At 42.4% G+C, this 72089-nt stretch overlaps 1 protein-coding gene across 3 annotated transcripts; it reads left to right on the top strand.

Annotated features, from left to right (window-relative positions):
- The first annotated feature begins 21427 nt into the window (after nucleotides 1-21427).
- LOC138745670 (lumican-like) lies at nucleotides 21428-36956 on the top strand. 3 transcript variants are annotated; one of them, XM_069902925.1, is made up of 4 exons: nucleotides 21428-21650; nucleotides 23600-23677; nucleotides 29806-30696; nucleotides 35845-36956. In XM_069902925.1, the coding sequence occupies exons 3-4, from the start codon at nucleotides 29826-29828 to the stop codon at nucleotides 35997-35999; spliced, it is 1026 nt and encodes a 341-aa protein (XP_069759026.1). In that variant the 5' UTR covers nucleotides 21428-21650; nucleotides 23600-23677; nucleotides 29806-29825; the 3' UTR covers nucleotides 36000-36956. The 3 variants fall into 3 exon arrangements, with proteins under 3 accessions (XP_069759026.1, XP_069759025.1, XP_069759024.1); XM_069902924.1 differs by lacking the exon at nucleotides 23600-23677 and adding an exon at nucleotides 23216-23277; XM_069902923.1 differs by lacking the exon at nucleotides 23600-23677.
- Nucleotides 36957-72089: the final 35133 nt, after the last annotated feature.

Below are 72089 nucleotides of genomic sequence, written 5' to 3'. Positions count from 1 at the left end.
GAATTAAAGTACTGGAATAACTTCACAGATATGTTTGTCATTTATTTACACTTGTGAAGCGTTGTTTTTATAACTGCAATTTAACGATCTGAACATGACCAGAAAATCATCTGAGATATTCAAGATAAATATTTGCTCTGATAAATCTCCAGGCATTTTCAGCTGCCAATCTGATTAGGCAATTTCTCTCATAATTATGTGAACTTTGAAGTCTGTGATCAAGACTTTGAGCAGAAAGCTGGGCAGATTAATCATTCGGTGTTTGAAATAAGTGTTTGCTCGTGATTGATGAGTCAACTGGCCAGCAGCTTGTTGAGTGGCCTCATGTTTGCACCTGGACAAACACTTCACAATCATGAGGATCCGTTTTCAGAGTGTTACAATGTACATCCCACTAGCACAGAGCTGTTGAGGTGAAGAGCATGCACATCCATGGAAGAAGAGGCTAAATGAGGAAGACCGAGAATGGTCTTGTTGGTAATGTTGATGGACTGAGCCAAGAATAATTCATGAGGAGGATTAACACTAGCAGCTGATTTACCCATTCCTATGTTATAAATATTTTGCAATATCTTGTAACTCCTGGTTTTAATAGATTTAGACATACAGCATGATAACAGACCATTCTGGCCCATGAACCCATGCCCCCCAAATACACCAATTAACCTACAACACTCTACGACCCTATATGTTTCTGAAGGGTGGGGGGAAACCAAAGCACCTGGAGGAAGCCCACGTAGACACGGGGAGAGCATATAAACTCCTTACAGTCAGCACTGGATTCGAACTCAGTAATAGTGTCACGCTAACCACCCTGAAGAATGTAATTTCAGAAATTGGGCTGGTCTATTGTGTGACATATGGGAGCTAAAATATTTCAACTTACAGTTTCCATTTTTGCTCTTTCTAGTTATTTGAGTCATTTGAAAGATTTCTCAAATCTGGGCCATGATGAGGCTTCAAAACCCTTTGGAAACAAGGGATGAATAATCCAGTGCAAAAGAATAGAAAAACGATTTTATTTAATTTTAGGTAACTCCCACTTATATCTGGATCCACTGTTTCAAAACTGTACCTACTCCTGTCTTTTTCTCTCCAGCATAACACCCTCCTTCTGGTGGTCTCTCCCTCTCCCACTCCCACCTTCTGTCTTTGTGTATTAACTTTTTTTTCTTTGGCTTGGCTTCGCGGACGAAGATTTATGGAGGGGGTAAATGTCCACGTCAGCTGCAGGCTCGTTTGTGGCTGACAAGTCCGATGCGGGACAGGCAGACACGGTTGCAGCGGAAAATTTGTTGGTTGGGGTTGGGTGTTGGGTTTTTCCTCCTTTGTCTTTTGTCAGTGAGGTGGGCTCTGCGGTCTTCTTCAAAGGAGGTTGCTGCCCGCCGAACTGTGAGGCGCCAAGATGCACGGTTTGAGGCAAGATCAGCCCACTGGCGGTGGTCAATGTGGCAGGCACCAAGAGATTTCTTTAGGCAGTCCTTGTACCTCTTCTTTGGTGCACCTCTGACACGATGGCCAGTGGAGAGCTCGCCATATAACACGATCTTGGGAAGGCGATGGTCCTCCATTCTGGAGACGTGACCTACCCACCGCAGTTGGATCTTCAACAGTGTGGATTCGATGCTGTCGGCCTCTGCCATCTCGAGTACTTCGATGTTAGGGATGAAGTCGCTCCAATGAATGTTGAGGATGGAGGGGAGACAACGCTGGTGGAAGCGTTCTAGGAGCCGTAGGTGATGCCAGTAGAGGACCCATGATTCGGAGCCGAACAGGAATGTGGGTATGACAACGGCTCTGTATAAGCTTATCTTTGTGAGTTTTTTCAGTTGGTTGTTTTTCCAGACTCTTTTGTGTAGTCTTCCAAAGGCGCTATTTGCCTTGGCGAGTCTGTTGTCTATCTCGTTGTCGATCCTTGCATCTGATGAAATGGTGCAGCCGAGATAGGTAAACTGGTTGACCGTTTTGAGTTTTGTGTGCCCGATGGAGATGTGGGGGTGCTGGTAGTCATGGTGGGGAGCTGGCTGATGGAGGACCTCAGTTTTCTTCAGGCTGACTTCCAGGCCAAACATTTTGGCAGTTTCCGCAAAACAGGACGTCAAGCGCTGAAGAGCTGGCTCTGAATGGGCAACTAAAGCGGCATCGTCTGCAAAGAGTAGTTCACGGACAAGTTTCTCTTGTGTCTTGGTGTGAGCTTGCAGGCGCCTCAGATTGAAGAGACTACAATCACAATATACAGTATGCGTACTTGATTGTTTCACCTCTTGGAGTTGGCTGACACATTTTCTCTGATTCAGCAGCACTTCATGGTTGCAAATCTTTTGGGAGATTCTGAAATCACGCACATCTACAGAAATCGATGTCCTTTCTAATGTCATCTCTTCAAAGTACAAAAGGGGACCAATACTCCAAACCATTAGCTCTACTGAGAGTGAGCCAATAAAATAAATTCCATTCACTGCTCTTATCATGTAAAACTGGATGGCACTACTATCGACTTCTCCACTTTCTGCTAGCCTACTCCGTTCTCTCTCTCTTCCCCATCCCTCTTTCCTTCTCCAGCTCTCTGCCCACTTTCCTCCCCATTCACAGAGCTATCACCCCCCCCCCTCCCCAGTCTGCTAATGTGCCCTCCTTCCCTCATCCACCTATTCCCTCCTGCCTGCGGACTGCGCTCCTCCCCCTGCCCTTCCCTTCCCCCATTTTTTTTGGGGGGGGGGGCCTGTCTACATTTTGCTTGTGCCTTGATGAAGGGCTCAAGCCCAAAACGTGGGTTCTGGATCTTTCTCTTTGCCATATGAAGTCCACTGTTTGACCTGCTGAGTTTCTCCAGCGTCGTGTTTTTACTTCAACCACGATGTCTGCAGACATTTGGGTTTTACTCCTGCTTTAACTTTGCAGATTATTCTTTCTACCAACTTGATTTATTTTTGAAAGACCTGATTAATTTTTCTGAGTTGTGAATCATATATAGTTTGCACAAAATAATTCTCAGTGTACCAGGTATCAGGTGATAAATAAATGAGCTGTTAACTCTTATATTCCCTTTGTACCTTGAGCACAAAATACTGAATATGAATTTTTTGGGAGAAGCTTCAATCTAAACCAATCCATCCTTCTTGAATATCAATTCGCGTCAAACATTTTGAAAATCCTGAAATCACAACAAGTGCAGTTCATTGTGCTACGAAACCACGTTACGGTGTGTGTTACTGGAACGGGAACAGCCACGTGCAGTGAGTTGATGAAATCCACTTCACAATGACGGCACATCTGGATCAACCCTCATCTGCATAGGATGATTTTGTAAAGGATTTTTGTTCGTTCCAAAAATAAACTGGGCAATTTATTTCATTTTTACAACAATATACACTCGCTGCAGGGTGCTGGGAATGCCTGAATCAGACCTCGTGGAACACGGCATCACACGAGGCTGATCTGGGATGTTGCCTGGCAATGTGATCAGTGACGTTGTTTCTGTTTTATTAAATCCACCTGTAAATTCCACTGGGAGTCACAACAGCTTTGGGCCAATATTTACCCTTCAATCACTGTCAGTCTTATAATATGGCTGTATGTGGGACGTGCCACCTTCAGGTTGCATGGCTCTCTTCCAAAGGTTACAGCTGTACTTCAAAGCTACTTCACTGAGTGTAAAGTGCTTTGAGACATCTTGAGGTCAGACAAGGTGCTAACTAAATGGACGTTTGCCGCAAGGGAATGCTCTAATCCTGCCCATGAAGGGGAATTGAGTGGGGTTAAGTTAGCAGATTGTGCCACATTTTAAAACCAAAATCATTGCCACTGGCTGTTAATGAAACCAACTAAAATCAGATGAGGAATTGAAGTTGGGGGCCCATGAGTTCCCCAGTTTGGTTTGCAGTTCACTTTACTCACTGATCTACTAATTTTCACTGCCTTCCATTATTCATTTTAAGAACCATATTCTGCAATAAATAAGCTTGTAACCTGTGATACTATTTGTATAAGTTTTGGCTTCTACTGGGAGCTTAGTAGAGTAGATGAGGGGATAATGTTTCCCATTGCTTGACAGACAGAAGGTAGTTTTGTGCAATATTACACTGTTTTTGTTTCATGACAATAAAGGAATCTTGAATTTATTGTCATACACAGAAGTACAATGTATCATACACATGTACAGATGCAATGAAAGTCTTACTTATTGCAGCTTCCCAGTTGCATAAAATATACCCACACAAATGGAATACACTAATTCAGATGCCACAAAGAGAGACAAAAATATAAGGGAAAAGAAAATAATATATCTTCACAGTTGGTAGGTTAGTGGTGCAAAAGCTCGGCTCTGTCAGGAGCAGATCTTCGGTGGTTCTGTAGTTGTGTAATGGCTCAGGTGATAGGGGAGGTTTGAGATCCTGATTGCTGTTGGAGAAAACCTATTCTTGAACCTAGAGGTAATGGACTGGAGGCTTCCATACCTTCTGTCTTAAGGTAGCAGTGAGAAGAGATGATGGCCAGAGTGATGGGGTTTTTTTTATGTTGTTGGCTGCCTTCTTGAGAAAGCACTGCACATAAAAGCCTTTGATGGATGGGAGGTCATTGCTTGTGATGGACATGGTTAGGTTCCTGCAGCCTTCTGCGTTCCTGAGCATTCGAGTTTCCACACTAGAATGTAATGCAACCAATCAGTACTCCTGTAGAAGTTGGATCGAGAAATTAACGGTATGCTGAATTTTCTCAAACCTCTCAGAAAGGAGAAGCAGAAGTAGATAGAATAGTTATGATCTTGTTTAAGATTTGGATGGCAGAGTTAGTTTAGTGTTTAGGTTACAGCACCAGTGAGCAGGGTACAAATCAGGTGCTATTTGTGAGGAGTTTGTATATTCTCCATGTCTGCATGGGCTTTCCCTGGGTGTTCCTGTTTCCTCCCACCCTCCAAAACATACAAGGTTGTAGATCAATTTCACTGTAATTGGGCATCATGGGTTTGGATACTCTCTTTTCTCTCTCTCTCTCTCTCCCTCTCTCTCTCCCACACACAGTCACACCCACACACAGTCTCTCTCACAGTCTCTCTCACAGTCTCTCTCACAGTCTCTCTCACAGTCTCTCTCACAGTCTCTCTCACAGACTCTCTCACAGACTCTCTCTCACAGACTCTCTCTCACAGACTCTCTCTCACAGACTCTCTCTCACAGACTCTCTCTCACAGACTCTCTCTCACAGACTCTCTCTCACAGACTCTCTCTCACAGACTCTCTCTCACAGACTCTCTCTCACAGACTCTCTCTCACAGACTCTCTCTCACAGACTCTCTCTCACAGACTCTCTCTCACAGACTCTCTCTCACAGACTCTCTCTCACAGACTCTCTCTCACAGACTCTCTCTCACAGACTCTCTCTCACAGACTCTCTCTCACAGACTCTCTCTCACAGACTCTCTCTCACAGACTCTCTCTCACAGACTCTCTCTCACAGACTCTCTCTCACAGACTCTCTCTCACAGACTCTCTCTCACAGACTCTCTCTCACAGACTCTCTCTCACAGACTCTCTCTCACAGACTCTCTCTCACAGACTCTCTCTCACAGACTCTCTCTCACAGACTCTCTCTCACAGACTCTCTCTCACAGACTCTCTCTCACAGACTCTCTCTCACAGACTCTCTCTCACAGACTCTCTCTCACAGACTCTCTCTCACAGACTCTCTCTCACAGACTCTCTCTCACAGACTCTCTCTCACAGACTCTCTCTCACAGACTCTCTCTCACAGACTCTCTCTCACAGACTCTCTCTCACAGACTCTCTCTCACAGACTCTCTCTCACAGACTCTCTCTCACAGACTCTCTCTCACAGACTCTCTCTCACAGACTCTCTCTCACAGACTCTCTCTCACAGACTCTCTCTCACAGACTCTCTCTCACAGACTCTCTCTCACAGACTCTCTCTCACAGACTCTCTCTCACAGACTCTCTCTCACAGACTCTCTCTCACAGACTCTCTCTCACAGACTCTCTCTCACAGACTCTCTCTCACAGACTCTCTCTCACAGACTCTCTCTCACAGACTCTCTCTCACAGACTCTCTCTCACAGACTCTCTCTCACAGACTCTCTCTCACAGACTCTCTCTCACAGACTCTCTCTCACAGACTCTCTCTCACAGACTCTCTCTCACAGACTCTCTCTCACAGACTCTCTCTCACAGACTCTCTCTCACAGACTCTCTCTCACAGACTCTCTCTCACAGACTCTCTCTCACAGACTCTCTCTCACAGACTCTCTCTCACAGACTCTCTCTCACAGACTCTCTCTCACAGACTCTCTCTCACAGACTCTCTCTCACAGACTCTCTCTCACAGACTCTCTCTCACAGACTCTCTCTCACAGACTCTCTCTCACAGACTCTCTCTCACAGACTCTCCCTCACAGACTCTCCCTCACAGACTCTCCCTCACAGACTCTCCCTCACAGACTCTCCCTCACAGACTCTCCCTCACAGACTCTCCCTCACAGACTCTCCCTCACAGACTCTCCCTCACAGACTCTCCCTCACAGACTCTCCCTCACAGACTCTCCCTCACAGACTCTCCCTCACAGACTCTCCCTCACAGACTCTCCCTCACAGACTCTCCCTCACAGACTCTCCCTCACAGACTCTCCCTCACAGACTCTCCCTCACAGACTCTCCCTCACAGACTCTCCCTCACAGACTCTCCCTCACAGACTCTCCCTCACAGACTCTCCCTCACAGACTCTCCCTCACAGACTCTCCCTCACAGACTCTCCCTCACAGACTCTCCCTCACAGACTCTCCCTCACAGACTCTCCCTCACAGACTCTCCCTCACAGACTCTCCCTCACAGACTCTCCCTCACAGACTCTCCCTCACAGACTCTCCCTCACAGACTCTCCCTCACAGACTCTCCCTCACAGACTCTCCCTCACAGACTCTCCCTCACAGACTCTCCCTCACAGACTCTCCCTCACAGACTCTCCCTCACAGACTCTCCCTCACAGACTCTCCCTCACAGACTCTCCCTCACAGACTCTCCCTCACAGACTCTCCCTCACAGACTCTCCCTCACAGACTCTCCCTCACAGACTCTCCCTCACAGACTCTCCCTCACAGACTCTCCCTCACAGACTCTCCCTCACAGACTCTCCCTCACAGACTCTCCCTCACAGACTCTCCCTCACAGACTCTCCCTCACAGACTCTCTCTCACAGACTCTCTCTCACAGACTCTCTCTCACAGACTCTCTCTCACAGACTCTCTCTCACAGACTCTCTCTCACAGACTCTCTCTCACAGACTCTCTCTCACAGACTCTCTCTCACAGACTCTCTCTCACAGACTCTCTCTCACAGACTCTCTCTCACAGACTCTCTCTCACAGACTCTCTCTCACAGACTCTCTCTCACAGACTCTCTCTCACAGACTCTCTCTCACAGACTCTCTCTCACAGACTCTCTCTCACAGACTCTCTCTCACAGACTCTCTCTCACAGACTCTCTCTCACAGACTCTCTCTCACAGACTCTCTCTCACAGACTCTCTCTCACAGACTCTCTCTCACAGACTCTCTCTCACAGACTCTCTCTCACAGACTCTCTCTCACAGACTCTCTCTCACAGACTCTCTCTCACAGACTCTCTCTCACAGACTCTCTCTCACAGACTCTCTCTCACAGACTCTCTCTCACAGACTCTCTCTCACAGACTCTCTCTCACAGACTCTCTCTCACAGACTCTCTCTCACAGACTCTCTCTCACAGACTCTCTCTCACAGACTCTCTCTCACAGACTCTCTCTCACAGACTCTCTCTCACAGACTCTCTCTCACAGACTCTCTCTCACAGACTCTCTCTCACAGACTCTCTCTCACAGACTCTCTCTCACAGACTCTCTCTCACAGACTCTCTCTCACAGACTCTCTCTCACAGACTCTCTCTCACAGACTCTCTCTCACAGACTCTCTCTCACAGACTCTCTCTCACAGACTCTCTCTCACAGACTCTCTCTCACAGACTCTCTCTCACAGACTCTCTCTCACAGACTCTCTCTCACAGACTCTCTCTCACAGACTCTCTCTCACAGACTCTCTCTCACAGACTCTCTCTCACAGACTCTCTCTCACAGACTCTCTCTCACAGACTCTCTCTCACAGACTCTCTCTCACAGACTCTCTCTCACAGACTCTCTCTCACAGACTCTCTCTCACAGACTCTCTCTCACAGACTCTCTCTCACAGACTCTCTCTCACAGACTCTCTCTCACAGACTCTCTCTCACAGACTCTCTCTCACAGACTCTCTCTCACAGACTCTCTCTCACAGACTCTCTCTCACAGACTCTCTCTCACAGACTCTCTCTCACAGACTCTCTCTCACAGACTCTCTCTCACAGACTCTCTCTCACAGACTCTCTCTCACAGACTCTCTCTCACAGACTCTCTCTCACAGACTCTCTCTCACAGACTCTCTCTCACAGACTCTCTCTCACAGACTCTCTCTCACAGACTCTCTCTCACAGACTCTCTCTCACAGACTCTCTCTCACAGACTCTCTCTCACAGACTCTCTCTCACAGACTCTCTCTCACAGACTCTCTCTCACAGACTCTCTCTCACAGACTCTCTCTCACAGACTCTCTCTCACAGACTCTCTCTCACAGACTCTCTCTCACAGACTCTCTCTCACAGACTCTCTCTCACAGACTCTCTCTCACAGACTCTCTCTCACAGACTCTCTCTCACAGACTCTCTCTCACAGACTCTCTCTCACAGACTCTCTCTCACAGACTCTCTCTCACAGACTCTCTCTCACAGACTCTCTCTCACAGACTCTCTCTCACAGACTCTCTCTCACAGACTCTCTCTCACAGACTCTCTCTCACAGACTCTCTCTCACAGACTCTCTCTCACAGACTCTCTCTCACAGACTCTCTCTCACAGACTCTCTCTCACAGACTCTCTCTCACAGACTCTCTCTCACAGACTCTCTCTCACAGACTCTCTCTCACAGACTCTCTCTCACAGACTCTCTCTCACAGACTCTCTCTCACAGACTCTCTCTCACAGACTCTCTCTCACAGACTCTCTCTCACAGACTCTCATACAAAATAGAGATAAGTAAGAAATGTTATGTTATTAATAGTTTAATTAAAACTATTATTTTGAATTAACCTTGGGAGAATTTTCCATTGCTATTCCTTTTTTAGTACTTATAAAATTTTATTAGTTCATAGTAGTGTCACTTCCATTACAGAATGTCACTGGTGTGAGGTTTATATGGGGCCAATGAATTGGCAGGGAGTAGGTGGTAGGAGTAGGTACAGTGGGTCCCTCCCCCCTGCAGTAGGCAGGTAGAAAGGCAAACAGACGCAGACAGTCCGGTGGATGTATCACCACCCCCTTGACTTCCTATAGATGTTGCGTGACCTGCTGAGTTTCTCCAGCACTTTTGTTTGTTGCGCTCGACCCCAGCGTCTGCAGACGCTCTTGTTCAACGCTTAGACAGTACTGGATTGTTGCAGCTGTTTCTCCTTTTGTATTTACTGCATGTTTGCATTAGATCGACTAAGTTGCAATTATGAACGGAAGTATTATTCAGTGTCCCAAACAACACTCATCCTTCAAACCTTATATTCAAGGGCATTTTCAGGTTATTTAATATCACTGTGACCAGTGGCAGGGCAGTAGTTAAGTTTCTTAACTGCCAAACAGATGTTAAGAACCTTAAGCTGGAGATAAGAGTTCATAATCCCATTGTGGCCTCTGGGAAATTTAAAAAAAACTGGTCTCAGCAAGAAAACAACAGATTCTCATTAAAAACCCCAATTAATTTACTATTGTAATTCTCAAAAAAATGTATTCTGCTTCCCTGCCTGGTTTGGTCTATGTGTGACTCCACACCTCCCTCCTTCCTCCAATTGCCAATAATAATCATACTGTGTAGCAAACTAAAACCTGATGGCTGTTGAGTTTGCCTATATATGAGTGACCATTCTTTATAGTTAAATCAATTGGGTGTGGATGAACTTCAAACATGCACAGCAAAACTCCTATTAATCAAGCAAATGGCAAAAAACTGAAAATTTTCTTTTAAAAAAAAATTAAAATAAATAATAGATAAAATACTTAAGTTTAAAATTATAGAAGTAAATGTTCTCTGAAGTAACACAAAAACCTTTGGTGAAGGTGACAGCAAATATTTATCCAGCAGGGAGCCTTGGTCGGGCTTTGCTCGTAGCAGCTGTTTGAATAAAGTTGTGTGAAACAGAAATGGTGTCGCCCAGGATGAAGAGCTGGTTGATGGTGCTCGTTATTGGGGTGACTCTCTTAAAGTGACTCCTTATCCATGCTTAGTAAGAAATGCCCGGACAGAGGCTTTATCTGTGTCTTTCGGGTGGCTTTGTGGAGGGGGAGGAACCTACAGATGCAGCGCCAGTTAAATGTTTTCAAAGAATGTGACTGAAAATAAAGTAAAATGCTTTAAGGTTTATATATTCAAGCGAGTGAAGTTTGTTCAGTTTAAGTACAGTGTAGTATTTTTGTCTTTTAAATTGTATATTCTTAATGCAGATGTATTAGTTATGCCTTGTAAGAGTAAGTCTCTGGCAACCAGAAAATACACTTATCTGACATCTACCAATCCCCATAGGTGCTAGATACAGGGGATTTAATGTACTTGGTACAGAATTGTAAGCTTCTTTAATTTCTCAGTAAGATTCAAAGTGAATACAAGGATAACTGAAATGGTAGGTCAGATATGTGCTCTCATGGGGGATGGGTTGGAATTGAGTGATACTTTTAATGAGAATAAATCTTTAGTCTCTCCTTGTGAAACCACTGAAAAAAATAGTTTCAATCCAGAATGTTTAGTGACTGGTTTTAACCATCTGGTCCATATATTAGACTCATGACATAATAATTACAAATTTAGTGCATTCCTAGTATGTGTGTCTCATAATTATCCATAAGCTATCAAAACACCACATACTGTAACTGGCTTTATTTTAGATTTAATTCCAGTTTATTTAAACTGTCCAATTGCTAAGGTGAAGTTTGAACTTACATTTCTAAATGACTACCCTGCAATTTAACCTTTACAGTTCTATCCCCATGAAATAACTATTTGAACTAGGACAAAGGTTCCTCCCCTGCTGACACAAACTAGGGCAGTCTGGCAAACTGTATGGTGGAGGTGTTTTAATTTGGAGGTTTCAAGTGCTGCCACCTGAAAAATTCTCACCATCCTTTTGGTAAGGTATGAATGAAAATAAAGTGGCAGGTAAAAGGATTAAAATTTTAAATTCAAATTTAGACAGACACCATGGTAACAAGTGCTTTCAGTCCAATTACACCCATTAACCCACAACCCCTGGTAAATTTTGAATGGTGGGAGGAAACCAGAACCCTCAGGGAAAATCCATGCAGACATGGGGAGAATGTACAAACCCCTTAGAGACAGCGTGGGATTTGAACCCAAGTCCTGATCACTGGTGCTGTAGTAGCATTGCACTAACTGGTACATTTCTGGTTGTAGGAAGAAAGTGAAAGCTTTGGAAAGGGTACAGAATGTTGCCAAGATTGAGGTATAAGGAAAGGTTGGATCAACTAGTGTTGTTTTCTCTAGAGCATTGAAGTCTGAGAGATTGCCAGAAAGAAGCTTGTAAAATGATGAGAGGCCTAGATATACAAAATTGAGGGGGATAGATCGGGTAATGCAAACAGACTTTTTCAGCTGAGGTTGGGTGCGGCAAGAATGAGAGGATATGGGTTAAGTGTGAAAGGTGAAAGGTTTAAGAGAAATATTAGGCAGAACTACTCAGAGAATAGTGAGGGAGTGGAACGAGCTGCCATCCAAAGAGGTGGATTCTGGTTCAATTTTGACATTTAAGCACGGTTGGCACAATGCCTTTACAGCGCCAGCAATCGGGACCAGACTGAGTTTGAATCTTGCGCTGTCTGTAAGGAGTTTGTATGGTCTCCCCGTGTCTGCTTGGTTTTTCCCAGGGGCTCCAGTTCCTTCCCACCATTCAAAATGCACTGGGGGTGTAGGTTAATGGGGTGTAAATTGGGTGGCACGGACCCATGGGCCAGAATGGCCTGTTACCAGTATGTGACTGTCTAAAAGATTAGATTGGTCCATGGATGTGTGTGGTAATGTAGGGCTATGGTCTGGGTGCAAGTCAATAACACTAGGTAGAATAAATAGTTTCCTTTGTTCTCAGCAATGCTAGAAAGCCTTGGAAACCCTTATGATTCAAACATCTATTGAACCACTTTGTAATGACCCAGTTATCTCAGTGCTGCCCTGTCAGAATGTCCTCGAAGACTCCGGTTCAAATAAATGTTACTCTGAAAGGCTGCTCCTTGTTGGGGCTTGGATTATATCCTGCCATGTTCCTGCACGAGATAAAAATGGGGAAAAGTCATATTGCCACACCATCTCTAGTCCCTGGCAACTCTGGAAAGTCTCCCCTCTGTCATCCCTACCTCAGCGTGACTGTATTAGAGGGAGAGGCTAGATTCGTTTTAGCTTTTTTTTTGTTTTTTGTTTTTATTTTTTTTAAGATTTCCTGTTAAACATGGATTTAAATCTGGTTGTTGTAGATCATATCATTAATTAAGACAGAATTTACCCTTTGTTTAGATAAAGGGATTTTTAATTTAATCTTATTTTTTTTCTATCCAGGACTATATTGAATTATATTATGAGAAAGAGATAAACGGTTAATTACCATATTGAGAGAATTTGATGTTTTAAAGAAATATTGTTAAAATAAACCATTATGGGTAGGTTTTTGATTTATATTTATTTTTAATTTGTGATATGCATGATATGACCTGTTTGTTATATTAAGATGACTTTGTATGTATGATTTATGTTAAACTCAATAAAAAGATTTTTTTTTAAATAAATAGCTTGGCATGGAAAAGATGGACTGAAGGGGTTTATTTCTGAGCTGCAATGTTCTTGGGTTCTACGGTTCATTGATGGGATAGACAGTCAGAATCTTGTACCCCAGGGTAAAAATGTCACAATACCAGAAAACATGTATTGGACAGTGAGGGAGTTTAAAGGAGATGCACGCAGCAAGATTTTTTTAACATGGAATGGGCTGCCAGGAGTAGTGGTAGAAGCAGGTACAATACTAGCATTTAAGATGCCTCGAGTCAGACACATGAATACGTGTGGGATACATATCATATGCAGGATGAAGAGTTTTAGGTTAATTTGGCATCCTATTTGGTACAGACATTGTGAGCTGAAGAGAGTGTTCCTGTGTTGTACTGTTCTATGTTTCAGTGGGCTGTTTCTTGAGCCTACGATAGGTGGCGTGGTTAGTGTAGTAGTTAGTGCAACACTGCTTCAGCACCAGTGAACCTGGTTCGAATCTGGCACTGTCTGTAAGGAGTTTGTACATTCTTCTTGTGTCTGTGTGGGTTTTCTCTGGGTATTCCCATTTCCTCCCACCCTTCAAAATGTACTGGGGTTTTGGGTTAATTGACTGTAATTGGGTGGCATGGGCTCATGGGTCATGCTGTATGTCTAAAGAAAACATTGAGCCCTGTTGGAATAGTGTCAAATACCAAGGAGAGATAAGTCTGTTAATGGGAGGAAAATTAAAATGATAGCTGTTCAAATGCTTGGGGTTATTTTTTTTAATGCTTGTGGACAAAGAGGTGTTCTGCAAATGGGTCTTCTGATCTACCCCCTCTCTCCTCATCCCCACCATTACTGGTGCAGAAGAGACTGTATTTCTGAGCAGCAAATACAGTTCACTAAATAAATTAAAGTAAGATCAAATTGTTGGTTCATCCAGAAAAAGTGTTTGGGGCCCTGGATGATGGGAAAGGAGAAGGTAAAGGACAGATGTTACTTCATCAGTTGTGTGGGAGGGTGCCACAGATGTGGGGAGAGAGATCAACACCTCCTGGAGCATTAGCACGTTTCTCTAGAGAGATTAGGATGATGACTTTACTGCCAGACATTGTCAAGAGTAGAAGCAGTTAAAAGGAAGCAGATAAAATGCACAAGGGAGCCAAGATGGGGTTGATAGTGCTTGATTGAGTTGGCTGGGTTAGAGGCCAGTTTGAAGCACAAATAGTAGTGCGCGAAAGGGGCGGGCGCGAAAGGGGCGGGCGCGAAAGGGGCGGGCGCGAAAGGGGCGGGCGCGAAAGGGGCGGGCGCGAAAGGGGCGGGCGCGAAAGGGGCGGGCGCGAAAGGGGCGGGCGCGAAAGGGGCGGGCGCGAAAGGGGCGGGCGCGAAAGGGGCGGGCGCGAAAGGGGCGGGCGCGAAAGGGGCGGGCGCGAAAGGGGCGGGCGCGAAAGGGGCGGGCGCGAAAGGGGCGGGCGCGAAAGGGGCGGGCGCGAAAGGGGCGGGCGCGAAAGGGGCGGGCGCGAAAGGGGCGGGCGCGAAAGGGGCGGGCGCGAAAGGGGCGGGCGCGAAAGGGGCGGGCGCGAAAGGGGCGGGCGCGAAAGGGGCGGGCGCGAAAGGGGCGGGCGCGAAAGGGGCGGGCGCGAAAGGGGCGGGCGCGAAAGGGGCGGGCGCGAAAGGGGCGGGCGCGAAAGGGGCGGGCGCGAAAGGGGCGGGCGCGAAAGGGGCGGGCGCGAAAGGGGCGGGCGCGAAAGGGGCGGGCGCGAAAGGGGCGGGCGCGAAAGGGGCGGGCGCGAAAGGGGCGGGCGCGAAAGGGGCGGGCGCGAAAGGGGCGGGCGCGAAAGGGGCGGGCGCGAACACTGCAACGTTGATGCAAGTCTGTCTGAAACAAATAAGTCCAACAAAAGCAAAACTACTGGGAATGCTGTAAATCTGATATCAAAATAGAATGTGCTGGATACACAGTCCATTAGAGAACAGCAGCAGCAAGAGTTGCTATTGTAGATCAACACATTTTACTCAGTGTTGAAAAAAGGTGAGAGTTTAAATCAGGTGCAAAATCAGAGCAAAGAAAATGGAAGCAAAGTGAAAGAGTGGAGCACAGACATCATTAAATGATAAACCCATTGTGTCGATGATTTCCTCCTGTCTTGATTCACTATCAATAATAGCAAAAGAGTGGAGTTGCAGGACAAGAGGCTTTTAATACCATAAGACTTAAACCATGCTCCTGTTCTGGGCCGATCTCAGGACTCGTTCTGAGGGAGGGATTTGGGTTAACTGCCTCTATTAGGGGATTCCAGGGGGTGGAGTCACTGAGGGAAGGCAGATCAGCCATACATATGAACCAAACGCATACACAGTGCCAATAACCAAATGTACAGTGGTGTATCACCAAATGTCTCTACTACCGTCTGCTATCTCCCCTTCATTGTTGCTCTGCAGTGAGGAAGCGTACAGAAGGGAGATAGATCAGTTTGTTGAATGGTATAACAACAACAACCTTGCGCTCAACATCAGCAAAACCAAGGAGATGATTGTGAACCTCAGGAGGAAGTCAGGGGAACACGACCCAGTCCTCATCAAGGGCTCAGTAGTGGAGAGGGTCAAGAACTTCAAATTCCTGGGTGTCAACATCTCAGTCTTGGAGCCTCCACATTGATGCAATCGCAAAGAAGGTGTCTGAGGAGATTTGGTATGTCACCGAAGACTCCTGTAAACTTCTACACGTGTACCATGGAGAGTGTTCTGGTTGGTTGCAACACTGCCTGGTATGGAGGTGCCAACTCGGCCTGTGACATCACAGGCACCAGACTTCACTCCATCGAGGACATTTACATGAGGCGATGTCTTAAAAAAGCAACCTCAAAGACTCCACCACCCAGGCAAGCCCAGTTTGCTCTGCTACCATCAGGGAAAAGGTACAGGAGCCTAAGACGAGCACTCAGTGGCACAAGGACAGCTTCTTCCCCGCTTCCATCAGATTCCTGAATGATCAAAGAAACAAAGACATTGCCTTACTTTTTATGCACAACTATTTTATTTTTTAATAGTATTTCTGTAAGATGGTAATAATATGAATGTTTACACTGTGACGCTACCACAAAACGCTGAATTTCATGACTTGTTCATGACAATAAATTCTGATTTTGATCCTGCAGTGTTGTATGTATATCGGTGAATGAATTGTGTGTATGTGATGCAATCACCTCATCATTACAGCGTCAGTGTACGGTGGATTTTATTAGTCTTCGTGATACATCTAAGAAAGTTCTGAAGCTCCTGGTGTCCCCCAGAGTTTATTTAATGTTGAATTCACCGGTTCTATTCACAGACCAACTTCCAAGAGACAACCAGAATAAGAGTTTATTGTCATTTATTGCGGCTTTACATCGGGGTATTTTGGCCACCTGAAAGAGCCTGTACTTAACACTTTCCGCTGCTGATTCCTTGATGAGGACTGGTTTATGTTCTAAGTAAAAGGACAACACAAGAGAACTACACTAACTATAGTCGAAAGAAATAACTTTGGACACTTTGCAAGATCTGCTGAGGCTTGATGATTGACAGCACAGGACCTGAGAGCTCTGATGTTGTGACTGGGACCCCTTCATTGTGGCGTCAGTTAGTAACCCACATCTGATGTTCAGGCAGTAGCAATTAAAAAGGCACCAGTCATCGGTGGCAATGCAAGAGACAAAGAGGTCTGAAGGAGGATGCTAACCAGAGTTTTGACAGAAAATTAATTACTTCACAGAGAGGAAATTTGTCTGTCTGGAAAACTAGATAGGTCAGTGGGCTGAAACATTAAGCACTGTTTTTCTCTCCACAAAATCTTCCTGACCTGCTCAGCATCTCAAAATTTTCCATGATTAAATACAGGGAAGGAGACTGCACAATATTTAAGGGAATTAAACAGAGTGCCACCAGCTTTGCTCTTCGTGGATTCAAGATCGAGGTACAGATAAATGAAGTGTGAATTAACAAAATGAAGGTAGAAAATCAGAATCAGAATGTACTGTCGTGAAGTCACGAAATTCATTGTTTGCTGCAGCATCATGGGGCAAAGATTAGTATTATAACCATCTTACAGCAAGACTATTTTAAAAAATAGTGCCCGAAAAGTAAGGCAGTGTCTTTGGTTCATTGATGGCAGCGGGAAAGAACCTGTCCTTGTGCCATTGGGTGCTCGTCTTTATGCTCCTGTACCTTTTCCCCGATGGTTGCAGTGTGAAGAGGACGTGGCCTGGGTGGTGGGGGTCCTTGATGATAGAGACTACTTTCCTAAGTCACTGCCTCTAGTAGATGTCCTCAATGGAGTGAAGTCTGGTGCCCTTGATGTCGCAGGCTGAGTTAACAACCCTCTGGAGTTCTTTTCCTGTCCTGAGCTTTGGCACCTCTGTACTAGACAGTGATGCAACCGGCCAGAATGCTCACCGCTGTGCCACTGTGGAAGTTTTCGAGTCTTTGGTGACATATTGAATCCCCTCACACACCTCACAAAGTATAGCCACTAGACATTTATAGCAGGGGACATTTATAGCAGGAAATTCAGCCTTTGACCCTTGTCCTCAGGTCACACATTTGTTAAGTTTGATGTCAAACAAAATGCATTGTGTGTTATAATGACCAATAATTGTCCACTACAGAGAGAACCCACAGCACTTGGCAAGGATAGGCAAAGCAAAGCAAAGATAAATTGGTGTACATGGTAATAAGGTCCCCAAATTACAACCTATGCGATTTATGGCCATCCGTAAGCACGACCAAAAAAAAATTAAATAAATAAAGAGAAAATATAAAAATTACGCTTTTACGGGGCTCATCTATGAAATGGTAGCAGTGAGAATGGAGCGTGTGCTGGGCAGTGTGGATCTTTGATGTTTGCTGCTGTTCTCCATCGGCAGTGTTCCCTGTAGATGTTCTCGATGGTGGGGAGGGTTATGAATATACAAATTAAGAGCAAATGTAAACTACAATCCTTGGCTTTTCAGCCTGGCTCGGAGAAGAGAGCAGAGAGAAAGTATTTGAAGCTAAAGCAAAATCATGATTCATGACAGTAGAAGCAGCCAGAGGAAATGTACAGACAAATAAGTACAACATTCAGAAAGCGACTTTGGATGAGAAATTTGCTTTTCATTTAAAAAAAATGTTGACATACAATATGGTAACAGGCCTTTCTGCCCCACAAGATCATGTTCTCCAAATATACCAATTAACTTACAGCCCCCAAATGATTTGAAAGATTGGTGAAAATGGGAGCACCCAGACAGACATGGAGAGAATGTACAAACTCCTTACAGACAGCGCTGGATTCAAACCAGGGTTGTTGCTATTGTTACAGCATTGTGCTAACCGCTCCACTAACCATGCCACCCAAAAACAAGTCTGTAATATCAGAACTTTAAGATCTCATGCAGGTTGTAGGGTTCTTCTGCAAGCAGTCAAACAGGATTCCTCTAGCATTCATATGGCCATGTAAAGAAATCAATTTACAGAGTATAGAGGTGCCATGATAAGAGAGATTCATTTGTTCCAAGAAAGGGCAGTATGATTACACTACACTGCAGTTCATTCTGGAACTTTCTTTGAACCTGGATGCACAATTTCACACTCTTGAGCCCCCTCCCACCCCTTGATGGGACAAGAGAAAAGAGAATGTGTCCATGTTAGCTGCCTTACATAGACAGCAGAAGATGCTGATGTAGATGGTGTCCATGAAGGGGAGGAAGTTTGCATGATGTTCTGAGCTGCATGCGCTACTTTCTATAGCTCCCTATGAATTTGAGTAGAGGAACTCCAATACAAGTCAAGTCCCCTTTATTTATCGTTCATACCATGCTCGCACGGTAAAGATGAGATAACGTTTCTCCAGGACCATGGAGTATATTTGCATAAATATAATTTAGAATAGAAATTAAACACATTAAATTATTAAGACTTGTGCAGTAGCAGTCCACTGTATACCATCCACAAATGTTCTGGGAGTTCAGGAGTCTAATGGCTTGGAGGAAAAAACTATTGCCCAATCTGGACATAAGGCCCCGAGTGCTACGGTACCTCCTACCAAATGGCAGAAGGGAGAACAGTTTACATGAGGGGTGTGTGGAGTCATTCACAATGTTTATTGCCTTTCACCTGCATTGAGTGTTGCTAATGTCCTTCAAGGTAAGAAGAGAGCCCAAAATGATCCTTTCCACTGACTTCACTATCCTCTGCAGGGTCTTGCAGTTGGAGGTGGTACAGATTCCAAACCAGGTGGTGATGCAGTTGCACAGGATGCTCTCGATACATCTTCGTAGAATGTAGTGAGAATGGGGAGTGGGAGATGGACTTTCCTCAGCCTTTGCAGTAAGTAGAGGCGCTGCTGGGCTTTCTTGGCTATGGGGCTGGGGTTGAGGGACCAGGTGAGATTCTCCACCAAGTGCACGCCCAGCCACTTGATAATCTTGATGACTTCAACAGTTGAGCTGTCAATGGTCAGCGGAGCATGGTCCTCCTGGGCCCTCCTGAATTCGACAACCACCACCTCTTTTGTTTTTTTTTTAACATTCAGATACAGGCTGTTGGCTCTGTGCCACTTCGTTGGCGACTTCAACTCATCTCTCTCAGCTGATTCGTCATTGTTGCTAATCGCGGTCGTGTCATCAGCGAACTTGATGTGGTTTGAGCTGAACAGTCGTGGGTCAGCAGAGTGAACAGCAGTGGACTAAGCCCACAGCCCAGGGGGACCCCCGTGCTCAGGGTGATGGTCTGGGGGGTGTTGTTACTGCTCCGGACTGCTTGGTCTCCCCGACAGGAAGTGAAGAATCCAATTGTAGAGGGAGGTGTTGAGACCCAGCAGGTTCAACTTCCCCATCAGGTATAATTGTGTTGAATGCTGTAATGCATCCAGCAAGCCTACTCTCAAAGGTCCACCTGTACATCCAGCAAATATACTTTTGATTTCAACAATATCTTGTTCAAATTGGAGCAAATTCCAGAAAAGATTCACAAGGATGTTGCTGGGACTGGGACTGAGTTATAAGGAGAGGCTGTTGAATGGTTATATAATCACTGGAAACTGCAGTTGTTGGTATCTTAACTGACAATGAGAAGCTCAAGAGATTCTGTGGATTGGGCAGCATCCCCATGGAGAGAAATGATTAATCATTCAGGCCAGGATTTTCTCTGATTTCATTGGTTAAGTTATTACTTCCTTTGGGAAAAGATCACTCACCTGCCATGAGTGACAAGGTGGCTTATTTTCTGTAACTCGTCATTTTACTGCCAGTTAATCAAAAATGTTTGCAGCTGGTGGGGTCAAATGCAATACACAAACTGATAGGCTCTATCAATAAAACACAATGTCGAGAGCAGGGGAATGATAGGTTTTAATAAACACAAGACTTTGGCTGGCCCGGATCCAGGAATGCCGGAAGGGGGGGGGGGAGGCAGGTCAATCTTTATGGCCAGATCATAAGGGGAGGAGATATAGGAGATGAGTCACTAGTCGGAGGGGGGGGTGGGGGCAGTCTCATACATACAACAGCACACAGGTAGGGAATAATGTACAAAGAGAAAACATATCACTACACAAACGTACTGGCGATACGTAGTCTAGGAACTAAAAGGCAGTCAACATTTCAGGCCTGAGCCTCTTGTCGGGAATTTGGAAAAATAGGTTGATTAAAAAAAGTGGGGAAGAGGTGGGGAGAGAAGAGGAGGGAAGGAAAGGGTTAGGAGCACAGGCTAACAGGTAAGAGGTCGTAGAACCTGAGAGCAGCGGGGTTAAAAACCTGAGCTGAGGAAGGGCTCAGGCCCGAAACGTTGGTCACCCTTTACTTCCTGTGGATACTGCGTGACCTGCTGAGTTTCTCCAGCATATTTGTGCACTGCATTTTTCTGCCAGGCTTCTGGATCTAGGAAGGTCTAATGCTGCAGGACAAGTCTATAATTTTTAGCCCCATCCACAAAATAAGAAGCAGACTTCACACAAGGCATGATTTATTCCAGACTGTTCTGCAGTCAAATTCAGAGAAGCTGCACTTGAATTGGTGGAATTTACAAATGCAGTGAGGGCTTGTTCACAGATATTGTAACGTTAACTCTGAGCTCTCTCCTTGGATGCATTTATGGCTCTATCCTTTTTCAAGCTTTGAGCATTGAACAGAAATCTTCCACTGCCTTCTTGGTGTTAACACAAAACTTGATCTTTGGCTGCTCTTTGTGGTAGGTTTAGGAATGGTGTAACTTTGCAGAAACCCTTGTACAGCCTTTCACTCAGAGCCAGGCTGTACTTAATATTGTTTTTTCCCAATGCCTTCTCTCGGGATACAAGAACACATGGAAAGTATTGCTTGCTTAGTGAAGCGTTGAGTAATGCACCCTGAAGACTGTTGCCAGACAGTGCTCAACTTAGTTGTACTTAGACCAAAAAAATAATTGAATCAAAATGGGGAGTTTGTGGAGATCGAAACAGCAATATGCAAATTATCGGGGAGAAAAAATAATTAATTCTAGTGCCTTATCTGCATCATAGCCTCAGCTGTCCACCTGCATTTAGTTAGTGGCTTTTATTTTGAGTATTTTTCACATGCCACAGCACTAATCCAGAGTGCTGACATTGCAGCTTTATTGTTGAGGAGTGTCCACCTCTCTCTCTCTGTTGTCAGCATCGTGGCACAGAAGGTCTGGCAGCTTCCTCTTTCTCCAGAGACCAGTGTACAAGCACTTATTATTTGATTCTTGTCTTCTTTTTCTCTCCCTTCTCCTTCTTTGGAATTAAGAAACAAAAGGGAGCAAGCTAAGGTAAGGGTTTCATCTTATAGTTTAAAGTATGTGATTGTAGTGACTCTTGGTGGAGATATTTACACATCGTTTATTTTCCTTCTCCAAAGTTACAATCAGAAACTTTTCTTGTGCAGAGAATAGCTGGGAACTATTCTTTCTTAAGCTTTAAAAGATGATATAGTACGATATGCAATCATAGAAATTCTGTGAAGGAACATCATTGATAAGTTGCCTTCAAATATTTTTTACGATCTGGTAAATAATATTGAACATGTTCAGGGGCTAATTCAGGTGCTTGTGGTGGGCATGAAGCTTGTCTCAAGTTAGATGTTTTTAAGATCTATATTTACCAAGATTCCTTTATAACTGTGAGAAAACAAGATCGAAAACAGAAATAACCTCCCAAAAATGTAGAATCACATTAGCCTAATCACCAAAAAAAAACAGAGCAATTATCTGTACATTCCTGGTGATCTCTGCCTTAGACAATCTGCTTGCTTCATGCAAAGTTGCCAGATTCATGTTCAAAGAAAAACAGATTCTGTTTAACATTCTGTGTGAAAGAAAGCAGGGTATATGTTGCAGGTGGGAATGTAATGCAGAATCAGAGCTGTTTGATCCTCGAGACGTCTGCAAGGCTTGGGCTTATTGCGATGATTTTTTTATCGATTAGTCAAATTACACAGGACACTTGAGCATAAAGTGTTTAGTTTGAAATTAAAACAGACATCCTTTATTGCTAATTTTGACAAGAATCAAGACAAGCAATATGCTTTATCAGAATTAACCTCCAGTGTATTTCAGTTTTTGCTCTCCATCAAATTAATAGAAGTTTTCTCAAGAGAAACTTGTTTTCAGGGCTCATATACTTGGTAAACACATCTGTTATTTAACATTACAATTTCATTTGTTTGAGCAAAGACTGTCCAACTGCATGTGGTCTATAAAAGTAAATTATTTCAGTGTCCAGATGAACTATCATTGAACAGAATATGTGCCAGCAATTTACTTCAAGATTGTTTGGTGCAAATCAAGCAAAGGACCCAGAGGGCTTTAAAAGAATCTTTCTGTTGTGATCTAGCAGGGAAAGCTAGTACTGTATGTCTTCCAGATGCATTTCCAATATTGCAACCTCTGCCTACTCCCAGCAAATAAAGCTGTCATATGTTTAGAATCCCATTTGTTGTGCTTTAATTTGCTGTGATTGAATAGCCCAGGATGGAACTTTTTTTAAATCATTTTCCGCAACGAGCACACCAGAAAATATGGCAATATTAACAGAGATGGTTAAACTTTTTTTAAATAAGTTTTTGGGGGGAATTTTCATTCTGGCATGTGGAGATAGAAGCCAAATCTGGATCACTAGTAAAAATACAGGAAGAACTCAGCAGGTCTCGCAGCGTCCATAGGAGGTAAACATCAACAGTATCACTGACGTTTCAGGCCTGTCCACGTGAGTGGACCTGCTGAGTTCCTCCAGCATTTCTTTGTTTTTAACCACAATCACAGGGTCTGCAGACTTTCATGTTTCACTCTAAAGCTGGATAAGTGAATGTTTAAATTCTTGAATTACTTTCCACCAGCTTTGGATCCAGAGGGCAGCTGATGATAGACTCAAAGTTGTGAAGAGAAACCATTACATAAGGTAACAACAGGCCACACAGGAACACCAAACCACAAGAAAGACCTCCAGCCCCTTGAACTGGCTCCACTGTTCAGTCAGGCTGGGTCTAATCTGCAATTCAGTTCCACTGTATCCCTTGTTACACCTGATTCCAGACAATTTATTCTGTTTGGCCTCTTTTCTAAATCTCACTGAGTCTCCGCATATGATGGCAACATCTGAACCATTTGACAAATCCTCACTGGGAGAACCAGAAGTGAAAAGACTTGAACATTGCAGTCCAAGGGCTCTCCTTGTGTGTCCCAGTCTATTCAAAAATAACGTACATGACAATATTTTGCAGGCGTACAGTGAACAAGGCCAGTGGCGGTGATTCGATTGAGTGAGACTTCGAGTGCACAATGCTGGAGAAACTCAGCAGGTTAATCTGTGTACTTTATATAGTGATACATGACCAATGTTTCGGGCTTCAGCCCTTCGTCAAGGTATGATGAAGTGCAATATGTACATGCTTGAACGCCATCCTTCCATTTAAGACATGAGGCACACTGAACTTCAAGAGGGCACAAAGTGGAAAGAAGGTGCTCCATCCTTCTAAGCATTATTGTAATCTGGAAGGTTCTCACCCATCATTCGGCCTCTCCCAACTACTTCATCATTCTGGCAAGCCTTGGCAGTTCAGGAGAACCCAGTTGTCCATGTTCTGAGATTGCCCATGACTATAAGGGGACGCTTGCCTCAGAGGTGCAGGTTCATGAACAGCAATATGAAGTAGCTGGTCCCTGGTAGATCAGGTACATTTTGGCAAAATAAAACAGATGGCAACAGCACAATTACTGGGATCGCTTCCAATAATCTACTTCTGAAGACCGCAATGGTTTGCCTAGTATTGTTACTTTTTTCCCCCCTTACAGGTATCATGTCAACCATATATAAAAAAAAATGAATGAGCTCATGTTTTGTAGTGGGAGATCTCCAGAAATGTTTGTATATGATATAGGCACAATAACCTAGCATCAATCTGGCACTGTCTGTAAGGAGTTTGTATGTTCTACCCATGTCTGCATGGGTTTCCTCAGGTGCTCCAGTTTCCTCCCACCCTTCAAAACCAATTGGATGTAATTGGGTGGCACAGGCTCGTGGGCCGGAAGGGGTTGTTACTGTGCTGTATGTCTAAATTTTAAAAAAAGTGAATAGACTAATGTTCAAGTGGCATAAGATCTCATCCCTCGATCGGATCTGGAGACTTTAAATTAAATCGATCTTTGAAGAATCAAAAATAATCATATTATGGAATGGTGACTATGCAACTGCTTGATTTTTGTCCACTAATATTCTTTCTCTAATAATCCACTTGTTGTCTTATCTGGGTGACTCCTAACTCCTCTCAAAAAGGCCAAGAAAGACATTCAGTTTGAAAAGGGGGGACGTTAGAGGACCCAGAGACGGGAGCCTATGTAATATATTCCGTGTCTTTAAAAAAGGGCAATCAATGGTGACCTTCCAATGTCACTCAACCACTAAAACGAAAGCCCTGGAAAAATCCACCACAAAGATCATTCAGGGTCCGGCAGATCCAAAAAAGCAGAAGTAAAATGGTTACATGAAATGATGAAGGTCACCAATTTACCACACAGTATGAGTGGCTATCTTTCTCTTCAAGGAGGTTCACTCTGTAGTGTTTTTAGACAGCAATGCTGGAAAAATCTGTGAAAATTTTAACATAAATTAACATAATTACTCACCTTGTGGTCATTTACACTGCACGCCTTAAGTCCCTGTGCACGTTAGACCGCTTTTACATGGAGCAACGTGGCCTGAGTCATCAGCTGGGCATTGAATTCATGAGGTGAGTTTTACAGTGCGGTTTAGACTGCAGGCTTCCCCCAAAAGGTAGTAGGGGTTCTGTCGGATAAATTGTGGTGCAGGAATTGACCAAAAATTCCTGCACTTTCCATTTGCCCATGTAAAGGTAAATTTCATTGATTGTGCCATTACATGCCTGCAATATCCCTAAGTGACTACATTTACTATCTGCTACAGAAATGAATTTGATGTGCTGCAGATTGCTAGAAGAGACACCTATTTCCTTTCTCATTTCCAGAAACACATCCTGTGGATTATGCAAAGTATCATCGTTTTACACGTACATATTGTTTATCAGCAGGTAACCTTGATTCACTAGAGTCACTTTCAGGTCAGTGCAACCCTGGGTTTATTACTAGCTGTAACATATCCCAGTGTATGCACTACACTTCCAGTGACAGAAATGGGAGATCGATGTTTAGACACCTACGTTTTAGCTGGTTAACAGCAAATTTAGTGTTGCCTTAATGCCCTTGATTGATGCTGAATTGTTCAAAATTAGCCAATTGGAAACCTGGGATCTGCCAGCTCACCATTTATACTGAAACCAATGTCTGTATAAATTGAAATTTTTAAATTTCAATTTATATCTTAAATTTAGATGTACAGCACAGAAACAGGACCTTTCGGCCCATGAGCCCGTGCCGCCCAATTACACCCAATTAACCTACAATCCCCGAATGTTTTTGAACAGTGGGAAGAAGCCAGAGTGCCCATGCAGGTCACGGGAAAAATGTACAAACTCCTTACAGACAGCACTGGATTCGAACTCAGGTTGCAGGCACTGTAACAATGTTGCACCAACCTCTATGCTAACCGTGCTGCCCTGTGCTAACTGTGCCATCTAAATAAACCATCTACCACCTTCACCCTAATTTTCAATTACAAAGTACTATTTATCTTTCCTCTTCACATAGTTGGATCAAAGATTTCCATGACCATGGGGAAATCATTTTAGGCATGGCTCCTCTGTGGCATTTTCTGTGGAGATCGTTCTGTCCAGTGGATCTACTCCAGTTCCCAGCAGAGTAATGCCAGTGGCCTCATTTCCTCTCTCCTTATTTCCCATAGGCCCTGTAGTCTTCACTTTCACGTGCTCATTGACTCCCATCAAGTCTATTCAGTACCTGCATTAAGCAGTACTGTATGCAGTACCTGCATACAGTAAAGCTTTGGAATGTGGGGAGGGTTAATGAGAATACCCAGAGACGGGATCCTATGAGATCCAAACATATGCTGTCACTACACCTCCAAAAAACATTGACTCAAACTCGCAACTCTTAGCTAAATTTACTGTAAGCCTCTGTTCCAAGGAAAATGGATTCAGATTTCAGATTTGTTGTCAGAGTACATGCATAATATCACATACAAATCACAGACAACCCTGAGACTTTTTTTTCCTGTGGGCAAGGCAGAATTACCACTTATTGGTAGTGCAAAGAAAAAATTGGAATCTCACAATCTGTCCTCACAAAATATAATTAAATCCCCATTGGTGTTTCCCCATAAACCAGTTTTCTTTCTGAGCAGAATAACACCATTTTTAAAAATGTATTCACAGCACAGTAGAAGCTAATTCCAGCCATTTAAAACCATGCTGCCCAATTACACCCAAATTAACCTACAAACCCTGAACGGTTTGAAGGGTGGGAGAAAACCAACCCAGACTTAGGAAGAATGAATAAACACCTTACAGTCAATGCCAGATTCGAACCCGGGTCGGTGGCGTTCTAATAGCATTCCGCTACCCTAACCATTGCTTAAGCCAAGACCATTGCTTAAGACAATCCATCATGTGGTAAATGCATAATAATCTGACATAAGAATATACTTCAGTGAATCAAATTAATTTGTAATCAAGTAACATGCTTCTTAAGAAGCTTATTGTGTCTTTTCAGTTACTATTAGGAAAGCTGACCACCCACTTCTCTTTTATTCTTTCTGGGTCAATCTCAATGTAAGATTCTCCAGTTATCACACTCCTTTTTAAATGAAATCTCATGCCTCTGCTCAAACTCCTCCCCTCCTGGACCAAGCAAGAATAGAGTTCCCGTGATCCTCATCAATCACACTTCCAAATTATCCCATCCACCAAGTACATCATCCTCACCCATCCCCTAGTGATCTGAAGGGATTATTCCCTTTGTAACTCCCTAGTCCATTTTTCCACCATTCAAGGTTAATTTCTAGTCACATAATAATACATTAAAAATGTAACATGCATGATATGCTTTAACTTCTGCCTGCTGTAAGGCATCCAAAGAGGTGCCATTAGTGTCACCCAGTGCCCCTTGCAGTAAGAGAGAAAGTAAAAAGCAAAAAGGAGTCCTGCAGAGGCAATCAAAATCTGTGGATTCGCCTCCAGCCCTCCCACAGCCTCTTCAGCTGCACAGACTCCCGTTCAATCCATCGATATCCTGACTCCGAATCCAAACCTCCAACTCAATAAGCAAGTCTTCAGTGTCTGAAGCCCTTCAGGAGCTCTTCTTGTACTCACCACGCTCTCAAATCCCAGTTCATATACCAGGTTCCCTTTGGCCAGTGTCCAGCAGCCCGCATCCCATGACCTCTTCCCTTTCCAGCATTCAGGGAACCAAACGGTCCTTCCAAGTAAACACTTGCTCTTGTTCCACTCTAGCGTACAGCACTTGTTGCCTGTGATAGGGTGCCCTCTCAATTGGAGAAACTAAATGCAGACTGGCTGACCACATTGCCAAGGACCTGTGTACTGTACACAGGGATTCTTAATTCTGCATTCCACTCTCACTCTGACCTAGTTGTTATGCTGTATCTGTACAAGAGACAGGTGAGGCCACATCTGGAGTGCAGTATGCAATTCTGGTCTCCTTACTTGAGGAAGGATGTACTGGCTTTGAAGGTGGTACAGAAGAGGCTCATCAGATTGATTCTAGAGATGTGGGGGTTGGCCTATGAGGAGAGATTGAGGGGTTTGGGGCTGTACTTTCTTGAATTTAGAAGAATGAGAGGGAATCTTAGAGAAGCATATCAAATTATGAAAAGCATAGATAAGATTGAGGTAGGTAAATTGTTTCCATTGGTGGGAAAGACTAGAACTCGGGGACATAGCCCCAAGATTTAGGATAGAAGATTTAGGATGGAGATGAAGAGGAACTGCTTTTCCCAGAGATCAGCCGTGATCTCATTGAATGACAGAGCAGACTTGATGGGCCGCTCCTATTCCTTCTTCTGTTCTTTTCCCAGATGCTGCCTAGCCTGCTGAGTGTTCTCAACATTTTCTATTTTTATTTCACTTTGTAACTCGTTCATTGATTCAATACTTTTCAGAACCTGGTATGGAAGAGCAGCATTTGGCTGGGTACTGATCTAGAAGATGCTTCTCGCTAACCAACAGAATAATATCATTGCTGCAGAAGAAAAGTACTACAGATTCTGTAAGGAGTTTGTACGCTCTCCCCATGTCTGCGTGGGGTTCCTCCAGGTGCTCTGGTTTCCTCTCTTTCAAAATGTACAGTGGTTGTAGGTAATTTGGTAGCACAGGCTCCTGTGTTGAAAGGGCCTGTTACCGTGAATTTAAAATTTAAATTTCAATAAGTTTAAATTCTGAAAATCCAAAATAAAGTAGAACATGCTGGAAATACTCCGCAGGTGAATTCAGCTTCAGTGGAGAATAAACAGCCTGAAGCATCAACGTTATATCTAAATTATATTTTTTAATTTAGCCATACAGCACAGTAGCAGGTCTTTCTGGCCCATGAGTCCGTGCCGCCCAAATAACCAAATTAACCCGTACATTTTGATAGATGGGAAGAAACTGGAGCACCAGGAGGAAACCCACGTGGAGATGGGGAGAACGTACAAACTCACAGAACGTAGAACGTTACAGCATAGTACAGGCCCTTCGGCCCTCAATGTTGTGCCGACCTATATATTCCTATCAAAAGAAAAGTACTAAATCCTTCCTGTTTCGTAACTCTCTATTTTCCTTTCATCCAAATGCCTGTCTAAGAATCTCTTAGATGGCTCTAAAGCTTCAGCCTTCATCACCATTCCAGGCACCCAACTCTTCGTGTAAAAAAAACTTACCCCTGATGTCTCCCCTAAACTTCCCTCCCTTCACTTTGGAGAGATGCCCCTGGTGTTTGCTGATCCTGCCCTGGGAAAAAGTCATTGGTCGTCCACCTATCTCTGCCTCTCCGAATCTTATAGACCTTCATTAAGTCTCTTCTCATCCTTCTTCACTCCAAAGAGAAAAGTCCCAGCTCTGCCAACCTTGCCTCATTTTCCAATCCAGGCAACATCCCGGTAAATTTCATCTGCACCCTCTCCACAGGTTCCACATCCTTCCTATAATGAGATCACCAGAACTGAACACAAAACTCTGAGTGTGATTTGTAGAGTTGCTACATGACCTCGTGACTCTTGATTAATGAAGCCCAACATCCTGTAGACCTTCTTGCAGAAGACCTTATTCGAACCCGGATTGCTGAAACTATAATAATGCTGAGCTAACCCAACACTTCTTCTCACAGACGCAGCTCAACCTGCTGAGTGTTTACAACATTTTCTGCTTTATTTATTTTGATGCAAGTAGTGGTAGCACATTTATAATAGGAAGTAGACCATTGAATATTGATAGTACTGTCACTTTGAGATATGAAGAATAATTCAATGCCTATTTTATTTCATGTTTTCTACATACAGAAGTATCTTTCCCTCCTAAGATGAAGCTCATTCACCTTCCAATATTTGCTTTGCTGGTCAGAAGCATACTCTGTCAGATGGAATCCCAAATATACTTTTATTATGATTCAGCTAATGAAATGAGCACAATGTATCCAGCTTGCTCCGTTGAATGTGAATGTCCATCACTTTTCCCCACTGCCATGTACTGCACTCACCGAAATCTGCAAACAATTCCAATCATACCAGCACAGATAAAGTATCTTTATCTCCAGAACAACCGGCTCACTGGCATTCCAAATGGTGCATTTGACAATTCCACTAATTTGCGATGGATAATCCTTGATAACAATCAAATTAAGAATGACAAGATAGGTAAGAAAGTATTCTCAAAGCTAAAGTCCCTGCAAAGGTTGTACATAAACAATAACAATCTGACAGAAGTGATCCATCCCCTCCCAAAGTCATTGGTGGAACTGAAACTCTCATCAAACATGATCTCAAAGATTGGAAACAGTTTTAAAGGACTTGAAAATCTGACCACTCTTGTACTCGAAGGCAACAGATTGAAAGACGTTGGTGGGTCTTTGGCACATTTGAAGTCTCTGATGTACCTTGATTTGAGCAAGAATAGATTAACAAAACTACCTGATGAGCTTCCATCTACTGTGGAGATGTTCTATATCGATTACAACAACATTGAAGCAATTCCCATGGACTACTTTAAAAAAACTAGCATTCTGCAATACCTGCGCATGGCACACAATAAAATAACAGATGAAGGTATCCCTGATAAAGTCTTCAACATCACTTCACTGATTGAGCTGGATCTTGCATTCAATAAACTTAAGAATATCCCACTTGTTAACGAAAACCTAGAAAATCTGTACCTTCAGGCGAATAAAATTGAAAGTAAGTCTGACTGCATTTTAATACTATTCCAAAGCATGTTATATAAAACTGAATTAACATTAGGAGTAAATCTGCATGTTTGACATATTCCTTGTGTGTGAAAAAAAATCACCACAGGTAATACTAATGACAGAATTGTCCCTGAAGGGAAAATTGTCTATTAGATTTTGGGGTTTTGCAACCTTTTCTCTCAAGGCTTCAACAAAGGTTGGTTATATGATTAGTGTGGCGATTAGCGTAATGTTGTTACATCTGTTACGCTGCCATAGATTGGGATCAGGGTTCGCATCTCACTGCCAACTGTAATGAGTTTGTATGTTCTCCCCACATCTGGATGGGTTTCCTTCAGGTGTTCCGGTTTCCTCCCACCCTTCAAAATGTACCAGGGGTCATAGGTCAATTGGGTGTAATTAGTCGGCACGGGCTCGTGGGCTGAAAGGCCAAATTTTCTTTAAAAATTAAATTCAAAAATAAATTTAAACTAAAAAAAATTAAATTTAAAATGCAAAATGTAAAATTTATGGGTCACCTGAAAGTGCACTGATCCAAGGGCTTGCTTCTTCTAGGAGATCATTTTATTAATCATTCTGGGATTTGACTGAGAAACGATGGGAACATGTTCAGCCAAGATAGAGTTGACAGATTTGGTACAGTGGAATGGAACTGATTGTATTCGAGTGTACAGCTAGTCCTCAAATTATGATGGGGTTATGTTCTGGCATTCCCATCAGAAGTTGATAGAATCATGTCAAAAAAAGGGAAATGGAATCAATGTGGGAACTGATGCAAGGCTGTTGGGAGAGAGCGAGACAGTGGAATCAGTGTGGGGACTGATGCAAGGCTGTTGGGAGAGAGCGGGACAGTGGAATCAGTGTGGGGACTGATGCAACGCTGTTGGGAGAGAGCGGGACAGTGGAATCAGTGTGGGGACTGATGCAAGGCTGTTGGGAGAGAGCGGGACAGTGGAATCAGTGTGAGGACTGATGCAAGGCTGTTGGGAGAGAGCGGGACAGTGGAATCAGTGTGGGGACTGATGCAACGCTGTTGGGAGAGAGTGGGACAGTGGAATCAGTGTGGGGACTGATGCAAGGCGGTTGGGAGAGAGCGGGTCAGTGGAATCAGTGTGGAGACTGATGCAAGGCGGTTGGGAGAGAGCGGGACAGTGGAATCAGTGTGGGGACTGATGCAAGGTTGTTGGGAGAGAGCGGGACAGTGGAATCAGTGTGGGGACTGATACAAGGCTGTTGGGAGAGAGCGGGACAGTGGAATCAGTGTGGGGACTGATGCAAGGCTGTCACGAGATACTGAAAATTCAAAGTAAATTATGGATTTGAAACATCGTAACTTCAAAAAAATTGTAGGTTGGACCATCGTAAGTCAGGGACAGGAGAGATTAGAGTTAGGTTGAGGAGATGGATAGGAGGAATTAATTTAGGAAAACAAAAGATACTTTTTGCCACTTTTCCAACCACTGTCAACTGTGGCTCAAAGGGAGACACTCACCTATGAGTCAGAAGGTTGCGAGTCTAAGTCCCATGTCTGAGATTTGGCACCAGAATCTAGGCTGACACAATTGGACTATTTCACAAATGAGGTAGAAATACAGAAAAGTTGGATCAGGAATACACTTTCAGCCTTTCGAGCTTGCATAACCGTTCAATCTGGTCATCAACAATCCTCTATCTGAATTCCATTTTTCCACTCTCTTCCCAGACCTATTGGCCACTTATAAACCTCAAAATTTACCAATCTCACTTTTAGTCATGATGGCTTTGTGTGTAGGAAATCTTGTTTGGCAAATTTGATGGTTTTTTTTTGAAGAGAAGACCAAGAGCATCGACAAGGGCAGACTGGTAGATGCTGTGCACATGCTTGTCAGCAAGGCCTTGCATGGTAGACTGGTCTTGTAAGTTAAAACACATAGGATCCAAGGTGAGGTAGCCAACTGACTGGGTGGTAGGAGACAGAGGGTGATAGTGGAAGGTGGTGTTTTAGACTGGTGATCTGTGACCAGTGGTGTGGCGAAGGCATTTAATTTAATTCAATTTCCTGAGCCCATGCTGTCCCAATACCCTGATTAACCTATGACCTCGGTACACTTTGAAGGGTGGGAGGAAACCAGGGCACCAAGAAGAAACCCACGCAAGCATAGGGAGAACATATAAACACCTACAGACATTGCTGGACTTGAACCTGGGTCACTGGCACTGTAATACCACTACACTAACCGTAAGGGTTCCTCTGTTGTTTGTCGTATACATTAATGATTTGGAAGAGAATGTCAGTGATTGGTAAGTTTACAGCTAATACCAAAATTGATGGAATAATGGACAGTGAAATGGGTTGCCTAAGGTTATAAAAGAATGAAGAACAAATGGGAAAATGAGCAAGGGAATAGCTTAGAATTTTACTCAGACAAGAGGAAAGTGATGTATTTTAGGAAGATGTCTAAGGCAGGACTTACATAGTGAATGAACAGGCCCCTGAAGGAGCACTGTCCCTTTAAGCTGTGGGTGCACAGACACGTTTTGCAACCAGCGCACAAAGGAAATGAATGTGCACACAAAAGATCAGCACAAAGTCGTTCAAAGTATAGAATGAAATCTTAATGAAATATGTTACTTCGTAGAATGCACCCATACTTGCATTACAATAAAATACACCTATTTTAGCAGCTCGTTTCATTAGCGATGAGGGATAGACTATGCCAAAATTATCTTGAAACCATTTCAAGTTTACCTTTGCACAGGCATTCAGTATGCACAAACGTTGGTCACAGGGGAAAAAAAATTTGCACAACATAAGATTTTTTTGTGCACACTGACTACTAAAAATTAGAGGAAACGTAGTTGGGGAGGTCTGAATGTCCAGCACAAGTCTACAAGATGATAAAGAAGGTAGACGACATGCTTGCCTTCACCTGCCAAGGCACTGAGTACTGGATTTGGGATGTCATGTTAAAGATTAGTTGAGCTGCACTTGGAATATTGTGTGCAGTACAATACAAGAAAGACTGGAAGAATGTGATTAAAGCAGAGAAAGTGCAGAAAAGATGCACAAGGATGTTGCCTAGATCGGAGGTTTTGAGTTATAAGGAAAAATGGAATAGATTATTTTCTCCAGGATAGAGGTACATAAAATAATAAGAGGAATTTAAAAAAGTAGAGAGCCAGAATCTTTCTGGCTTTCTCATGATAGGGACTGTCTAGAAAACTAGAGGGTATTAATTTAGGGTGAGAGAATGGGCACTGAAAGGTGATGTAAAGGATATATTTTTCATACAAAGAGGAGTTGGTATCTAAAATGAGCTGCCAAAATAGGTGGGAATGGTAACAACTTTTAAGAAGCTTCTGGATAGATTCTTGAATGAGCAGGGTATAGAGAGACATACTACTAATTCTGGCAAATGGGATTAATATAGAGAGACATGATGGTTTGCATTGATATGGTGAGCCAATGCCATACAACTCAATGTCTTAAATATGTGCAGCGACTTCACCCCTACAGACTCCTGAGTGAGTGAATTCCATAGATTCACTGCCATCTGAGTGAAGAAATTTCTCATCTTATTTCTATAAGTCTCACCCCATGCTCTGAGACACCCAACTCACACCCTCTTCACACCTAGTCGATCTATCCCCATCAGAATTAAATATATCCTCTCATTCTTGTGAAAGCAATGCCTCATCTGCTCTCTTGGATGGAGGTGAAAGATCCCAAGGGAAACATTTAGAAGTGCAGGGTAGTTCCTATAACGTGATCTCAATCAATAAGAGGTGGATAACCTAGCCACTGTTACTTTGCTGTTCAAGGGAGCATGTGGTCTGCAAATTGCTTGTTGAGTTTCCAACAATACCACAGTCACTGTAATCTTTCAGGGTTCCATCAGGTGTAAACAGTTTTATGGTGTTTTGAGATGATATAAGGCACTCTAGGAATGTGTCTATCTTTTTCGGTAAATTTTATAAAATGAATCTACTCATATTTACCATGCTATCAGTGTCGCAAATTGTCTTTTAAATTTAAACATACAGCACGATGACGGGCCCTTCCAGCCCATAAGTCTGCACCGCCCCAATACACTCAATTGACCTAAAACCCCAGGTACATTTTGAACAGTGGGTTAAACCAGAGCTCCCAGGGAAAACCCACGCAGACACGGGGAGAACATTTCAAATTCCTTACAGACAGCGCGGGATCCGAACCCTAGTCCCAGTAGCTGGCGCTGTATCAGCGTTGCACTAACTGCCTCACTAGCCGTGCTGCCTTCCATATACCCTCCATATTCTGAACAAATCGGATTCCTTTATTACTTCAACTGCCAGAATTCCTGTAGAATTGGATTTATTTCCATTAGAGTTTGATCATGTGATTAGTGGGTTTGCAGCAAATGGTCAGATCAAAATTGGTAATTTCCACCATCTGTATTTCATTAGAAAAATCACATTAAAATATCAAAATGCAACTTTTCCAAATTCACAGCTTGTACAAAGGAAACAAGTAAAGCAATGGGTTAAAACGAGCTGCCCTGTAAACGTTGTGGTCAGCTATTACAGCAGCGGCGACCTGGGTTCTAATGCGGTGTTGCTTGTAAGGAGTTTGTACTCTCCTAGTATCTGTGTGGGTTTTCTCCAAGGCACCTTACCCTATACTTGCAGGAAGTGTCACACTTGCACCCACACCTCCTCCCTCACCACCATTTGGGGCTCCAATCGGTCCTTCCAAGTGACTGGTTCGCTTGTGAATCTGCGGGAGTTACCTACTGCAGGAGTCATCTCTCTCTCTCTCTTCATCTATAAATATATAGATGGATATAGAGATGTGTGTTTGTATGTCTGTGGATACATATAAATACACACAAAGGTCATTTTTAGTTGAAGATTTAGAATTTTGTGATATTTTTAAATGTCTGATTTGCTAATTGTTCAGATAAATTCTGTTCTTAAATATTCACTATTATGGGAAGCGCTGGCTTATTTAAGATCTATCAGAAAGCCACATGATATTTATCATATTTATTGTTCAAGCATATGGAAGTGTAAATCTGACATATCTTCTGTACGTTTAAGTCTGTGGAGTCCATTTTGAATCAGTTACGTTTTGGCTTTTGCAAGACCATGACTGTCACTCCGAATCTTCCCTTTACAGAATTCAGCTTGAATAGCTTCTGCCGCATCACTAGCTCTGAGGACTTCTCCAGGATCAAATACCTGCGCCTGGATGGTAATAACATCACTCATGCCAGCTTACCCTTAGAAATGCCACAATGCCTTCGTGTGGCAGCGCAGGTGTTAATCAACTGAGAAGAAAAGGCCTTGACTTAAAACTAAATATCTATTCATACATCATATCATGAAACCTAACCTCTTTAATTCTCATATTTTCACATAATCATAACTTTTCTCATAGACCTTCCAACAGCTGAATAAAACTGGCAAAACAACTGAAAACAAATTAATATTACACTAGCGTATGTCAAGTAAAGATTAAAAGCTGTGCAACAAGACAAGGCAGTATCTTTCTTAAATGCAGTGTTTTCTGATTAATACTCTAGCCGGCTAACTGCTGTGTACCAATTGAATAATAAACCAGTAATGCATCCTATATAAAAGAAACTTCAACTAATGCGCGCAAGTGCAATGTTAAAATTGAATTATATTACTTCACTGTATATTGATTCCCTCACGTAGAACGCTCTTCTGAAGTTCAATATACTGAGATATATATTATATATACACTATATGTGATCAATTGGAACTCTTTAATTTTTAAAGACTTAGAAAATGTTATAATAAGCTAGATTTCAGACACACATTAGATTTCATAAGATTTCTGATGAACCTTAACCAGGATATTTTTCTCACACAACTCACCCAAACACATTGTGGCAAAACAATTTCTATCTGTTCTGTTCAGATTTATAAAACAGGATTGGAAAACAGTGTATGAATTGACAAGAAAAGGGGGATTTAATTGGGTTTTGTGATTTAATCTTGCACAGAGATGGCATGGAAAACAGGAATATTATTTTAATTACCAACTGAGTAGCTTTCTTTCATTAATATGTACTTTTGCCTATATCATTTTAAAACAATAACAGCTTCTAAAAATGTTAGATTAAATTTCCATAGATATAATTAAATATTTTAACCACACCTGTGTTGTATGTTGTAAATCATCCATGACATTTATGCATCTTTCTTTAACATCTTGTATGCAACATTGAATTATCATATAGGAAATAAAGCACGGTTAATTAAGTTGCATTGCTTATTATTGCCTTTGGTTGATCTGTTCTTTTTTCTGTTTTAGTGCCTAGTTATAAATCGTGGCCATTAGAATGATTTTACAATAGTATTGGGTTTAAGGTCTCTAAAATTCTATTTATTGCCAATGAATTCTTTCCAGTACTCAGTTAGGCTAATAGGTGAAGCATCTTCTACATGCCTCTGCGAGAATGGGGGGAGGGGAGGGGGGGGGTCACATGGGTGGCAAACAGGCCTTGCTTCAGCTAATCGCAGAATGGTACTGCCGAGCAGCATAGAAATATGGGTGAGTCAAGCTCTGCCTATTCTCCAGACCTGCCCTCTGAAGTTGACTGCCCCATGTCTCTGGATTAAACCAAAGGGGTGAGAATGAAACTGAAGTTATTGGACATGGTGCAAATGGAGAAAAAGGTGTATTCCTCAACTCCAAGCTTGTTTCAAAACAAATGAAGTGAGAAACATCACTTACAGATGTAATAAACATTCCTTGTATTTTTAACTCTTTTTAAAAAAAGATACTGTTTAAACATTGTAGCCATTAAAATATACTGCCCTCTTACTTTCTCTCGTGCTCCATTTTGTTCAAAATTTGACTGTCACTTTTTGTTATTAGTATATCTAAGAAAGCATGAAGAGACTTTGGCTGACAGAGTAAAAATAAATCCAAAGGGTTTCTATAAGTACATTAAAAGTAAAAGATTAGTGAGAGATAAAATTGGACCCCTTGTCGATAGCGAGGGTAGGCTGAGTGAGAAGTCTGAGGAAATGGGGGAAATTTTGAATGATTTCTTTGCCTCGGTATTCACTAGGGAAAAAAATGTTGAACCAGTTGAAGTAAAGAAAAATAGTGGGGAGGTCATGAAGCATATAAGGATAACCGAGGAGGTAGTGATGGCTGTGTTAAAAAAGATAAAGGTGGATAAATCTCCCGGACCGGACAAAATATTCCCTAGGACACTCAGGGAGGCTAGTGGACAGTTAGTGGGGCCATTAACAGAGATATTTAGGATGTCACTGGCCATGGGGGTGGTGCCAAAGGATTGGAGGGTGGCGTATGTGGTTCCTCTGTTTAAGAAAGGGTCCAAATGCAAACCTGGGAATTATAGGCCTGTAAGTCTGACGTCTGTGGTGGGCAAGTTGATGGAAAGTGTTCTGAGGGATGCTATTTACAAATTTTTGGAGGTACAGGGATTGATAGGGAGTAATCAGCATCGTTTTTTCAGGGGTAGATCATGCTTGACAAACCTGATTGAGTTCTTCGAGGGGGTTACAAAAAAGGTTGATGAAGGGAAAGCTGTGGATGTTGTCTATTTGGACTTTAGTAAAGCTTTTGACAAAGTTCCCCACAGGAGGTTAGGAAAAAAGGTGGAGGCATTAGGTATAAATAAAGAGGTAGTGAAATGGATTCAGCAGTGGTTGGATGGGAGGTGTCAGAGAGTAGTGGTAGAAAATTGTTTGTCCAATTGGAGGCCGGTGACTAGTGGAGTTCCTCAGGGTTCGGTCCTGGGTCCACTATTATTTGTTATATATATTAACGATCTGGACGTAGGGGTGGAGAATTGGATAAGCAAGTTTGCGGATGACACAAAGATTGGTGGTGTTGTGGACAGTGAGGTAGATTACCGTAGATTAAAAGGTGATTTAGGAAGGCTGGAGGTGTGGGCTGAGAAATGGCTGATGGAATTTAATACAGATAAATGTGAGGTGCTACATTTTGGAAAGGTAAATTTAAATAGGTCATATACATTGAATGGTAGACAATTGAGGAGTGCAGAGCAACAAAGGGATTTAGGAGTTATGGTAAATAGTATCTTCAAGGCTGATACTCAGGTAGATGGTGTGGTGAAGAAAGCATTTGGAATGTTGGCCTTCATAAATCGGAGTATTGAATTCAAGAGTAGGGAGGTTATGATGAAATTGTACAAGGCATTGGTGAGGCCAAATTTGGAGTACTGTGTACAGTTTTGGTCACCAAATTATAGGAAAGATATAAACAAAATAGAGAGAGTGCAGAGAAGGTTCATGAGAATGTTGACAGGATTTTAGGGTCTGAGTTCCAGGGAAAGGTTGTGCAGACTGGGGCTTTTTTCTCTGGAGCGTAGAAGATTGAGAGGGGACTTGATAGAGGTGTTTAAGATTTTAAAAGGGACAGACAGAATAAATTTGGATAGGCTTTTTCAATTAAGAAAGGGGGAGATTCAAACTAGAGGACATGGTTTAAGATTGAAGGGGGAAAATTATAAGGGGAACATGAGGGGAAATTTCTTTACGCAGAGGGTGGTGGGGATGTGGAATGAGCTTCCGGCAGACGTGGTCGAGGCGGGATCATTGGTTACATTTAAGGAAAGACTGATCGTTACATGGATAGGAGGGGACTAGAGGGGTATGGACCGGGTGCTGGTCAGTGGGACAAGGAAGGTGGGGATTTGCTACAGCATGGACTAGTAGGGCCGAACTGACCTGTTCTGTGCTGTAAGTGGTTATATGGTTATATGGAATAGTTTAAAAAAAAAACAGATTTTATTTGCTTCATATCACACTTGTTCATTCAAACACATTTTCTGGTGAAACTTGAAACGCGGGCAATTTTGATAGGCTACAGTTCTGTCAAACAGGTGACAATCTTCTTGAGCCATGGGGCTCGGTTTTGATCAATTTGTAAGGCTTGTTAAGAATCTTCCACTTTGGATGAACCAGGCTGAATATCCATGACAAATGCCATTTCATACTTGGATATATGAAATCCAATAGCCTCTGTGTCCCTTTCTTTCTGATACCAGCACTCTCATGAGAATGAAGTATAGTCCCTTTGAGAATTTCCATCATTCAACCAGATTACTGCAAATCTATAATAGTAATCACACTTATTTACCTTGGTTTGGAAACCAATAACATTTAAGATTCAATTTATTATCATGTAATAAAGTGTCATATTACACAAAACTGCCTTTTGTCTACTGAAGGCAGACAGATTCGCCATCGGCAGAAATTGCCTGAAGTGCCTCTTACAGTTAGAGAAAGAGGAGCAAAAATGAGTCCCCCCCAGAGTCACCGTGTGTCCATGGACCTGCCTCCAGTGCTCCACAGCCTCCGCAGCACACAAAACCCAGTCCAAGCCATCGGCAACCCAAGCTCCAGATCCATACCTCTGATACGATTAGTAATCCTTCTGTGCTAGGTTACTAAAATGCTTGGTTACTAAAATTCCATCATTTTCAGTTTTGGCATTGTAAATTGGTCCTCAGACTCAGCCAATCATTTGGGGAGGTTCTAGATTTGCATTGCTTTCTGTACAAAGAACGACTTCCTGATGTCGCCATTAAATTGTTGATCAACATTATACATTCCTGACTGAAGACAAAGTTTCCCCATTCTAAACCCATCAAATCTTTTGATCATATCATTCACTTTGAACATAGAATATTACTGCACAGTACAGGTCATTCAGCCTTAGATGTTGTGCCGATCAATAGAAACCTACTCAACAAACTAATCCTTCCCTACCTTACATCCATAATCAGACATCCATGTGCCTGTCTACAGCTGCAACCACCACTCCTGGAAACACATTCCAGGCCCCCACAATTCTCTGTGTAAAAAACCTACCCCTGACGTCTCCCCTAAACTTCCCTCCCCTCACCTTATACAGATGTCCTCTGGTGTTTGCTACTCTGGCCCCAGAAAAAAGGTGCTGGCTATCCACTCTATCTATGCCCTTCATAATCTTGTAGATCTCTATTAAGTTACTTCTCATTCTTCTACACACCAAAGAGAAATGCCCTAGCTCTGCTAACCTTGCCTCATAAGATGTATTTTCCTCTCCATGCAACATCCTGGTAAATCTCTGCACCCTCTCCATAGCTTCCACCCTCTTGTAGCTTTCTGTAATGAACACAATATTCCAAGTATGGTTTACCCAGAGTTTTACTGAGCTGCATTGAATCTTACAGGTCCAGACAGCATAAATTGAAATTGCAAAAACCTAGTACAGGTGTGCCTGATGGAGCATCACAGCTCGATACCAAAGTCTTTGTTGCTCAAGGCTAAATAGACATGGCACAGACTCATATTTGAAACTGTACCACATGAAATAAGGCCAGGCTTAAAGATGGAGAGGGTAAGGACTGGCTTCCTGCTCTACCTTTAAACCTGGACTTGGTCCAAAGTGGCACACTTGGTCAAGGCTAGCGTTGCGGCTATGGGTAAGAATGGTCTGAACCTGGGCTTGGTGGGGCTGTGGTGAGGATTAGCCAAGGATCGGTCTGGTGATGAAAAAGATGGCTGATTTAGTGGTTGAAGATCAAGGGATCTACCAAAGGATTAGAAAGGTCAGGGGCCTTTTTGTGGGGTGGAGGTTTGGTGAGTCAGGGTTAGAACTCAAAGCACCATGAGAGGGGGTAGGGAAGATGTTCCAAAGTTGCATCATAAAACATGGCCATCTTAGAAGTTCTCATTGATGGTTGTTTCTGGCACAACGTAGCATATCACAGTGCTCCTAGATGAGGTTGCATGATGAATGACATCATCCTGTATGGCCTAATGCAAAAAATGCAGTCACAAACAATACAAAATGGAATCATATTTCTTGGCCAGTGTACTCATTGTTCATTGTCATATCCCAGTTCAGTTGGAATTTGACCTCTTAAGCCAGTGGTTCTTGACCATTTTCTTTCCACTCACATACCACCTTAAGAAATCCCTAACTAACCACAGAGCACCTATGGCAACCTATGCCAGAGTATACCAAGGGATCAGCATCTTTCACCCACTTTTCCAATGAGAAGAGCAGGAAAGGAAAGAAGATAAAGGAGGAGAAAGAGGAAGGTTGTATGAAAAGAGACGAGGTGAGTATATCAAAGGGGATGAGAGAGAAGGGGAAGTGTGAGGGGGAGATGGAGGAAACATGTGAGAAATTACAAATGGGTGACTGGATATGATGGGAGGAGTGGAGCAGACCTTTGGTGATGGAGCAGGAGAGAGGAGAAGCAGAAGAGGAAAATGAATGATGGCAGAGGAGGAACGGTGAGTATGGGAGCAAAGAAAATAGTGAGGGGAGGGTTGGAGAGGTAGTGGACACAGCCCAGGACATCACAGGTAAAACTCTCCCCACCATTGAGACTATCTACAGGGAACACTGCTGTTGGAGAGCAGCAGCAATCTTCAAGGATCCACACCAGCCACCACACGCTCTGTTCTCACTGCTGCCACCATGAAAGAGGTATAGATGCCCCAAGACTCGCACCACCAGGTTCAGGAATAGTTGTGGCCCCTCTACCATCACTTATTTAAGGACTCTTACTTGTGCACTTTATTGATTTGTTTTTCTCCTTCTCTGTATGGCACAGTTAGTTGTTTACATTTCTTTATTTGTTTACATGTATATGCTGAGTCAGGTTTTTGTTTTGCACTGCTAATAAGTGATAATTCTGTCTCGCCTGCAGGAAAAAGAATCTCAGGGTTGTAGGTGATGTCATGTATGTGCTCTGAGAATATATCTGATTGTGAATCTATGTATCATCTTTTGCAAATAGCAAATTGGAAGACAGTCTCCAAGTATACTCCATGATACACTTAACAGTCCTTGTAAAAATTGTGCCTGATGGATCAGAAAGACTTTACTTATTTGATTTTTGCTTATCTTCATGGGACTAAGAGCCTGGCCAGTCCTTGGAAACAAATCTTGCCCATAAACTTTCAAATCTCCAGAATGATGGCACTGTAAAATTAATACTGGGGCCGAGGAGGGCAGTAAAAACTGCAAAGCATTCATTTTCTGTGGTTCTTGATGGAGACCTAATGCACCAGATGGAACTAATTATGGAAAGATGGTGAGATCACCAGAAGGAGTGAGGCCAATTGAGGGTCTTGCTGTGTGGCTACTTTTCCTCTTCCTTGTGTTACTTTAATTGCGACCATGCATTTACTTCAGCACTCAGTGCTTCTGACACTTTTGAAGCAATATAGAGAGGATCATTGATCCATGGGGCATGAGGTCAATTCAATTACAGAACTATATAGTTACATAGAACATTACAGAACAGTACAAGCTCTTTGGCCCACGATGTTGTGTCGACCTATATATACCAAAAAAAAACCGAAACCCTCCCTTCCTCATGAGCCTCTATTTTTCTTTCATCCATGTGCCTGTCTCTTAAATGCCCCTATTGCTCCAATCTCCACCACCATCCCTGTCAATGCATCCCAGGCTCCACAGCTCTCTGTGTGAAAAACCTACCCCTGATGTCTCCCCTAAACTTTCCTCCCTTCACTTTGTACTGATGTCCTCTGGTGTTTGTTACTCCTGCCCTGGAAAAAAAGATGCTGGCTGCCAACCTTATCCATGCCTCACATAATCTTGTAGGCCTCTATTAAGTCACCTCTTTGATCCAAAGAGAAAACTCCCAGCTCTGCTAACCTTGCCTCATGAGACATTTTTTTTCCAATCCAGGCAACATCCTGGTCAATCTCCTCTGCACCCACAGAGCTTCCACATCCTTCCTAAAATGAGGTGACCAGAACTGAACACAATATTCTAAATGTGGTCTCTCCAGGGATTTATATAGCTGCAACATCACCTCATGTCTCCTGAAATCAACCTCCCGACTAATGAAGCCCAGCATAGCACAGGGCTTCTTAACTATCCTATCAATCTCTGGGGCAACCTTGAGAGATCTATGGATTTGGACCCCAAAGACCTTCTAAAACATTACAATATCATTGTTAAAAGCCCATGTCTGGTCAAGATGTGAATGCAAAGCCATCAATGTAGTTGACCCAAAACACAGCAAGGGTGGAAATCAATGTTACACTCTGAACCAGTGGTGACAAGGGGGCCAATCAAGCTACGGTACCTGCTTTGTCCATTATGGACGTAATCCTCTTGACAGCTGTTAAAGCAGCAGTCATGAAGGGAAGTGGAGACTGATCCAGTGAAGACCTTCTCAATCACACAGAGCTGAGTGCACATTAAGCATCAGTAAGGAATTTCCCAAGTGCTACTTAAAAAGTTATCTTTTTACACTGTTGCTATGGATTCTAAAAGTGAATGGTATTAATGTCCACAGTAAGATGGAATACGTGCTGACTTCAAGGCTTCTGGACAAGCCACCATTAGTCCCTTGGAGAAAGCATGGTGAAAAGAATAGGCTGAAACTGATGAGAACTGGGAGACATTAGGAAGTGGAGACGTTCGGAGGGATTCCTCACACTGTTCACTGAAAGCTAACATGCAGTGAGTGAAACAGGAAGGAGAGTGGTATTTAAAAAAAAAATTTGAACATACAACACAAGCCCTTGCGGCCCAATGACACCCAATTCACCTACGACCCCCATATGTTTTTGGAAGGTACAAACTCTTTACAATCAGAGCTGGATTTATATCCTGGTTGCTAGCGCTGTAACAGTGTTGGACTAACTGTTACACCAACCGTGCCACTCCTACCTATTTATACTAATCCTAATGCTGACACTATTCTCCCACATTCCTCAGGTTCTACTCCTGAGTCAATTTATGGCAGCCATTTATGCAACCAACCTGCACATCTTTGAGATGCACCTGAGGAAAATGTCATGTAGTTCACAGGGAGAATGCAGAAACTCCACAAAGGCAGTATCAGAGGTCTGGATGAAACCTGGGATCTCTGGTGCAGTGAGGCAGCGGCCCTATGAGCTGTGCCGCTGTTCACTACTGTGTGAGCAAAGTTGGGGCTGAACTTGCCTGGGTTCTTTAATTATATCCAACAGGCTGATCAACGACGCTATGGGGAATTGTCAGGAGGTTTAGCTGAGAAGCAGATCCAGGGAAATGATACATACACGTTATTCAAAATGTTCTATTTTATCCTGTTGCTGGCAATCAGATACACTAAGTGATCTTTGCTTAAAATAAGTTGTATGTTCCACTTCCAAGAAGATTTGTATTCAGTGAACGAAAATCAACAGGAAATTTTCTAATTCTTCTGTTTTTAACAGTCTGGTCAAGCTCAGCCCAAGGATGGAAAAAAATGTTCAAATGCTTTTCTTGGGCACTAAAGAGCAGAATATAATGATCCTGGGACTGGTTCCATTTATGTTCAAGTTTTGTAAAGCTGAGACATGACTCAAGAAGATTATGCAAAGGTCTAGGATGGCAAAGACCTTCATATTATGGTAAACACAACATGTTACAGTTATTGCTTTGCGTAAGCCTGACTCCATTAGACTGATGGAAACAATTCTTGGGAAGTGGATGTAAATGGCAAAGTCACGAATTGAGCTAAATGTTGAACCCCCACTTTTTTGGCCCAAAAATTTGGTGTTTTTTGTATGACTTGTGTAAAATTACTCCCCCCCCCCCCCATTTTTGGCTCCAACTGCCTGTCCATCTAAGCTCCCGACGCCCCGACTATGAACCCTCACCCTGGCTGCCCACCCTCCAGATGTTAAGAGGTGAGTACCTGCACGTGGGTATTTAGCAAAGAATCTCTAATTTACTGATCCCTCAATTTCTATGTACATTAAAACAGACAGATTATCTGGTAATATTCACTGTGGGGCCTTAGTGGCCTACCAACTGACTTGCAACAGTGACCCTAATCCTCTAAAATTCTTCATTGACTATATAAGCATGAGGACCATGAATAGTATCGGATAAGTGCAATGTTTTTCTAGTGTTCCTGCAGAATGTAGGGTAATGCTGTTTGTTTAACCTTCTCCAGACAGGGAAGCATTGTACATGCATGCGACTATGAAGAAGAGGTGAAGACATGAATGTGGTTTGGACGTACAAATTGATCTGCTTCCATGCACAAATTGAACAGAGAATTCTCTGCAATATATTCATCTCTCGCAAGTAAACAATCGCATGGACACTCCTAATATATGCCTTCAATTAGAGGTTGTATAATTGCGCCAAGCATTAAAGGGAACCTACTTAGTTACCACAAAAATTCAAGTACTTCATTAAAAACAAGTACATTTGTAATGTGTTCCCTGTTCAAAACCACAACAGGGACAGTTCTGTATACTTTGATGTCTTCAGTTTTCTTCCCCATAATCTGGTTTGCTGCCCTAGTTAAACTTCCTGTGGTCTTAATACATTGACTTGAAGCTGCTTATCTTCTTCTTTAATTAAGACTATACAAGCACATTCTTCGTCTCTCAACTCCACCCACGATGATTATCCTGTGAGTGTCTCAGCATACATCAATCAAATTCAGTCATTCTCAACAGGGGCCCTGCCGAGATTCTCCAGCTTTGTGTTTTACTTCAGTCACAGTGTCTGCAGACTTTCATGTTTTACTTCCATCAAACATCATCAGCTAGGGTGCTAAAATAATGTCCTTCCTGCCCTCCCACATGGCCATATTACACAGGCATTTTGAAGTACAGAAAAAAACCCAACTAAACTTGACTGCTTCACAGGGAAGGGGGCCCATAAACTTTGAGCAGAGTCCTTGGTGGGGGTGGGGGGGGGGGGGGGGGGGGGAGACATAGCCAAAAAATTAGGTTCAGTATGACCTATCTAGTTGATCCATCAGCCCTGTGATCATTGACTTTGACTGCCTTGTGATCTGGCAGTTACTCAGTCGTAAGGTCCACATTCTCAAGCTCCAATTCCTGGATGTTTCACCCTTTCCTATTTCTCTGACCTTCTTCAGGATCACCCAATTGCAAGAACTCCGCCTTTTTTGCCATTTTTCCCTCTTGACCAATTCTCTTTCCCTTTGCCCTACCATGGCAGCCATACCTTCAACTGTCAAGCCCATGGCTGTGAAATTCTCTCCCTCAAACTCTCTGCCTCGCCATTCTTTTGAAACCTCCCACAGTTGTCAAGCTTTTCCTTCTTTATTTTTTTTGACTTGGTGTCAAGTTTTAGCCACTTTGGCTCCTGTGTCACACCTTGGGACATTTCACTATCTTAAAATTATTGTAAATAACAGTAGGATATATCAGAATCAGAATTTACTGACGTGAGCATGTCATTAAATTTGTTGTTTTGCTACAGCTTCAGAGGGAGAATAGGAGCAAGTGAGGCCGTGTCTGTGGTTCAGTGAGCATTCTGGAATCTGATGGCGGAGGGGGAAGAAGCTGTCCTTGCGCCGTTGGGTCTTCAGGCTTCTGAACCTCCTTCCTGATGGCAGCAGTGAGATGAGGACATAGCCTGGGCAGTGGGGGTCCCTGAGAATAGAGGTTCCTTTCTTGAGACACCGCCTCTTGTAGATGTGGTTGATGGAGTGAAGGCTGGGGATCATGACGTTGATGGTTGTGTTCACAACTCTCAGTCATTTTTTTCTGTCCTGTGCATTGTAGCAGACAGTGATACAACCAGTCAGAATGCTCTTCATGGTACACAAGGAGAAATTTGCAAGAATCTTTGGTGATTTACCGAATCTCCTCACGATGAATAGGCAGAAATTCCAACAGGTCATTTCTGATACTAAAGGTGCTGAGGCCACTTTATGTACAGCCTTTCTGTTGAAAATTAAGTAAGCCATTTCTGGAAAAATAGAGTCTACTACATGTGCAACAACTAAAAAAGTCAGGGGGGATGATGTAAGGTGATTCATGGCCCTGTGGCTTTGCTTACAGTTACTGCTGCATGCCAGTGGAACTGTTTAAACACAAAAGGTCTTAATGACGCATCTCTTCTCACAGCTTATGTTGCCATTCATGTCTGTCATCAGCTACAGTTTTCCACTTGCCGTAATCAACGGGGATGGCTTTGCAAACAGCTTTAAAATGGAGTTTTCATGATTCACTATCATTTTCCTGTCAAATTAGATTTATTTCCATAAGAGTTTGATTATGTGATTGGTGGGTTTGCAGCAGATGAATGGTTCCAAATCAAAACTGCTCATTTTCACCATCTGCATTTAGTTACAATAATTTCATTAAAATACCAAAAGTCAACTTTTCCATATTTACTGCTTGTACGGAGGATCCAAGGGAAGCAATACAAAACAATGGGTTAAAGAGACATTGGAGATTTACCCTAGACTTTTCCTATGAATACGGTTACTATTTTTGCAAATTGATCTCCAGCTACTATTTGACTCAAATAACTGTGCGTAAACATTGGGTCGCTCTTATATCGCACTCAAAGTAGTACACATCTTGTACTATTCATCAATAATTTGAGCACATCACAACCTAGATGTTGTTATTTGGCATGAGCTGACAGCTGTAAGTTTACCATCAGGATGCTGAAAGATTAAAGATTCTTTTATTGCCATGTAATAGCACAGAACACGTAATATTACATGAAGTTGCCTTCTACGAGATGTCAGGCAGATAAAGAGTTGCCATTTGTGTTGCCTGGTGCCCCTAACAGTAAGAGAGAAAGAAAAGCAAAAGAGAGACCCTTTGGAGACCGTGGATTCGCCTCCAGCGCTCCCACAGCCTCCCATTGGTCTTTAGTGGAAAGTTATTCCTCATACCATCTCGAGTACCTTGACGTTAGGGGTGTGAGCGCTCCAATGGATGTTGAGGATGGAGCGGAGACAACGCTGGTACTCGAGATGGCAGAGGTCGACAGCATCGAGTCCACGCTGCTGAAGATCCAGCTGCGCTGGATGGGTCACGTCTCCAGAATGGAGGACCATCGCCTTCCCAAGATCGTATTATATGGCGAGCTCTCCACTGGCCACCGTGACAGAGGTGCACCAAAGAAAAGGTACAAGGACTGCCTAAAGAAATCTCTTGGTGCCTGCCACATTGACCACCGCCAGTGGGCTGATAACGCCTCAAACCGTGCATCTTGGCGCCTCACAGTTTGGCGGGCAGCAGCCTCCTTTGAAGAAGACCGCAGAGCCCACCTCACTGACAAAAGGCAAAGGAGGAAAAACCCAACACCCAACCCCAACCAACCAATTTTCCCTTGCAACCGCTGCAATCGTGTCTGCCTGTCCCGCATCGGACTGGTCAGCCACAAACGAGCCTGCAGCTGACGTGGACTTTTTACCCCCTCCATAAATCTTCGTCCGCGAAGCCAAGCCAAAGAAGAAAAGATTCCTCATACATATTCAGGAATGCAGCCATTTTTTAATTCCATTTAAATGCGGATGTTGGAAATGTTTCATCCTTTGAAGCCTTGAATACAAGGCATTTTGAGTCTTTCCTGGTCGCCTCAAGATGTCCAAGGTTCAATTTCATTATTATTGGGGTGGATCTATTACAATTATTAATTGCCTTGTGGAGCTCTTTTCAAAACAAATTGCAAAGCGTACTTGCAGTTGGAGTGCACATCAAGTTAAAAAAAACCAATTTAGATCTTAAGTTTAAAAATAACTGTTCTTTAAAAGGGATGAAAAAGTTGTAGGAGTTTACAAAATGTAAAATTGTCATTCTAACAATACGACTCATTCACTGACACCTAAATAAGGTATTAAATTGTGACTCCCACAATTATAAAGAACAATGCAGCACAGAAACTGGTCCCTTCGGCCCTTCTAGTCTGTGCCAAAGCATTTTTCCCATCGTTCCACTGACCAGAAGAACAAGGTAGTTCTCTCAAGTGTCAGAGTTAAATCATCCTGAGTCAAGATTTACTACACAAATTGCTGTGTGTTTCTCACAACATAGCAGGGACTGCACTTCAGAACTATTTAATTGATTGTAAAGCGCTTTGAGATGCACTGAAGATGAGAAAAGCGTTGAAAACCACAAAAGCTCTGTCTGGATCTCCAGCTCACCCATTTTATGACCCACCCACCTCTTATCTCCTCTCAAGCTTCTTCCCCTTGTTTCCCACTTGAAATATACCCTTCCTACTTTAGTCTCAATAAAGGGTCCTTCCACAAAATATTGACCGGCTATTTCTATCCATGAGTGCTGCCGACCCGCTGAGTTATCCACTACTTTCTCATTGTTTGGATGAGAAAGGAATTGTATAAATTATCCCTTCATGAATTATCCCTTGATCCTGCAGCAAGGGGAGTTTGCATGCTTTGCAAAGTGATTAAAAGTTTGCGTAGCTGTATTCCTGTTTGTATTCAAACAACAAAAGGTCCACTTTAACAAATTAACAATTCACTTCAAGAGGGATTTAAGCAGATGGAGTCTGTTTATATTGTCCACTTGGGCAACTTTAGCCTGACTCCTAGAGAGTTGTGCAGTCACATAGCATGGAAAAAAGTCCCTCCAGCCCATTGAGTTTACACCAGTCATCAAGAACTCATTAACACTAATCTAACAAGATCTTTCTTTGCTCTCCTCACGTATCCATACACTGGAACAACAGGGAGAATGTACAGACTCCACACCGATTGCACTGAACATTTCTCTCCAAGAATACTACCTGAACCAAGAAAAGCCGGGTCAGTGCACCTTTTAGACAAGAGCCGAAGCGAAATGCATCAGCTCTGATACTACCTACCTTGGTGGATAATACAGGGGATGAAAATGACCCGCCGTCCCACATTCATTGCATTTACACAGGTAAGTGAAGCAGTTAAAAGGTGGTTAATTCTCATCTTTTAATGGCTGTGTAAAAGGGATAAGATAGATAAGATAGAAACCTAGTGCCTTTTTCCTAGGGTGGGACTAGCAAACACCAGAGGTCATCTGTACAAAGTGAAGCAAAGACATTTTAGGAGGGACATCGGAGTATGTTTTTTTACACATAGTTGTGGAATGCATTGCCAGGGAGGCTGGAATAATAGGTGCATTTAAGAGGGGACAGGCAAATAAATGAAAGAAAAATAGAAAGTTATGTAGTAGGAAGGGCTTAGTGTTTTTTTGGTAGGAATATAGGGGCTGGCATGACATTGATGGCCGAGGGCCTGCACTATTCTGTAATGTTCTATGTTCGAGATGTGGTCTAACCTGCTGAGCCTTTTTTGATTTTAATTTCAGACTTCCAGCATCTGCAATATATTTAAACCCTGATCTTTTGGCACTTTTGGAACTATGGTAATACTGGATTAAAAATGTAAAGAAACTATTGGGTGTTACTCCAGTTAATACCAAACACACCTTTAAAAAAAATCTCTACCATTCTGAGCTGCAAACAGTCCTTCCAAATGAAGCAAAACTTCACTTGCGAATCTGCAGGAGTCATCTACTGCATCCTGTGCTTCTCCACATCAGTGACTGGGAGGTCTCAATGGCAAACCATTTTAATTCTGCATCCCACTTCCATGCTGACAAGTCCATCCATGGCCTTGTCACTTCCAAGCCAAGGCAACCTGTAAATTGAAGGAGCAACACCTAATTTTCCGTCTGGCCACTCTCCAACCAGATGACATTAACATCGACTTCTCCAGTTTCTTCCAGCCCCCCTCCCCATTCTCCTTCTCTTCCCTATCCTTCTGTCTCAATTTCTCCAGCTCTCCATCCCCTTTCCCCTCCATTCACAGAGCCATACCTTCTCACCTAACTGCTGGTGTGTCCTCCCTCTCTTCTCCACCTATTACCTCTTTCCTGTGGTCCTCCCCCTGCCCCTTCCCCACCCCATCATTTTATTCATTTTGTCCACACCTTGATGAAGGGCACAAGCCTGAAATGTTTGTTCTGTATCTTTATCTTTGCTACATAAAGTCCACTGTTTGACCTGCTGAGTTTCTCCAGCATCGTGTTTTGCACACTTTTATTCCCTTTTTTAATGTGTTATATGGAAGTATAATACATTGTTAAGCGATCCCAGTGGGTTTAAGGGGAGCGGGAAAAATATAATCTCTACAGCCATACTTGAAGTCATGTTCCTGGCCCCTGGTGTTCCGACAATGCTCCTAGTCCACAATCTGGTCCCCAAACCTGCCTGCTCTCTAAACTCCCATTGTTCAATGTGTATGACCATAAACTCATCATCAACATTACACCTCGTCGCTCTCTGTATCCCTGTCTCACTTTCCAGACTAATAAGTGAGAGAGGTCTCAGATCTTCAGGCTTTTTGAGCAACTGAATGTCAGATTATTGGAATTTTACCACATTTTAAGTAGAAACTTTGGAGCCATTGAAGGGTTCTGACCAGAAATATCGATGATTCTTTTTCTCCCACTGACAGGACTTCCTGATCGTGTCAGTGGTTCAGATCTGGAGCACGGGTTGCCGAGGGTTTGAGGTGAAGGCCGTGTAGGTGTGGAGGCTGTGGAAGAGCTGGAGGCGAATCCATGGGGACTCAGTGACTCTGGCAGGGCTCTTTTGATTCTCTTTCTCTGGTTGTAAGGGGCCCTGGGTAATTTCTGCTGATAGCGAATCTTCGTCTGCCTTACGCTAAACTAAAGGAAAATATGTGTAATATCACATTTTCTGTGTTATTAAATGACAATAAAACTATCTTGAAATCTTGATGCTGCTCGACTCACTGAGTTCCTCCAGTCGATTGTATTTCACTACATTTTAGTATTCATTTGGGTCCTATTTGTGAATAACTCCTCAATAAGAACATTGTTATCTGCAGCTCGAGATGTCTGTACCCAATGGGAATGTTGGTTTTCAAGTAAGATGTAACTGCACAGAAAAAAAAAACTATTTGCCCTATAATATCCTGCAAAAAATGGTTGAGTGAAAATTATAAAAAATGTGATGAACATTTCCTGGCCCCAGATGCTGCTTTTCATTTCAAGTCTGTTAAAAGTCAGGAAAGAAAGAGATTCTGTTGTTAAATCCGTGCTATGAAAGTGCCTGAACAGCAAAATATTCAATGCTAAGAGTAACTTTCTCTGGGTCTTCTGCAGCTGAACTTACAGTTCTCATGACTTTGTTGCAGCAAAGTTTTCACCTAATTCAAAGTATAGAAAATAATTTAACAATGAACAAATACAGAACGTCTAGAAGAATATTCTTCAACCCAACCAGGTGTGATGTCCTTGAGCCACATATCACACCCTCTAACTGTCTTATTCTTATTACACTGTTCTGCATCCATCGTTATAAAAATTGGGCCGACTCTCCCAAATCTCTGGTCATTGCTAGTTTTTAAAACATTTGTGGTCACAGCACACAAGTCTTAATCTTTGGCTTGTCTGGTGAATTAATTACACCAATGACATCACTGGCTCAACTGATCTTCCTGTGATCAGAGTAAGTGTGTGTGTGTGTGTGTGTGTGTGTGTGTGTGTGTGTGTGTGTGTGTGTGTGTGTGTGTGTGTGTGTGTGTGTGTGTGTGTGTGTGTGTGTGTGTGTGTGTGTGTGTGTGTTCTTATAACTAAATGTAATATTTGAATTTGTGCAATGGTAAAATGAAAATAAGTGTCAATATGGTTCTCCAGTAAGACTATTAGAGGCTTGTACCACAGTAACACATTCTTGCATTCACTTCTGACCCTTGATGAGATTAATCAAGACAGTTTTTTTTAATGTTTAAATATCTATCCTTCATCTTTATGTTGCTTTATTTCCCTTTTGAGAGAATTAAAGGTCATGGGGAGCAAGCGGGAGAATGGGGGCTGAGAGGAAAAATAGGTCAGCCATGATTTGAGGCGTGGAGTAGAGACAATGGCCCGAATGGCCTAATTCTGCTCTTATGTCTTATAGACTGATGAGCTTTGGTCCAAAACATTACACTGACAATGTCCAATATTTTCTGTTTGTACTTCAGGGTTAAAACAGCAGTAGATTTTTTTTTAAATTTCCTTTACTCATAGATAACAAATATTCAAATTATTTATTTGGGAAAAAATAAATTAGTTTTGGGCACATTTATTTTAGAACTAAGATAGTCTTGTCGACACTATAAACATAGGTTTTAATAAATGCAATGAAACCCTGGTGCTTCTTTGAGAAGTATATAACCCATGACAATTTATAATATTTTTTTCAAAAGTGAAGTGTTAAGAAGCATATTAAACAGAAATCTACATGAATTAAAACACAGAAATGCTGGAGGAACTCAGCAGGACTCACAGCCTTCATAGGAGGTAAAGAGAAAGATGTGGAGTCCATTTATGAGCTATTACCATAATCTAAAGAGTTAGGGTAGTCAAAGTGCTTTCAGGCTGCGCTGTCGAGTTCTAGGTTGATGTCACTTGATTTTCACACATCATTTCCTAACCTTGCTTAGTCATAGGGGTTTTCAGCAAAAGAGGGGGGGGGGTCCTTTTTTTTTCCTTTTTTTAAATTAATTTAGGTTTCCTTTTTTTAACATTCAATTTACTGCTATGTAATAAAGGCAGTGCAATATTCCACAGAATTCATTTTCATCTGCTGTAAGGGAGATAGATTTGCCATCGGCAGAAATTGCCTGAAGCGTCTCTTACAGTCAGAGAAAGAGAAGCAAAAGAGAGCCCCTCAGTGTCACCGAGTGTCCGTGGATTTGCTTCCAGCGCTCCCACAGAGTCCAGTCTAAACCATCAACAGCCCAAGCTCCAGCTCCGAACCTCCAACGCAATCAGGAATCCTTCAGCTTTCGGCATCCACCACCATCCCAGTTTGGATACAGGGTACCCCGTTGTGGTTTTGATCAGGGAACAACATTTACTGCCTTTCCTTCATCAGCTTTCTTGGTAATCCCCTGAAAAACTCAACATTACTTAAACATAACCTGCCACACAAAAAAAAAGCCGTACTGACTACCTCCATTCAGTCCATATACTTCTCTATTAGGTCTCTTAGGATATGTTCCAAAAACATACCCATTACTGATGTCAGGTTTACAAGCCTATAATTTATTGGATTATTCATAGTATATTTCTTAAACAATGGAACAACATTAGCTATCCTACAATCCCCTGATACTTCACCTGTGGCGAAGGATGTTTTAAATACCTCTGCTAGGACCCCAACATTTTTGTGGTCTGAGGAATATCTTGTCAGATTTATCCACCCCTATTTGCTTCAATATTGAAATATAAACTGACTGTGCAATACAGAGAGAGAAAAATAATCAATGAAGTGCCAACGTAAGAGTCTCCGACTGAGTTTGTGGTTGAGGGGTCTGATGGTGGAGGGGGAGCAGCTATTCCTGGACTTGGTGGTGCGAGTCTTGTGGCACCGAGACCTCTTTCCTGATGGCAGCAGCGAGAACAGAGCGTGTGCTGGGTGGTGGGGATCCTTGATCATTGCTGCTGCTCTCGGAAGGCAGCATTCCCTGTAGATGTTCTCGATGGTGAGGAGGGTTTTGTCTGTGATGTCCTGGGCTGTGCCCACTACCTTTTGCAGGGCTTTGTGTTCATGGGTATTGGTGTCCCCATACCAGATCATATGTTTATCAAGTGCTTACTACAGGATTTAATATTATGTGATGCAAATCAAAATCAGACTGTCAACGAAAAGAATGATGATGGATGAATGGAGAGATTGAGAAGGGTTTGTGGCATTCAAAATGATCAATATGTTTTATTCTTTCCCATTTCACAGTGGATTGTGTTGTGTTTGAGTGGCTTAGTAAAAAATCAAATTTCAGCGTGCACATGACTTATTTTTAAATCAACTTTGATGTGCTTTCTCAAAGTATGCATAAATATATTGCTAAAATCCTATAAACAGCTGGGCACCAACAGAACTCTCCAATTATACCATTGGCACTTAACTCACACATTGCAATAATATTTTTTTTAAACAAAAGAAACTCTGTTTCAAGAATAAAAATTTGAATATTTGCCTATATCTCCATAAAACCACAGGAGGTGGAACAGTAACACAGCTGCACCACATGGCCACAGCTTAATTGCATTTGGAAATCAACGTGCAAATCTGCATTAAAGAGAGCACATCTGTAAATATTAATCGTGACTTCCTTGCTTTTGAAGCCCAGCCTCTACTTCTTACGCTCTGCATCTCACATGCTATTCTCTACCTCTTTCTCAGCCTGCCCTACTACTTTCAATGAACCATACACATGCCCTCCCAGGTCGCTCTGTTCTTGTAGCCCTTTAGGATTCAGCTATCTAGTTTGAAATTTTCTCTTCTCATTCTTTGCTTTTTTGCTCATTAATTTTTATCTGCCATCTACCTGCCCATCCTCCCAACACCAGCTTGAAATCTTTTCAGGATTCAAGATTCCTTTATCGTTATGTAATAAAAACAGTGCAATATTTCGCGCAATTTGTTTTCATCTGGGTGGCGCAATCAATGACCACTCACAGACATGAAGCAAGAGTCAAAGGCTTTATTGATCAGAAGACGCAGACATATCTCTACCTGCTGCTGGCTCACGTCCAAGGCAGGTATGAAGGCGGAGACTAGAGATCTCAGCCTTTATTAGGGGATCTTATGGGGGGGGGGCTAGAGGTACAGAAGGTGGGCCAGCCTGCCCAGCTCAGAGAGGACATGTCAGTCATGGCCGCAGTACCGTGTTCCACCACAGTCTGTCGTAAGGTAGACAGATTCTCCATCAGCAGAAATTGCCTGAAGTGCCTCTTACAGTCAATGAAAGAGAAGTAAAAGAGAGATCCCTCCCCCCCCTTCCAAGTCACCAAGTGTCCGACAGCCTGTGTGGGATCCTCACCTTGAATCATCGACAGCCTGTCACCTGTGTGTTTCTTCAACTGCAGAACCCCTCACAAGTCCTCTGCTGTGGTCACCCATCCTGTGGGTCCTCTCCTCTGATTCTCCTCAAACAAGGGGCAGTCTCCCCATTTTCTAGTGCCCTGAGCCAGTCCTTTTCTGGAGTCTGTGACCTCTCGTGGCTGCTGCCGATCTTAAGTGCCACCTTCTTGGGGCAAAGACCCTGTGGTTCCAGGATTTTTAAATAAAACCACCATCAGCTCCATTTACTGGCTGATTAAAGCCTGTACAGAGCTGGCAGCAGTTAGACTGGATGGTTGGACCCTACGGGGTCCTGTGACTCTGCTCCTTGTTCTCTGCGGGTCAGCACCAGTAGTGCTGACGGAACAGTAGCTCCGGCAGAGACACCATCCTCACAATTCACGATGACTCCCAGTTTTGTGTCACTTGTAATTTACATTATACCAGAATGAGCATCTCCATTAACATAAGCAATGGAACCAGAAACAGCGCATCTTTCCCCTGCACATGGGGCACAGGAGAAGGCACTTGCTATGTTTGATTTCCTAGGCATAGAATAGTTGGTTGCAATTTTACAACACACTGATCAAGCCACAGTTGAAGAATTGTTTGCAGTTCCTGGTCACTAAGATATGATTGCACAGGAAGGCAGGAGTTTGCAGAGGTTTGGTATGACACCAGAAGCCCTGGCAAATTTCTACAGATGTGCAGTGGAAAGTGTGCTGACCGGCTGCATCATGGTCTGGTATGGAGACACCAATACCCCTGAGCATAAAGCCCTCCAAAAGGTAGTGGACACATTCCAGGACACCACCACAGGCAAAACCCTCCCCACCATTGAGAAAATAATTTAAGGACTCTTATTTTTGCAATTTATTGATTTTTAAAATTTCTCTCTCTATTGCACAGTTTGTTTACATTCATTATCTGTTTACAGTTCTTTATTTGTTTACATGTATACGCTGTGTCCAGTTTTTTTACACTACCCATTCTGCCTCATTTGCAGTAAAAAGAATCTCAGGGTTCTACGTGATTTCATGTATGTACTCTGACAATAAATCTGAAATCTGAAAATCTGGAAGAAATTCAGTTGGACATTGTGTGCATTAGAGAACTTGGTGCATGGGGAGAGATTAGATAGGATGAGCTTGTTTTCCCTGGATTAAAAGAAGCTGATGTAGGTATATAAGAAATAGTTAAAATCTTTTCTCTATGGAAAGGATAACAAAAATAAGAGTATGACAAATGAAAGGTATCAATTAAAACTCCTTCTCACCATAGTAAATGCACAGAAATGCTGGAGGAACTCAGCCAGTGTCTTGCAGTGACCATCGGAGGTAAAGAGACATCACCGACGGTTCGGGCCTGAGCCCTACCTCAAGGTACGAGTAAAAAACAGGCAGGCGCCGTATTAAAAGGCTGAGGAAATGGGAAGAATGGGAGGGGGAGGAGAACAGACCAACAGACAAGAGGATATGATAAGAGGACAGGAGGGAGATGAAAGGTGAGAATTGATGGCTTTGTGATAAGAGACAAAGGGGGGAGAGTGAGAGAGAGAGAGAGAGAGAGAGAGAGAGAGAGAGAGAGAGAGAGAGAGAAAGAGCTGGAGGGAAGGAAACATAAGGAAAGATGGGGGGGGCTAACAGATGTACTCACATTAATACCTTGAAGAAGGTCTCAAGTCTGAACCGTCGGTAATACAATATAAGTTTTCATCCTATGGACACAGTGAGACCTGCTGAGTTCCTCCAGCATTTTCTGTATTTTTTTACTACAATCACAGCATCTACAGACTATAAACAATCTGAGGGTAAGAACATTAAGTTTTTTTACTCCAGAGAGTGAGTGATAGCTGGAACACACTGCCAGTGGAGGTGGTGAAATCAGATGCAATTATTCCATTATTCCATGAAAGAAGCATTTAGATTGCAAGGCAATAGAAGGGAAAGGTTCTAATGCATGCAAATTATATCAGGTTTCTGGGCAAAAAAGCTGGCATGGCTGCGATGGACCGAATAGCCTGATGCTGTGCTGCATGACTCTATGACTTTGAATTTACGCTGATTGGGAACAGGATAAAAGGTGACTGTGAGTTATTAGCAGAGAGTAAACAAGATCTGGCTGAAAGATGGTTAAAAACAAATTCAGCTGTGGTTGTCATAAAGAACTTGGGTGAAAGTCCAGCATTGGGTTGATGGGCTGAATAGCCTCCTTTTGTTTTGTTAGAACTTTAAGATCCTATGGAAATGATGAAATGAAAGTTTCACTAAAGCCTGTTGGTTACAGTTGATGCTGGAAAATCATTTCTGTCTGTGTGTGACAATTTGAAAACTTTTCCATGCCATTGCACAGCACGTAATTTCAGGAGTTTTGTGCATTATGGCTCATCACGGCATCAGCTCTTGAAGCTATGCTTCTCAACTGGAAGGTTCTTTTTATAAATTTTAAGTTTAGACATACAGCACGGTAACAGGTCATTTTGGCCCATGAGTTTGTGCCGCCCAATTTACAACCAAATAACGGTACGTTTAGAATAGTGAGAGGAAATCAGAGTCCCTGGGAAAACCCATGCAGACATGGGAAGAGCATGTAAGGAAGAGCTCCTTACAGACAGCGCAGAATTTGAACCCCGGTCCTGATAGCTGGTACTGTAAAGGCATTGTATTAACTGCTACGCCAACTGTGTTGCCCGTTTTGCAGGGAATAGTGGGATGGCTTGAGATGAGTTGCATGTGGAATGTAGGGATGGACATGTGTTTCCCAGCGTCCATGATGCAAAATCGTGTTAATACATGGACTCATTTCAATGATAGGTTCAGACTGCGTTGGATGCTAAAGGGTTCTGTGATCAACTTTTCACCACAATTCACTGCCTCACATAGAATTAGTGCATTATGAGATTAAAACGTTCTGTCTACGTCTGAACCTATAAATGCATAGGTCAGCATCTGTGCAGTGAACAGACAGGTTTGGTATTACTAGCTATGGTCTAAAGGATATGAAAATTACAAAGATGCTTGACTGAACTTTCTGTGTGTATTTCCATCTCTAATGGGTCATGCTTCAGATTTCCAGCATTTGACATGTTAACAAGAAAACCGATGTTTTACTTTGTAGCATGTGAAGATCAATTACTTCCACAAAACTTGTTGTCACAAACTCTGGAATATTCATTTTTCATCTCCATCCTCTCTTCTTTCAAGACTTTCCTCAAAGCCGACTTCTTTGATTGAGATTCCTGTCCAAACATGTCCTACTGTGGATCAAATTTGATGGATGGCAGGTGTGAAGCACGCTGGGATATTTTCATGCATTCAAGGTGTGATAGGTGACAGCTGTTGTTGGGGAAAATGTGCGTCAAACAGTGGAGCGTGGAAATCTCAGTGATGTGCAACAATTAACCTTGGGTATGATCTTCCTGTGTTTTTCCAGCTGGAGGCTGCATCAGAGAATGAGAAAGTTGGGAATAGATTGGGATAAGTGAAGTCGGGGGAGGTTTGAATGGAGTACATATGCCAATGTGTTCTGCCTGAACCAAACAGATTGTTCCTGTGCTGTATAATCATCCTGGAGGTATTTTCAGACAGAAAGTTTAATATGTTCACAGATTTGCTCTTGTCAAAGATGTATTGCATTTAATATTTGAATAGCAAAATCAAAATTAGTTAAGATAAACTCACCCCTTCTAATTCACTCCAGAATTATAGTCCTCATTTCTATACTGAGTTCTCTTTGTGCTTTTCTTCCCATTGGGGATATGGCATCTATTAACCTATCCATACATCAATCTATTTGTTTCATTAAGACTCAGAACATTTTAATTGAAGTAGAAAAACAAGAACTGTATTTACAAAGAAAATGGACAACGTAGTTTAGAATCAGAATCAGAATTTATTCTCATGAACAAGTCACAAAATTTGTTGCCTTAGGGAAGCATCATAAAGCAAACATTCATATAAACCACCTTTCAACAATAAATAAAAATAGTGCATGAGAAGTCAAAGTAAGGCGGTGTCTGTGGTTCATTGATCATTCAGGAATCTGATGGCAGCAGGGAAGAAGTTGCCCTTATGCTGCTGAGTGCTTGTCTTCAGGCTCCTGTTCCTCCTGCCTGATGGTAGCAGAGTGAAAAGGGCTTGGCCTGGGTGATGGGGGTCCTTGAGGATAGAGACTTCTTTCTTAAGACACTGCCCCTTATAGATGTCCTGGATGGAGTGAAGTCTGGTGCCTGTGATGTCACAGGTTGAGTTAACTCTCTAGAGATTTTTTCCTGTCCTAGTGTTGGCACCTCCATACAAGGCAGTGATGCAATCAGCCAGAATGATCTCCACGGTACATCTGTACATGTTTTTGAAAGTATTCGGTGACATACTGAATCTCCTCAAACACCTCACAAAATATAACTTCTGTTGAGCTGCCTTCGTGATTGCATCGACATGGATGCTCCAGGACAGATCCACATTTAGCATAGCGGTTAGCTCAATGTTGTTACAGCACCAGAGATCGGGACCAAAGTTCAAATCCCTGCAAGGAGTTTGTATGTTCTCTCCAAATCTGCGTGGGTTTCCTCCAGGGTCTCCAGTTTCCTCCCTCCATTCAAAATGCACTGGGAGATGTAGGCTAATTGGGTGAAATTGGGTGGTAAGGGCACATGGGCCGAAATGGCCCATTACCGTGCTAAATGTCTAGATTTCTAAAAAAAAATCATATCCTTGAAACATCCCAAAGTGCTCTATAGCCAACAAAAATAATTTTGAAGTATTGTCACAGTTAAAATGGAGGGAATTTGAGCATGGAAAGTTCCCACATCAGTGTAATCTGATCACTGCTTTCTGTTCTCAGGTGAAAAATAAATGTTGGGCAGGTCACATCACTTGCATGCATGATACCAGATTCCTTAAGAGGATATCCTATCCCAAGCACTAATGTGGAAGGATTAGAGAGAGGAAAAGATTCAGGAGAAGCTCAACTCCATCTTGGGATAGCACTGAGAACTTCAAGGCCATGCATCAGGAGCTCTGAGAAGTTTGAAGGAGCAGCAGGAGGAGCGTACAGCATCACAAATCACTCACTCACCCTATCTACCACTGGGGGAAGAGGTGGTTCTTCTGTCGGCTTCTTCAGCCACCTCAGAACCCAGGAAGGTTGCAAGAAGAGGAGAGGAAATGTTGGCTGTGGTTCAAAAATACCTGGGATCCTCCAAATCCAACTTGGAGAGAAGATGAAGCTCTGCTTTCAATGATGCAATGGCTTCAGGAGGACTACATGGACCTTGGGTTGTGTTAGCAGCATTGCAGGTTGAAGGACTGAGGCAATTTGTTCCTCATTTCCAAGTTCAGACAACCAATTTTTTTCCCAAAGGTTTGCTTCCTGAAAAACATTGGGGATTATGAAAGACAACTTCAAGCTGAACACAAAAGTAATCCCAGATTTGCTGTATCATTAACTTTTATTGAATTTAACATGTTTAATCTGATCATGACGCTGGCATATTGTGTTAGTTCAAATAACCTAAAAATGTTTTCCACTGATTTTCATTTGTACTCAGCATCTGATCCCTCTCCTGTCGGCCAGCATTGACAGATTTCAGTTACCCTGATACTGCTTTTCTATGCTTGCAATGTCCTGGTGAAACCTTCCACCCGTGTTTGTTACCGACTGCACCAAGATCAGCAGGGAAGAAGTTGAAGTGCGAAGGCAGAAAATGAATTTTCAACGACACGTTACATTTGTCTGCTTGAAGCACGTTGTCAATCAGCTGGATGTAGTTTGGTGCTCGGTAGTTGCCAAGAAAATTTTCAACAACACGTCTTCCATGCTACTTTCTCTGGGCTCACTAGCAGATCTTTGAACCTGCACTGTCCATGCTCAGACATGTTTGGACTGACCAAAACATCTTGCTTTGTGGGCAATATACTTGTATAAAGTATGACAAGAAATCATAAAGATGTTACACCTATAAAATCATACATGATAAGAAATTTTTAAGGTGATTTTCTTGATCAGCAGCCCAAAATCCATAAAATATACCCCAAAGTGTCCAGTGCAACATTCCAGTGAAAAGGATTTTGAGGCTTATTTGGGCCAGAGACCATATCTAAGGAGTGTGGCACTGCTTCCAAAACTGGTTGAATTTTTTCCCTCTGTTTCTGGCTATGGATGTGTAATGGGGTTTGGCACTGAATGGTCTGCCAAGACGCTGGACAGCAGGTAACTTTCTAAATGTGCACAGATGAACCATCACATTTTGCAGAAACTCATGTGTTCTGAATTTATTTGAATGATTACAGAAGATCACTGGAGTTTCCCTCCCTGCAAACCCTTCCCCCCCCCCCCTTGACATAATCTGCCAGGATTGTAATCTGAAGAGGGCGCGCAAAATCATCGAGGGCCCCTTCCACCCTGCATACAATATCGTTCAGCTGCTCCTGTCAGGAAAGAGATGCAGGAGGATCAGAGCCAGCACCGAGGTGAGGAACAGCTTCTTCCCACTGGCAGTCAGAATGCTGAATGACCAGAGGAACTGCTCACAGTAACCATCTGAGACTCTCATGTTCATAAAATATTTATTTATCATTTCTTTGTAAAAATGAATATTTGTCCTGCAAATGTATTGTTTGTCTGGTTGTGTGTCTGCGTGTTTTGCACCAAGGACCAGAGAACACTGTTTTGTCAGGTTGCACTTGTATAATCAGCTGACAATAAACTTGATTTGACTTGAAGATCCTTGGAGTGAACTTGACGAAGAATCTCACCTGGTCCCTTAAAACCAGCTCCATAGCTAAGAAAGCCCAGCAGCCCTGCGAAGGCTGAGGGAAGTCCATTTCCCACCCTCCATCCTCACTACATTCTACAGAGGATGTATTAAGAGCATCCTGTGCAATTGCATCACTGCCTGGTTTGGAAGCTGAATCCCCTCAGACTGCAACACCCTGCAGAGGAGAGTGAAGTCAGCGGAAAGGATCACTGGGGCTCTCTTCCTACCATGAAGGACATCTACTACACTTTGTGCAGGTGGAAGGCAATAAACATTGTGAATGGCACCATACACCCCTCACGTAAACTGTTCTCCCTTCTGCCATCTGATAGGAGGTACCGCATCACTCGGAGCTCTTATGTCCAGATTGGGAAACAGTTCCCCCCCACAAGCTATCAGGCTCCTGAATTCCCAGAACATTTGTGGACAGTGTGCCATGGACTGTTACTGTATACGTCTTAATAATTTAATGTTTTAATGTGTTTAACTTTTATTCGAACTTATATTTATGTAAATATGCTCCATGGTCCTGGAGAAACACAATCTTTACCGTGGGAGTATAGTATAATCGATAAATAAAGATGACTTGATTACATTTAAAATGGAATAGTTACCACAGCAAGTCAGGCTTCAGACACTAATATGATGCTCAGATGAATCAGCTACATCACAAACCTGACATAAATATTCTTGCATCTGGTTTTTATTTTGATCCCAGGAGAAAGAGAACAAAAAAAGGCAAAACAGCTGGTATTCCTTACCCGGTTGTTCAGCAATGTGACTGAAATACTAAATATTATTTCTGAAATAAATTAGCTGATCTGGAATATTTTTCACACCAATGCAAATAGTTGGATTTTAACTTGCATCCTTTTCAAGTAGTGACATGTTTTATTATTTATCCAGCCACATTAAGATAAATTACTTAAACCTATGATTCTAAAGAAATATTATATCCATTACAAGCCAGGGTTTGGGATTTCTGGATGAATTTTTAAAATCCTCCCTCCCCAATCCATCAGCCTCACATGTGAAGGTGGCTGTGGTTTTAGGGTTAAAAAAAAATGTTATCAGTGTATATATATTAGACTGCCTTAATAAAACCCAGCATGCAGACTCAGCCAATCTGATACAGCCTAACAATGGTGTAAGAGAGGCTGCAGAACAGTGGAAAGTGTGCCTCCAGTTCCACTGTAGATCTGAGAACAAGAACCTAAGGATTGATCCTGGAAAGCTTGGAATTGCTGTTTGGCTTCAGGAACACGAAATTGGATGAAAGGCATCTGAAAAATTCTAGCAGAGCACCTCGCTCAAAGTAAAAACGTATTCAAAGGAGGTAAAGGTGAATTCCTGGAGGTCAAGGTAACACTGTTTCACAATTTTTGAAAGCAAAGATCAGATATTTCAAGTTATCCAAGAGTTAACTCGAGATTCTCAATGTGAAATATTGACATACTGGCACCATACATTACAGTGTATGAAAAACTGAAGGAGAGATTTCTGTCTCTATATTTGTGAATGAAGTAAAAAGAACAACTGTAAGATAATTGTAAGGTTATACATTGAAGTTTGGGTAACCTTAATAAAAATAATAAACTAGTGACAGATTTTCAGCTGTCCCTTTGCTTTCTAGTTTACAACTTTGTAACGACAAATACATTACCTTCAAATTTTACCTCATGATTTCTTTTCCAACACTGGATGATGAATAACTTCCAACTCTGATGGAAATAGATTTTAAAAGTAAGATGATGTAAATATATCTTTCACGTTACACTCTAAATTCAAACTTTCTTCAACTCTGCTCAGAATTCTACACACACTTTCTGAAAAACTTGGTACAGCTCTCATTGTGTGGACTATTCAGCAGGTCTACACAAGCATGAGTAGCCAGAGACAAAGAAAAAGATTTACAATCGTTGATGTAGTGTTCTTTTTTTTAAATCAATTATGTCCCATTTTAAAAAAGCATGAATAATTAAAATATAAAATCGATATCTCCATACTTGTAAATATGCAGCTTTAATCATAAATTAGTATTTTTAGCTTGTTAAACTTGCGATTGGCACTGATCAACTCAATGCAGGACGTGTGGTCTGAGAAGCAATGGATGAAGTCCCTGTCACCTTTACTCTCACTGGCTCACAATGCCTTGGCTCAAGGACAGTGTGGACTCTCATTACCGCACAACCACCCAGCACCTAATCCATTCAGTGCATGTTCTCATGTATGTTCACTGCTCCTTTTTTTTCCAGTGCCTGATGTTTTATGTGGCACTGCATATCCATGCCACGCCATCTGATCCCATTTTCCATTCATACCCTCAACTCCCACACCACAATTAAAATAATTGCACATTCATTTAATGTCTTTTCCTCTTGATTTTAACTGGTTAACCGAAAACTAACCCCGCATGGTGGAAATCAGGTAACTTTAGAGCTGTTTAATGTGCTTTTGTGATTTATCATAAACATGACGACCTCATTTGTTTCTTTTTTGGAACTTATTACATTTCATCTTTTATTCTTTCAAAACATTCTCCTCACTGGTCCACTGGTTAGACCAATAGTTACAGTACATATTGTATTAATTGGACTTATACCCATCTGTTGAACTGAAATGTTTAAATCTTTTACTTATCACATCCAAAATACCTCAATCTAAAAAATACATATTTTAAAAAAAATTTAGTCATACAACATGGTAATGGGCCCTTTTGGCCCAAGAGCCTGTGCTGCCTATTTATACCCAATTGACCTATAACCCCAGCATGTTTTAAAGGGTGGGAGGAAACCCACGCAGAGACAATGAGAATGTACCTGATTCAAACTGGAGTCGCTGATGCTATAATAGCTATCCGCTACGTTAACTGTGATGCCATTTTATCGCCTTAATGCTGAGCCACATACAGAGATATTAGGATAATTGGACAGGTGATCAAAATTTGGCTAAATAAATAAGCTTTCGGAACCTTTTGAATGATGGGAGAGGGGATTAGAAGAATAGGGAAGGAACTTTGGTAATTGAAGATGTCTTCGGATGAACTTCAAGAATGAGCAAGATGCCAGAATTAGAGGAATGTAGACTCCGTAAAGGGTTTCTGTTTGGGGGAGCGGGGGGAGTGGATATTTTTGAAATACAGAGCAGGAGAGCAAGAGGATTTAAAAACAAGGACTGTTCTATCATGGCTCAGGATGTATTGGTGATGGATGGTGGTACATGGTAACAGAGTTTTGGTTGAACTCCACTTTTCACAGAGTGGAACGAGATAAGCTGGCCAGCGGTGAATTAAAATAATCAAATCTGAATGTTACAGAGGTATGGATGAGGGTCTCAGCAAAATAAATAAAACTTGCAGAGCTTTGCCAGCTGTATTTATTCAGTCATATTGTGCACATGATATTCAGTCCTTCGGGAAACCAATTGCTAGATCAATTATCATTGAGAAAGTATTCACCAGGAGTCCTAATGTCTTGAGCCATCAAGTCAGAAACAATGATTGCAAATTACTGTATTTCTCTTTGGAATTGAATTGGCAACAGGGGAAATCAACTCTGTAGAAAATTTAAACCAGATGATATAATTTTTCAAGATGATTGGATGGATATAAACATAACCGGGCATTTACATCTTACTGTTAAACATACAGAAATTCCTTTGTTTTCCTGGCTGAACTTCCATCTTTTCTGTAAATTATATTTTATCAAAAACCCACCTTGTAACTTGCACCAAGCCCTGTTCATCCATCATTCCCTGCCTGGCACCCAGTAAAGAAATGTTATGATATAAAAATTCTCAACCTTATTTTCAAATCTTTCCATTAATTCATCTACATTCTAACCTTCACTAGTCCTCTAACATGCACCAGTTTTAAATTAAACCCAATTTTATCATTCCATATGACAGCCAAACCTTCAGCTTCCAAAGACTCAAACCCTGAAATTTTCTTCCTCTCATTTCTCTCCTCCTTTAGTTTATCCTAAAACTTATTTTGATGTTGCAAAGATGAAATAAATGGAAATTGTTTTTTAAACATTTCTTTTACAGGCTACACCGTCGACTAGGAGAGTTCTCTTCCAAGCTCTCAAGGTAACCTTGGTCCTCTTTTATATCATTGCTCCCACACCCATCACACTCCTCTTCTGATTTTTCATACAAACCTCATCTCAAAGGCAAATTGAGTACAGTAGTAATGTTTAGAATGGTTCCGTGATGTGAGCAGTCCAGTGCTTAACATTCATCCAATAGTTAACTGAAGACAAAGAATTTCTTCCTGAATCACCTCCGCGGTCATTATTTATTCGTTTAAGGAATGAAGACGTCACTGTATTTATTGTCCATCCATAATCATGAGACAACAATGAAGAGTAAATGTCATTGCTGAGCTAGACTGGATAGAAATGGCAGATTTCCTTCCTTGGAGGATAGCAGTGAACTAAATAGGGGTTGTTGCAGCAAGCTCATAGCTTGCATTGTACTGATACTGATATTGACCATCGTTTAACATTCTGCTTTTTTCAAATTTAATTGAGACACACAGGATGGACATGGGTCCATGAGCCCTGTGCTGCCAAAATACACCATTTAACCTACAAAGCCCATATGTTTTTGAAGCATAGGAAACCAGAGGAAATGCATGCAGGTCATGGGGAAAACGCACCAACTCCTTACAGACACCGGCAGATTCGAACCCAGGTCGCTGGTGCGCTAACCGGTACTCTAACTCTGTCGCCTGTACCTTCAATCTCAGGGATGAATGGTTTGGGTTTCTGGATACTGGCCCAGTAGTCGAGGCACTCTGCTACAGTATCTGTGAAGAGTCACAGTGTTTTCCTCAGAATAAGAGTCTACACTAGAGAGCTTCAGTGAGGTGGGGGGGGGGGGTGAAGATATTAAAGGAATATGAGGGGTGACTTTTTCACACGGAGGTTGGTGTGTAGATGAACAAGCTGCCAGAGGAAATAATAGAGATGGATACAATTACGACACTTAAAGACATTTGAACAAGTACATGGATAGGAAATGTTTAGAGGGATATGGGTTAAACACAGGTAAATGGGACTTGTTCAGATAGGCAACTTAGCTAGTATGGACATTGGGCTAAAGGGCCTGTTTCCATGATGTATAACTTTATGACTATTCCCATTTGTGTTTTCTATTCCATAAAATATAGGAGCATTCGGCCTGTTGAGTCTGCTCTGCCATTCTACTACTCAGCCCCACTCCCTTGCCTTCTCCCCAAAAACTTTGATACCCCGACTAATCAGATGCCACCCATGCTGGCAAATTCCAGACGTTCACCACGCTCTGGCTAAAAAAGTTCCTCTGGTTTAAATCAGCACGCTTCAATCCTGAAGTTGTCCCCTTTTGTCTTGGACTCACCTGCCATGGGAAACAAGTTTGCTACTCTGTTCAGACCTTTCAACATTCAAAACACTTCTATGAGGTCCCATCTCTTTCTTCTGAACTCCAGGAATACAGTCCAAGAGCTGGCAAATGCTCATGCCACATTGTCCAATATGTTCATTTGGTAATTTTTATTTGATTTGGTTTTGCATTTACATCATGTTTTTCACCTCCTCAGGGCATCGCAAAGTGCTTTACTGCAAAGAAGAATCTTTTGAAGTATATTCACTAGTGTATGAAATATAGCCACAATTTGTATACAGCAATGAACATCTGCTTTAGTGATGTTAGTTGAGAAATAAATAATTTCAGGATGGCAGGGAGAATTCACAGCCTCCTCTTTGGAATGTCTACCAGGGGTTATTTCTGTCCATTTGAGAGGGGAGATAGGGCCTCGGTCTAACATCTCAGCTGAAAAACTGAGCAGCGTTTCTCCAGTTCTGTGCTGGAGTGCCAGCCCAGGTTTTGGTTTCGAGTCCCTGGAGTGAGGCTCAAACCTTCTAACACCTGTGTTCATTACGCTGTTATTGAACAATAATTTGTTCAGTATGTTACAGTCCTCTGCCCTGAAATCCTTACCAGATGGATTAATTTTCAGGCTGTCGGGGTGCAGTGGAGCCTTTATATTTCCCAGACTACTTCCTGTGATTCATCTAAATGTTTCCATCAGTCTACAGTGATGACTTGCTTTTGTTTAAAGATTTCTCACGTCGCTCCCCATGTAGCTGCCATTACTACTTTGAAACACCACAAAATGGTACATTTGTTTTGCTAATTAGAACTGTTTCTATATTCCTCCACTTTTCTAGTTTCTCTTTGTTTCTACCTCTGCTGAGCCCAGACTCCTGCAATCTCTCATTAACCCGAGGTAGAGCTCTCAGCTATTCAGGGTATATAAGATTTCTTGCTATATTCTTGCAGTATAAGATTTTTAAAGTTCAAAATTCAATGTCAATGCTCTACCATTTCTATTGCATCTTTCGGGACTGGATAGAACACTCATGCGAATGCAATACATTCTGCTGCATTCAATGGTGCTTTAATTAAGCAAGGTACCATCTGATGTTTGCACACCAAGACCCAACTACAGCAATCTCTCAATGTGAACAAAATACTGAGGCTCTTCAACACTTCCCTCACTACATTAACCACTACATTGCTGCTGCATCCCTTGCTCACAATGAGCTTGTCAACTTTAGACCATAAAACATAGAAGCAGAAATAGGCTATTCAGCCCATCGAGTCTGCCCCATCATTTAATCATGACCTGATCCATTTTCCTACTCAGTCCCACTGGCTGGCCTTTTCCTCATAACCTTTGATATCCTGGCTAATCAAGAACCCATCAATCTCTGCCTTAAATACACCCAATGACTTGGCCAGTGCCATCAAATTCCACAGATTTACCACCCTCTGTCTGAAAAACATTCCTCTGCCTCTCTGTTCTAAGTGGAGGTCCTTCAATTCTGAAATTGTTCCCTCTTGTCCTGGACTCTCACACAATGAGAAACAATCTTTCTTCATCTACTCAGTCCGTGCCTTACAATATTTGAAATGTTTCAATGAGATCCCCTCCTCATTCTCCTAAATTCGAACAAATACATGCCAAAGTTTTCATATGATAACCCTTTCATTCCCAGAGTCATCTTGTGATCCTCCTCCTGACCTTCTCCAATGTGAACACATCTTTTCTTAAATGAGGAGCCCAAACCTGCTCACATTTCTCCACGTGGAGGTCTCACCAGTGCCTTACCAAGTGTTCAAATGCACTCTGGCAACACCCTCTTTTTTCTCGATTTCCATTTTGGGAGACAAACTATCTTCCGACATCTTCAATAAACCCACTATCTCCCACCTCAAGCTCTCTGAACAATGACCAAGGTATTCTGTTTTAGCCTCAACAATTGAGTGAAAAAATGGTCAGGACACAGGGAGAAATGGCCTGGTATTCTTCAAAATAACGTTGTGGGATCTCTAATTTCCTGCCAAAGAGGCAAAGAGGCTGGGTTTAAGGTCTTGAGAAAAGGGTACATTAGAAAATGTTTATTATGCACTAGACCAGCCATTCTGAACGGTGACTGTTCAGCACCACCTGGGGACCACAGCACGTTTAAGGGGGCCCATGAACAGAAATCTTAAAATACTTTTCATGTTTTTTTTATGTAGTCAGTATGGAAGAATCCAACTAAATATGACTACTTCACAGAGAAAGGGGCCCATAAACTTTGAGCAGACTCCTAAGGGAGCCATAGCCCAAAATAGAAGGTTGAGAATGGTTGCACTTAACAGTCAGCCAAGATTTTTCTTTCCTGAGTTTAAAGTTTAGCTTATTGTCACATGTACCGAAATACAGTCTCTCTTTTATTGTCTTTTTTAATTCAATTAAGTATACTGGTATATATTTGGGTTTTTTTTATACGAAGTATCCATTCAGCTTCAGTAAGTAGGAATGTTGGTACATATGTTCAGTGTACACTGTATATGACGATAAAAGTTATTATCATTACTGTACAGTGAAAAAACTTAAATTTTCATGGTATTCAGGCATTGCAAAAAAAAATCATTTTGGACAAAGTAGTCAACGTAGACAAATTCTACACACAGAGACTTGGTGGGTGGGATTGAAAACTGTCTAAATAACAGAGAGCAGTAATGTGAAAAATGTTTGGTCTCTGTCTGAAACCCAATTCTCGCTGAAATTCCACAAAGCCCCCACCCAGCTTTGAACTCTAGCATCTATAATACAGAAGTAAAGAAATGAAGAAGGTGCAGACACAGAGCAGTGCAAAACATTTTACAAGTTGGAAGGAATCCGATAAGTCAAAGACTTCATCAACAACCCTCTCCCTGGAACCTAGTTTGATATTCAATTGCACCACTAATTCTACCTCCATTCACACATCTTGGAGCCACCTCATATAATACAGGCTAGATAATATTTAACAATTTCAAGAGTAACAGCCCCGTCAGCTTTCCACATGTCAATCTTGTTACGGAGTCCAGAGAACCCCAAAAACCAGCAGTAATAGATATACACCACAACACAGGGTTACTTCAACAAAAGTAGTTTTTAATTATAATTGAACAAGAAAACAGAATTAAACTTTTAACTTATTACTTAACCTATCTAACTACTTAATCCCCCTCCAATACTAAGCGCAGGTGTGTATAATGTATACTTAAGATTAGAAAAGTTCTTTGGATCACAGTCCAATCTCACTGGTTGCAGGCAATTCTTGTACTGTGCACAGAAGTTAGCATTAACAAAGTTCACCAGTCTTTAGTGCTTAACAGGCAAATGGTTACCACTCAGGAGGGCTCTTGTTGGTTTTCAGAGAGAGATTCCTTTTGTTCCAGGACATCCGCACCTGATTCCTTTCCAATCAGTCTTGCAGACGAAACTTGCCCCCTTCAGGGATCTCCAGATGATCCTCTTTCTTTCAGGTCACCTCAGACAGCCAGTCTTCTCCTTTGACTAGGCAGCCTTCTGGAAATGATTTCTGTGTTTCTCCTCTCTGTTTCACTCCCTCCCTTTCTGAGAGCAAAACTCTTCTGCCCCCTTGCCTGCAAAGATCAC

This window comes from Narcine bancroftii, chromosome 11 (genome assembly GCF_036971445.1).
Source record: "Narcine bancroftii isolate sNarBan1 chromosome 11, sNarBan1.hap1, whole genome shotgun sequence".
Taxonomy (NCBI): Eukaryota; Metazoa; Chordata; class Chondrichthyes; order Torpediniformes; family Narcinidae; genus Narcine; species Narcine bancroftii.
Note: the sequence above shows the minus strand (reverse complement) of the source record. Positions and strands in the feature narration are given on the sequence as shown.

Excerpts from the sequence above, each read along its gene's own strand:
- LOC138745670 (XM_069902923.1), top strand. The coding sequence starts at position 29,826 with ATGAAGCTCATTCACCTTCCAATATTTGCTTTGCTGGTCAGAAGCATA. Across the intron at positions 30,697-35,844 it reads TCAGGCGAATAAAATTGAAA|AATTCAGCTTGAATAGCTTC; the intron begins GTAAGTCTGACT and ends TTCCCTTTACAG.